Source organism: Schistocerca americana, chromosome 6, assembly GCF_021461395.2.
Source record: "Schistocerca americana isolate TAMUIC-IGC-003095 chromosome 6, iqSchAmer2.1, whole genome shotgun sequence".
Lineage (NCBI taxonomy): Eukaryota > Metazoa > Arthropoda > Insecta > Orthoptera > Acrididae > Schistocerca > Schistocerca americana.
In genome coordinates this window covers 308,916,553-308,988,641 of record NC_060124.1, presented here as the reverse complement: position 1 = coordinate 308,988,641, position 72,089 = coordinate 308,916,553, and positions in this window count along the sequence as shown.

Sequence of the window (72,089 nt, the reverse complement as noted above, 5' to 3'; positions counted from 1 at the left end):
GAATCCTGCCTCGGGCATGGATGTGTGTGATGTCCTTAGGTTAGTTAGGTTTAAGTAGTTGTAAGTTCTAAGAGACTGATGACCTCAGATGTTAAGTCCCATACTGCTCAGAGCCATTTGAACCATTTGAACCATCACAAAACAGACAACACACAAATATCAGTGAAATCTGTGTGTGTTCAGGATCCTACAGGATATTGTAAGATCAAACACTGTCGCATTCCTGTAGAAAAATACGCTTCTGTTACGGCACAGAGTAATACAGGTTCCTAGTTATAAAATTTTTTAACGGAGTATAGCTACTTTGACAAAAGATAGGCTGGTTAGCCACAATTAGCGGCGAAACAGGAAGCACGCTGATGCAAGACAGACAGGCAGGACAAATTCTGCAGTAGCTGAGTGAGAGAGAGCACACACTGTGGGAAAACAGAAAAGGACAGCGATTAAGCAAAATAGCACGCATGCTCGTTTGTGCGGCAGGATGCCGCAAGTAGCAATAGACACGGCTAGGGAAAACACTCACAGACCGATTTATCTAGCTGCTGACAGAATTAAAGTAAGGGTAGCAGAATAACGAAGTCACATGCGGTCATCGTTAATGAAGCGCACGTCACAGAACTAGGGAGTGCTCTTTAATCACCAGAACCCCAGCTTGAAGTAGGGGAGAACGGTTCAGGTCAACGAGAAAGATGGAGTTCGTGTCGAAGGCAATCCATTCCACAATCCTATTATTGTAAGTTTTGTCTCAGATCAACCAGTGAGGTACCAGCCAGCCGTGGAGTGTCGCAGAGCTGAATTTCACTGACGAACTTCATGCTGAGTCACACCAACCATTACTGATGGGAGAGCTGATGAACTACCAGCAGCAATGCAGTGCCAGGTGCTGTACTCTCTGTGCGTTGGACATAAGACGCCAACCAGGGTTCCCGGAGGACCACCGTCCGGTACGCCTTAGCGCATCCGGGTGCAGGGCCAACCAGGCCGGCAGTACTGGGTTCAACGCCTTCCACCTACACCACACCGCGTATGTGGTGGTCCAGGGAAGAAGAGGCACGGAATGTGGTGGAGTAGAATTCCCCGGTCGATAGCATACGCGCTGTACCAGGCTCGGCAAAGCATCCATGTCGCTGTGAAGCAGTCGCCAGGACTTGCTCGGCGTACTAGACCGATAGTCTGCCTGTGACCAGGGCAAGAGGCAACTACGGCCAACAGCGGGCCACCCTTTGAAAGGCGTCAAAATAAACGAGTTACTGAATAATCATGTTTTCTTAGCGCCGTGAGCGCTTACAGACGATTACTGACATCGTGCAGAGGCATAATCCGCTCGGCTCCTCTCTAAATTGGCGCCAGTAGTGTAGACTTCGTTATTTTCATCTAGAGGTTGGGCATCGGAGATGCTCCGCGTCAATGCTTGCAATAGATTACTGTAGCGAGAATCCAGACTTCGCAACAGCAAATGTAACGTGGTTGGTATCATAAAAACATTGTTCTGTTCTGGTGGCTATGTCACCGGTTGAATTTGTAGAATGCATATGTTGCCGTCATTATTTAACTGGTTCAACTGGCTCTGAGCACTATGGGACTTAACATCTATGGTCATCAGTCCCCTAGAACGCAGGACTACTTAAACCTAACTGACCTTAGGACATCACACACATCCATGCCCGAGGCAGGATTCGAACCTGCGACCGTAGTGGTCAGGCGGTTCCAGACTGAAGCGCCTAGAACCGCACGGCCACACCGGCCGGCTCCTTTATTTAGGAAATATATGGATACGAGATGGAGAAAATAGTAATTCTGGGTAATAGTATTAGTAAGTTGTGTTCATTAGCATGTGTCAAGATGGTTTAAGCCATATGAATTATTGTGTCAGTGACTGGATCACGAGTAAGCGTCAGCATTAAGGTGTGCAAGGAGTTTGATCTAGGGTGGCTTAGGGGTCGGGCGGACCGCAATTCATTGTCATTTAGGTATTACAGTATTAAGTTTTGTTGTTTGTTCTGGTGTAGTGTCACATGTATCTGTTACGTATTCTGGTTTAGAAGATAATAGTAAATTGCACAAGAATGCCAGACATAATGTCGGTTTCTACCAGTGAGGCAATAACCGAATTAACAGCTAAGTTATCACATTTGCTAGAAGAGCATGCACATCAGAGGGTGCGCCATTACGAATTAATGGCACAGTTAGCGGCTTTGCGAGCTGCACTAAATTAACAACCGGGTTCAGATGAAATAAATTCTCCAGTAAGGCAGTGTCACTTTGCAGTAGATTAATTTGTAGCTCATTTGATTACACCTTTCTCTGGGAAAACAACTGAGGATGTCACGGTATTTATTAATGATATCGAGGTCACAGCCAGGATGTGTAATTGGTCAGATGAGGTTATGTTAACGATGGCTAATTTAGGCTTTGTGGGTGAAGCGAAGATGTACGCATGTGTCATGAAACACTTGGTAACGCAACTTCATCTAACTGAACGTTTGCGGCAGATGTATCGTAAACAGAATAAAGCTAGGTTTTTTAAGGAACAATTGAGTGGGTTAACTTAGAAACCAAATGAAACAGTAAAGAATTTTTCGGAACGAATACGTAAGGTGAACGCTCAGACAAATGAATTAACGGGAAATCCAGACGCTGATCGTGTTATCCTGCGGAAATCTGAAGACGGGGCTTTAGATGTTATTCTGAGGGGTATTTCTGCGGAATTTTCATGTCGAATTACAATGTGAGATCCGGATGATTTAGCTGCAGCATTGCGTATTGCCACGCGTTTTCAGGAAGTAGATAGTGTGACGTGAGGATGTACAGAGTAATAGTTGTTAGTTATCGAGGAAACATGCTATCGTTGTGGAAACAAGGGACATGTTAGAGCACAATGCAACCAGATACAATGTTACGGATGTGGGCATTTTGCCCTTAAGGCAAATGAATGTAGGAGTAGAAAGTGGAATGGCTGAAACAAAAGGCAGGACGCGTTAAACCGCACCGGACATGTTTCGTCCGTCGTAAACCATTCCCAGTAAATAACACAGCAGAATTTAAGGCAGAGACGGCTTGTTGTTTGATGGGCATTATAAATAGTAAGACGTATAAGTTTTTGCTCGACACTGGCGAAAATATTTCTGTGGGTAATCAACACCTCATGGATAGGAGAAGATTGGCGACTCAAGGTATAATTTACATGAAGTAGGAGACAATGATGTGGTGTCGTTAGGGACAACATGCCTCGTTTTTCATATTGGACGTACGGATTTCTGTGAGCGAATGGAGGTATTGCAATCTGTGGGACAAGGTTATTCTGTGGTGCTTGGACTTGACTTTCTATATAGGCATCATGCTAAAATTAATCTTCCGCAGCCCACAGTGGAACTTGTGGAAACTTGTTTCCAATGGCTACTACAGCTGTAAATATTACAATGTCGTAAGGTGCACCGTTAGCTGAGGTGTTACCAAATGAACTGCATACACATGAATTAAGGATAGTTACGCATGACAAAGTACCTACTGGTACAGGGAAGTTAGTTCGGGTATCGGTAGACGCCGGTGTTCCACGAGTCACTGCAGAACGATGAGACATTGGATTAAATGCATTGTTATATAAGGAGGTGTCTTGCGCTTATATCAGATGTTAATGGGGAAATGATGTTTCCAGTTAGCATGGATAATTTCGGACCAGATGAAGTGGATCTCCCGAAGAGTTCACTTGTTGCGAGCTTAGAGGCAATCGACGAAGAGGATATGGATGGATCACACGGTGATTGTGGCATCAAACAATCCATTGACACAGAAGTATTACGGAACAATGTTATTCACTTGTAGGACGGAGAACAGGAAGGCATTGAAGCTTTATTGTTGCGGCGTATAGATTGATTTGATTCGAATGACCAACTACCAGCTATACCGATCACACAGCATCGTGTACCAACAGGGGACAATTCATCAGTGTATAAGAAGCCATGTAGGATTGTAAAGCATCTACAACCACTAGTAGACGAGGTCATTGCCAAGCAGCTGCGTTAAAGTACAACATAACATGGTGATAGTGCTTGATGCAGCAATATTGTCGTGGTCCCCGAAAAATCAGTTGATGGTACAAAAAAATATAGATGTTGTTGCGACTATCAGTTTTTAAATACACGAACTACAACGGATGCACATCCAATTCCTAACGTTACAGGTATGTTAGACAACCTAGAAATCGTAAGCATTTTTCAATGATGGACTTTCGAAGCGGTTACCACCATGTAGAAGTTTTTCTGGGTGATAGACATAAGACTGCATTTACAGCCAATTCTGCACATTACCGATATTGGAGAATGCCGTTTGATTTGAAGAATTCACTTTCTACTTTTCAAAGGTTACTGAATGGTGTCCTTTGTGGTTTAAAACCCAAAATTCGTTTGGTCTACCTAGATGAAGTAATAGTAAATTCAAAAACAGTGGAAGAACACATTAAAAGTTTAAATGTAGTGTTTAGTAGGTTACGAGCTGCACGTATTACTTTAAGTGTAAAGAAACGTCATTTTGCACAAGCACAAGTAACGTATCTAGGTCATATTATTACAATGGATGGAGTCAAAACAAATCCTGGACTTACCTCAGCCGTACGTGATTTTCCAGCGCCAAACATTACTAATAAATTGCAATCTTATTTTTAAAGGGTTTTGCTGAAATTGCGCGACCATTAACCAGGTTGCTTAAGAAAGGAGTTGGTTTCCAAAGGTCACCACAGTATTAAGAGGCTTTCGAGGAACTTAAGAAACTTTCAGTGTCAGATCCTGTGTGTTTCTTGATTTTGAACGTGAATTCATATTTACATGTGATGCATATAATATCGTGTTGGGTTGTGTATTAAGTCAAAATGTAGATGGGAATGAACACCAAGTGGCGTATGCCTCCAGGCATTTAAATAAAACAGAGAGAAATTATTCCACAACACAATGGTCGGAAATTCAAAGTCGTTACGGACCCTGCTTCTCCCAGTTGGTTACTAGGGTTAAAGGATCCATCAAGTGGATTGGCGAGAAGGGCACTGAGATTAAGTGAATTCGATTATGAAATGATTCATAAATTGGGAGCTTCAGATAAAAATGCTTACATGTTAAGCAGAAAGGTTGCTGCTTTATAAGTAGTAGGTTCTGATCGGACGGGCTGGATAAAGGCACAACTAGCTGACAGAGAGTGCGCATTGTTTCACACACAGTCACAGTTTGAAATACGAGAAGGCTTGCTATGTAGAACTACGAAGTGCAGACAACGCATTGTCGTTCCTGCAGCACTGAGACAGGAAGTGTTATGCCAGGCTTATGACCATGTTTTATATCGTCTCGAAGGTAAACGTACAACAGATCGACGAATCGTTGAAAGATTCTGTTGGAAGACATGTCGCAATGGTGTAGTGCAATACGTAAAAAATACTGTGTTCTGTGCGTGCATCGATCGGATTTAAGTCATTAAAATATTGAGTTACGACTACCTGAAGTATATAGATCATTTTCTTTTTTAGGATTAGACATTCTGGGTACTTTTAACAAAACACTTCCTGGGAACAAATATGTTTTAACAATTTTGGACCATTTCTAACATTATTTGGCTATGGCAGCTATTCTTGATCAGAAGGCTAGTACAGTAGCACAAGAAATTGAGAACAGTTGGCTATTCAAGTACAGTATACCTGAAACTATTAATACAGATGAGGGAAAAATTTTGTATCTGAACTGCTGAGACAACTGTGTCGGTTATTACAAATTAAGAAGATACATTCAAATGGTTCAAATGGCTCTGAGCACTATGGGACTTAACATCTGTGGTCATCAGTCCCATAGAACTAAGAAGCCATTACTCTATAGAATTTGGCAACTGTTTTTTAACTGGTTATATCATACAACCTATCATGTTCTACACATTATGTAGTGGCGTGGCAAGACAGCCAAGCCACTCGGAGGTAGCCGAAAGGCACGCGTTAAGCTCACGCAGATTGGCGTGAGGTCTGGAACAAGATAAAGTAATTATCCTATAAAGAAAAGAACGTAGTTCTTGGAATACTTAACTTTAATCCACAATTGGAGAACATCGCTCTTGTTTAGACATTATTACACTGAATATAAACTGGTAATAGCGCCTTGCTAGGTCGTAGCAAATGACGTAGCTGAAGACTATGCTAACTATCGTCTCGGCAAATGAGAGCGTATTTGTCAGTGAACCATTGCTATTAACGTCGGCTGTACAACTGGGGCGAGTGCTAGTAAGTCTCTCTAGACCTGCCGTGTGGCGGCGCTCGGTCTGCAATCACTGACAGTGGCGACACGCGGGTCCGACGTATACTAACGGACCGCGGCCGATTTAAAGGCTACCACCTAGCAAGTGTGGTGTCTGGCGGTGACACCACACGTTATTTTTCCTTGATTATTTCCGAAAAAAAAGATTTATTATAAACTATCAGTTTACCCAAAATGGTGTCGCCCACGTTACTCACTAAAAGAAAACTACGCAGTGTGAATATCTGGAGGGTATTCTTGCAAAATAACAGGTTTCCGTCGCTCTCCATACTTTAAAAGCGTAGGTCTGTACTTTAAACTACGAAGTGCGTCGTTTTTACTAGCGGATTATTTTCATTCTCTTAAAGCACTCCGTCTTCAGGCCACAAGTGGCCCATCGGGACCTTCCGACCGCCGTTTCATTCTCAGATGAGGATGCGGATAGGAGGGGCGTGTGGTCAGCACACCCCTCTCCCGGTCGTTACGATGGTTTTCTTTGACCGGAGCCGCTACTATTCGGTCGAATAGCTCCTCAGTTTGCATCACGAGGCTGAGTGCACCCCGAAAAATGGCAACAGCACATGGCGGCCGAGATGGTCACCCATACAAGTGGCAACTACTCCCGACAGCGCTTAACTTCGGTGATCTCACGGGAACCGGTGTATCCACTGCGGCAAGGCCGTTGCCTCATTCTCTTAAACTGCTTTTAATAATCCATTAACACAGTATTTAAAAAACACAGAGTTCCTTGTCTATTACTTTTATTCTAGGTTACTGCAAAATACATTTTTATTCAGGCTTAAGTTGGCACGCTTTAGGAGTGTTCAGAGCCGTAAAAACATACTGAGGTGACAAAAGTCATTGCATAGCAATACGCGCGTATATATATGGCGCTAGGATCGCGTATACAAGGTATAAAAGGACAGTGCATTGGCGGAGCTGCCATTTGTGCTCAGGTGATTCACGTGAGCAGCTGGTACCCGACGTGACTGCCGCTGCACGACGGGAATTAACACATTTTGAACACGGATTGGTAGTTGGAGCTAAACGAATGCGAGATTCCATTTCGAAAATCATAAGGGAGTTCAGGATTCCGATAGCTAAAGCGCCAAGAGTGTACTGACAATAACGAACTTCACGCCTCAGCATGAACAACACAGTGGCCGACTGCCTCCACTTAACGACCGAGAGCAGCGGGATTTGCGTAGAGTTTGTTGGTACTAACACACAAGCAGCACTGCGTGAATAACCGTAGGAATCAATGTAGAACGCACGATGAACGTATCAGTTACAAGAGTGCGGCGAAGTTTAGCGTTAATGGGCTGTGGCAGCAGCCGACCGACACGAGTTACTTTGCTGACATCACGATGTCGCCTGCAGCCCCTCCCCTTGACTCGTCACCATATCGGTTTGACCCTAGACGACTGAATACCGTGACCTGGTTAGATGAGATCCGATTTCAGTTGGTAATTGCTGAAGGTAGGGTTCAAGTGTGGCGCATACCCTTACGAAACCACGGACCTATGTTGTCAACAAGGCACTGTTCAAGGTGATGGTGGCTCCCTAATGGTGTGGGCTGTGCCTATGTGATACAGACTTGGAGACCATTTACAGCCATTCACAGCATTCATGTTCCCAAAAAACGATGGAACATTTATGGATGACAAAGCGCCATGTCACTGGGCCACAGCTGTCTGCGTCTGAGTTCGAAAACATTCTGCTGAATTCGAGCGAATGATTTGGATACCAGATCGCCCGACATGAATTTAATCGAACATTTATGGGCTGTAACAGAGGTCAGTTCGTGCACAAAATCCTGTAACGGCAAAACTTTCGCAGTTATGGACTCCTATAGAGGCAGGATGACTCATTATTTCTGCAAGGGACTTCCAATGACTTGTTGAGTCCGTGACGCATCGAGATGCTGCATTACGCCGGTCGAAAGGAGGCCCGACACGATTTTAGGAGGTGTCCCATGATTTTAGTCAGTTCAGTGTAAAGTGTCTGAAGCATCCAGATTGCTCCAAAAAAGTATTGTTAGGTCCTAATGTTTTTAAGGGAATTCCCATTTAGAATCTTCTGAGCTCTCACCCCTGCCCCCCTTCCAATTAACTTAGTGCTGGTGCCGCCCGTAGGTGGCAGATACTATGTAAGTAGAGTAGGCAGTATTTATGGCTGTCCATCGCAACGCATTTGTGACAGGACACCATTCATTCTCATGAAGGCAAAGGAAGCAACGAGTTTTCAGACTAGGATGTATGGTAATATGGTAATCCCGGTCACCACTGCAGTAGTCTGACCCGTGTACTTCGCTGTGTCGGCAGTATTCCAGGCCTGGCAGCATCTTCGAGAGTTTACGTGTGGTAACTAACCCCGCTCTAGTGCCGGAACGAGACCCACCATCACGTAACGTTTGCCTTTCTCTAGCTTTTTGTACTGCAGTGACAGCTGTCCGTTTGCCTCACCGAAGGTTATATACGCCGAGTTCAATGGAAGTGGCGCGACAGGCAGGTCTGTGAATGTTTCGATAAATTCATACGGCATGTGTGTGTGTGTGTGTGTGTGTGTGTGTGTGTGTGTGTGTGTGTGTGTGCAAGGGAGAAAGAGAGAGAGAGAGAGAGAGAGAGACAGGGAAATCATTAGTTACCAACTGCTGCTATTACTAGAACAGCTACATCTACTTACGTTTATTGCGTTCCCCATCATTTGCAACTGTCAGAAATATGTGTGTTGGACACTGTAATCAACTACTCCACCATGTGCCCTTCACATCACCTGGACTTCAATTGCGTTCGAGAGCGATAGCTACTCGAATCATGGAAGGAGAGAATCAGATGCCGTTAAATTCACCACATATGTCCCATTGACACTTAAGGCACTTGATAGAGACCATATCTCTTGCGGCAGTTTTCTGCGCTCCATAATTATTAAATTTCACCCCTCCTCCTTCCCATTTTACTCTCTCCCGCTCTATACCTGTTGCTCTTTACTTATTGCCCTTTACAAGTCTGTGTTATCACTAACATTCCGTTCCTGTTTTCCTCCCACAACCACTTCCTTTATCTCCTGGATTACCTCATGCAATTTTTTTACATTTTTCTGTCTTAGGTACACCGCATATGTCAAGCAATTCATCGGCTCAGAGGCAGGAGCAGACACACAAACACACATTTAGTTCGCTTATGTTAGTGTAGAACGCATTGTCCGAAAAATAAAGTAACTTAAGCCCCACAGTTAGAAGAAAGATTTTAGAGAGGTTTCCCTTGGGTACAAGGCAAATGCCGGAACAGAAAATCCCTTCCAAAAAATTCTGTGTAGGTACTCCTACCTGTCCTGTGACCAGCTCGCCTGGTATTTGACTGAAAATAACTGGGCCCTACGCTGAATTGGATCTCGAACAACATGGTCCTGTTCGACCTGTTCACGTAGTTCTATAAGATTTTTTCATTGACAAATAGCATGAGTAACTTCTCGTACCATCGTATCCAACACGTACTGAACTGGAGATAAATCTGGAGATCGTGCTGGTCAGGAAAGTTGGTGCACCTCTTCCTGACGACGTTTGAGTTTCACAGGAAGTGTGTGGGCGAGCATTGCCCTGTTCGAACAACACATCGCCTTCCTGTTGCAAGAACAGCAAGAGAACGGATCTAATAGCAGTCTGCACATACCGAGCGCCGGTTAGCGATCCTCCAGAAACGCCAAATGTGTGGCTTATCGCAGCCCAGACCATAAGGACTTGGGTACGGTCAGAATGTCTTGAACGAATGCACTCTACGACGGAGCGCTCACCGGGTCTACGATACGTGCAAAGGAGCATCACTAGCGTGTAGGCAACATGTGCTTTCATCGCTGAAGACCACGGCGCGTCATTCCATCTTCCAAGTTATCCTCTGACGGTACCAACGTCGATGCTGTGACGTGAATGGAAGAAGGGCTAGAGGTGTTCATACCCGTAGTCCCACTGCTAATAACCGGTTCGAAACAGTTCTTTTTGCTACATCTGGGCTCACAAGCCCTCTTGTCTTTGCTGTGGTAGCTGTAAAATCTGTCACTGCTGTCCTTAGAATACGACGATCCTAGCGGGCATCTGTGCTGCGCAGACGTCCAGAACCTTGTCTACCACAGCGAGAATATTCACTTGACGACGGATACCAGCATCGTTGCACAACTCACGCAGCACGTCTAACTTTTGTGGCAATTCTCAGCATCCCGCCTCTTGGAAGGCTACAATTAGACCCATTTTAAACTCGCTCAGTTGGGTATAGGAAGAAGGAGTGCGTCTCCGTTCCATGGCTGCCTGGTTGCTTCGTGTGTTTGCAATACACTGAGCCTTCAGGCTGTGAGCATCCCCTGTTCAAGGGTAAAAATAGATGGCACTCTGGTAGCTATGAAACTACGCTGACTGTTGGCGGGCGACGTTCAAACCGTTATGAGTACATCTGCTATGCACCGACTGGCGTTAAGTGAGTAGCCTTTACTTGTGTATGTGTTAATGTAAATACAAACCTGGGAATGTGAACTGACAACCTAAATGTGCTACTGAGATCAAAGTCACATACTTGCATTAAATGGAAAGAATCCTGTGTGTTTGAAAACCGATCTCATTCATCAGCAAATAAATAACAAATCTAATAATTTCACGCTCAGTAGACTTGGTCAGTGTGAACTGTTTGAAAAAAATTAACTGTGTATGTATATATAAAAACGAAAATGTAGTGTTGACCTATATAAGAGTGTAACTTGAAACACACGAAATTTGTGCACTCACCTATTGCCCTGGTAAAATAAAGAAACTGACAGAACCTACATTGCGCAAAGGAAACGAAACAATCACGTATTACGAAACTCATCTGCAAAATGAAGTACTGGCAGAAACAGCAACACAGCAAGACTCCCCAACAGCTAAAAAATACTTCTGAAAACTAACTACAGTTCGTCCACGGAAAGTGGGTTCATAATCTAGTCTAGACAAAGAATACCAATGAAACATTTGACACAACCTTTAAGTTCTGAAATTTCAGTTAGGAAGGAACTTATTAAAAGAAAACCAATAATAGAGTCTAACTTCCATGGCACAGTAAATTAACTCAGAAGATCAATCAATAGAATAATAATCAAAAACTCGACTCTGGCAAGGTGAAGTGGATCGACAATACAAGTCTACAAAAATAAAAATAAATTTTTTTATCTCATAAAATAATACCTTGTTATACTTTTAAAAACCTTTTTTATGTTAATATGCATCCAACCATTGTTCTGAGTCATCCTTCCTCGTTTCAATAAATCTGCAACTCACATAATTCCAAAAGTGTGTCCATACATTACACTGTACACTAAATGAATCTCTGTCTGTTGTACACTGTAGCTATCCACAATTAGCTGTTAAAGATTCTATGACTCCACAGTGCTGCTGTCGCAGACACAGATACTGTTGTCAGACAATTGTTTCTCCATTCAAAATCCTTAAAATATATCATTTTCGTTTACAAATATTAACACAACTAATGTCATTATCAAAAGCAGCCATCTTACATCACCCCTCGCCCCAAAAAGCAAAAAAATTTATATGTTTACAGCTTTCAATGGACGTAGAAGAATAGAAAATATGTTGAAAGCAGTTCTTAAATTCCTAAATATAAAATTTGCTATAACTGTGTGCTCAGGGTACTATATTTCTATGTGTGGAGGCACAATCACAAAGTGAAAAATATTTGCAAATTCATGGCTTGATTAGTAAGCAGTCAAAAATATGACAAATTATTTCTCAACATAGATCCTTTTAAAATTTGTTTCACATCTTCCATTAACACAGGGGCAAACTTGGATAAAGTCCTATTTGCGTAATGTTCACAACATAACATGTCCATTGTTTAAAATCTCACCTAAATGCAGTAAATTGCCTGAAGAATTATTGTGTATTGGAGGCGCCTTCACCTATGAAGTGCACACATAGCATCTATAACGCAAAAAAAAGTCACTGTAAAAACTTTCGCTACAGACAGTACTCCAGTGCATGGCGCTGGAACATAGTTGAAGCAGAGGTATGCCCACTGTAGAATAATCTGAAGTATTGGCAATACAGTAGTATGAAATAGACATTTGCATCTCGTTGACCTATAAGTGCATGCAGCTATTCTGCTGTATTTGTACCAAAGATATGTCAGTTCTTGAACATACTTGCACATCCATTGATAGGTAAGGCAGCTGCAGGTGTATCACAGGTGCAGAACAGAGAGAACTGCATGGTGTGGCAGGATAAGTCTCCTCACTGACCAAAGGGATAACTAGGCTATCGGACACAGTGTCCTAGATTATAGTTACTACTGCACTATACTGTTTATGGCACAAGATCTACCTGATAGCTGCTAAATTGCGAAGTATAGCTCTCATTCCCAGACTCATCACAAAAAGGAAACCGTAAAAGTCTGATCAACTGATTGCCAAACTGATTGTAGTTGGTAGCACATAGTAATGCAAAGTTTGTAACATAATTGTTTTGGTATTGTCCAATAATCAGACTAGCTTGGTGAATTGTTGGTGGTGTGCATCACCCTGGGACTTACAAACTACTGAGCACATACAGAATAAAAATTGCATATGTATGTACATATTATATTAATATTAACACATACATGAAGAAGAAAACCAATGGACTCAAGTACATTTGCACATAAAACAGCAGAAGAAGGAAAAAGAAATCAAAGGAATCCAACACACATGTACAAAAAAATTGCTCATACATCAGAAACCATAGAAACACGAAATTGTTAACCTAAACAACTATCCATATCTCCTGGCAAAACATAAGCACAAATTTAAATGAAAATGTTCAAAATTATCACCCTCTTAATATGTTGAATCATAAGTGTACAGTTTTCACAGTGAAACAGAAGATGTGTACAGACAGTACAGTGTGTCTTAAGTACCAAAGAATTAACTTCTGAAATGTGTATACAAGTACTCACACTTAAATCCTTGACAAAAAAAATTGAGTAACGTAACAGATAAATTGTTAATGGTAAGAGACTTGGGAGTGGCAAAGGGAAAATTGCATGTCAGTCGTCTGGCAGCAAAAGTTAAATATTTGTGTCAGTATCTAAGTCTTCGAAGCTTCACATTTCTGTTTATGAGATTTAGATAAACATTAGCCAAATGCATTGTCCACAGACCTATATATTAATCAAAATTTCATCATAGCATCAAATACCTTTTTATAGACTCATAGATCACATTTTCGTCACACCTCACACATAAACCTCGGTATCTTCTTTTATAAATCATAAACCTCTGTTTCATCACCTAATGTTTATTAACCTGTGTCTCATACTAGAAGCAAGATTGCATTTCATCTGCCTAAAAAACTCATCTTCAATAACTTCACAAGAATATAACATACTCATTTGCTCTCTCTCTTAACCTAAATTCATGTCTTCTACCTGTTCCAAAATTCATTTCCCTTCCTATATCAAAAAATGTACTGCAGTATCTGCTACTTCATATACATTTATGCTATCTTACTTTATCATCATGTCATAAAAAAGGTATACCTCTATCTCTAACATTCTCTCTCTCACTCCCTTGAAGGTACGATTTATGTTGCTGTTCTATGATAAACTTTAAAATCAATACTTAACCTAGTTCATGCTGCACTCGCATTCATTCATTCATATCAATACAAGAAAACAAACTGTATTTGAAGCCAATTTCAACACACATTGTCAAGCATAGAAATTTGATAAACGTGAAATAAGGTAAGAAAGTAGGGTCATATGTTGTCCATTCAAAACTGTATATATTTTCATGTAGGACTACCTTTTACTTCTGTATTGTGTGCTCTATGGCACTAGTCACTATCATTATGGTGTATTTCCTTATCATGTCTCACAAAAAAAATGGTTCAAATGGCTCTGAGCACTATGGGACTTGACGTCTGTGGTCATCAGTCCCCTAGAATTAGAACTACTTTAACCTAACTAACCTAAGGACATCACACACATCCATGCCCGAGGCAGGATTCGAACCTGCGACCGTAGCGGTCACGCGGTTCCAGACTGAAGCGCCTAGAACAGCACGGCCACACCGGCCGGGCCATGTCTCACAAATGTACCAAAATGTTACTAAAGTTAACAAAGAAATAGCTGGATGTATGTCTCATGTTACGCTTCCCAGTGCAATATGATCACACGGTATAATTAGAAATATAGAAACAAAAAGCATTCAAGTGAATTTCTTAACATATGAAATGATGCAAACTTCTCTATTTTTTGTGTGTGAAGTTTCTACTTCTACTGCATTTTCGTGTGAGATTCGTTTGATCCTATATGGTACTTTGTGTAACAGGAAGAATTATTTTCTTAATGACTTACCTTTTCAGGAGATGTGATGTGCCTTAATTAGTACCTTCTGTCATATTTCAAACTTTCTTATTTTAGCTTTACGATTGTGCTGTTGTTGACGTTTTTCTGCTGCATCCTTAATGTGAGTGATACCAATTTCAGTAACATCCTTGTGTCTTAATTTTCTCAGATGAGGAAACTGTGCTGTTTCTCTTATTTTGTCAGAGGGTTCGCTGTAGTGGGTGGTAAAGATGCAGACATGAGGTGAATCATTGAATATGGTTTATAAAGAGGAGATGTATTTGTCCCAGTTATTATACTGTTTATGACAATACTATCGACAAAGCTTATTAATCTCTTTCATAATCGTGTCAGATGGATTTATGCGAGGCGAGTTTAAAGATATAAAAAGTGGTTGTATCCTGCGAGCCTTTAATGTGTTTAAGCAAATTTTAGACCGGAATTGTACTCTATTGCCTGAGATGACTTCATTGACGTGACATCCCAAATTTAAGAAAATATTTGTGAACACTTGTGACACAGTCCTCGCTATGGCTTTGTGGCTTTGCGTAAAGATGTTAAAGTTATGAAGTTTGAAATAAGCTCCATTGCCACAAAGACACGTGTATCCGTGCCTTGATCTGACTGGGGGGTCCATGGTTGTCAACAGCTGCAAAATCTTTAAGCTTGGACGGTATAATCGGGAACAAAGGTGCGGTTAGCTTTTTGACGTCACTTGCAGACCGCTGAAATTTCGCGTATTCACTTCTCCATATTGTTGAAATAGCGTGACTCTTTAATTTGTTAAAGCATTTTCGTAGTCTAAAATGAGCGTGGATGAGGTGGATTTACGTGGTCAACTTGTTGATAAAATCCTCAGGGATACAGACTACCCAGTTTGTTCCATTTACAGCGCTACGTTTAAAGAGAATGACATTTTTGACTAAATAGTCATGACAAATTACATTATTTTCCTTCTTGTGTCATTTTCGATGATGTCACGCCAAAACTGTCTTTCATTTGTTCCTGTGCTAAGTGCAGCATGAATTTGTGATGATATTTTCAAATGATACCTTTTTCAAATATAAGAAACTGAAGATGGTATCTGAAGTGTTGTCAAAATTTTCTTTGATGCCAATAGGTGAACGACAGTTAAGTGGAGGAGAGCCTCTTGTAGAACGACGAGCAAGAAATGTGTAGCACACTTCAACCGAGGCCAAGAACCCTAGGAATGTACAAAGTGTTAGGAAGAAGAAAGTGCTGCTGCTAGGTAGTAGCCATGGGGGAGGTGTAGGACCTCCCTTACAGGACAGTTTAGGGGCAGCGTACCAGGCCAACAGTATCTTCAAGTCAAATGCAGGGCTAAGTCATGTGATAGAGGACCTAGGGTCTTTATGTAAGTACTTTACAAAAGAGGACTGTGTAGTGATAGTGGGTGGGGCGGGAAACAGTTTGGACAGGGATGGTGCATATGACATAGGTGGTGTCCTGCACAAGATAGTTTCCCTGACTCACAGCACCAACATACACTTTGTTGAGCTGTTCCGGCGCCATGATCGACCACACCTTGATGTAGCTGTGAGGCGAATCAATGAGTGGCTAGGGATAGCTCTGAGGACAGCCAACTTTGCTCATGTGTCTCTGGTGTCTGTCGGGACTATCAACAGATGGGGTTTCACTAGGCATGGACTACACCTAAACAGGACTGGGAAGGGAAGATTGGTACAGCTGATTGATGAAAGTATAGCGCGTGGATCTCGGGCCACACATGGTGAAATACCTGTTGTCATAGGTAGGAAAAGTAGATCTTTCTTACAAGGGAACCTCCCCATCGCACCCCCCCTCAGATGTAGTTATAAGTTGGCACAGTGGATAGGCCTTGAAAAACTGAACACAGATCAATCGAGAAAACAGGAAGAAGTTGTGTGGAAGTATGAAAAAAATAAACAAAATATACAAACTGAGTAGTCCATGCGCAAGATAGGCAGCATCAAGGAGAGTGTGAGCTCAGGAGCGTCCTGATCCCGTGGTTAGCGTGAGCAGCTACAGAACAAGAAGTCCTTGGTTCAAGTCTTCCCTCGAGTGAAAAGTTTAACTTTTTATTTTCTGACAATTATCAAAGTTCAGGCACTCACACATAATAAACTTCGCTCTCCAAAATTCCAGGACATGTTCAGATTTGCTTCGACATATGCAGGATTTGACGGTCTACACACATAAAAATTTGAAAACGTTAAAAACATATGTTTTGACAGAGCACAGGGAAAACTGTGCGACTGTGAAACTGTAGCATTCATTTGTTGCAGTTTATGTGACAAACTCTTATGTTTTCATCACTTTTTTGGGAGTGACTATCACATCCACAAGAAAACCTAAATCGGGCAAGGTAGAAGAATCTTTTTACCCATTCGCCAAGTGTACAAGCTAGGTGGGTCGACAACATATTCCTGTCATGTGACGCACATGCCGTCACCAGTGTCGTATAGAATATATCAGACGTGTCTTCTTGTGGAGGAATCGGTTGACCTATGAGCTTGCAATCAAATGTTTCCGGTTCCCATTGGAGAGGCACGTCTTTCGTCTACTAATCGCACGGTTTTGTGGTGCGGTCGCTAAACACAGACACTAAACTTATTACAGTGAACAGAGACGTCAATGAACGAACGGACAGATCATAACTTTGCGAAAATAAAGGAAGTTAACTTTTCACTCGAGGGAAGACTTGAACCTAGGACCTCTCAATCCGCAGCTGCTCACACCAACCACGGGACCATGGCGCTCCTACGCTCACATTCTCCTTGAAGTTGTGTATCTTGCGCATGGACTACTCAGTTCGTATATTTTGCTTATTTTTTTCATAGTTCAACACAACTTCTTCCTGTTTGCTCGATTGATCTGTGTTCAGTTTTTCAAGGCCAATCCACTGTGCCAGCTTATAACTAAATCTGAGGGGGGTGCGATGGGGAGGTTCCCTTGTTAGAATAAATCCAGACATAAGGTTCCCCTGCCTAAAGAGTATCTCCAGCATTTAAAAAAATACTGAAACAATCACTCACAAGCCAGAATTTAACACTTCAACTATCACACATACCAGATGTCACAAAGAAAAACAAACCATTGGAAAGAGTAACATGGGGAATTTCACAGACTTAACAATCCTCCATCAAAACATGCAATCATTAAAAAATAAAATACAACTATTAGAAGTTTGCTCTAGTCTTTGAACTGCACAGTAACTTGTATTACTGAGCACTGGTGTAGGGACACAGAAATCCATCATGTAGTATTATCATTGTATGAAAGGCCAAACTCTTACTGCAGAACTACTTCAATAGGTGGAGGATCATGCATTTATATCAGATAAGGAGCACAGTTCAAATCAAGACGTGACCTCAGTACAGTAAGTGAAGACAAACGCTTTCAAATATCAGCTATTGCATTAACAGGGCTTGATATCACCAAGAAATTAATCATTTTGTGTGTGTATAGATCTCCCAGTGGTAGTGTGGACATTTTTATCTATAAATTAACAGAAGTTCTAGATAGCCTGAAGTAGAAAGGTCAACATAATTCTGTATCAGGACATTAACATCAACACTAATATCATAAATGAATCCAGCAGCACCTTCATAGACATTTGGCATGTCCCTATTGGTCAAGAGTGCAACAATGGTTGATACAATGTCTGCATCGGTAATTGACCATGTGACCACAAATATGGACAGAGAAAAATGTGATGAAGCTGTAAAATATCTCAGACTATGAGACTATCTCTGTCAAATAACAACAGTAAAATCAATGATTGAATCATTCACTAAACTACATGCCTACAAACGACGTCTATCAGAAATCAAAATAAAAGATTTTTCAAAAGAACTAGAAGACATAGCTGGGATGAAGTGTATAAGGAAACAAATGTGAATATGAAATTCTCTAAATTCTCCACATTGTTTAAATTGAACTTTGAAAAGGCATTTCCTAAAGCATTCATGTCTTTATTAAGATCTCACAAAAACAGATGGATAACAGCAGATATTAAGAAGTCCTCCCAACACTTAAATACCTCAGTTCCATGAAAGAGTCGCAATGATCCAGAATTCTTAAATTTCTATCACAGATACAAAAAGATCTATAGGAAGGTGCTGATTGCTGCAAAAAAGGCATTTAATGACAAAATAATATATAATGTGGAGAATAAAAGCAAAGCAGTCTGGGATGTTATAAAATAGGAAATGCAGAGAGGCAAACAATCACAGAATGACATATTGCTAAGGGAGGGGGATAAGGTTAAAAATGATCCACAACACTTAGCAAACTGTGTAAACGAGCATTTTGCAAGTATTACAGAGAAGTTACAGCAAAAATTCCCCAAAACAAATGTACCACCTGTAAATAATGTTGCACTAAATGCAATGATGTTACTTCCAACCACAGAGAATGAATTCAATAAAACTGTTCAAAGACTAAAAAATAAAAAGTCAGAAGGCTTAGATGAAGTACCCTATGCTTTGTATAATGCATAGGGATTATACAAGGCCCCTTAACAAATATAATAAAAGAATCCTTCACATCAGGGATATTTCCAGAGGAGTTAAAACAGGCAAGAGTTGTACCTTTGTTTAAGAAAGGTAATACAGAAGACATAGAAAATTACTCGCCCATTTTCCTAATGTCAGCATTCTCAAAATTAATAGAAGCAATTGTGAAAGACAGATTAATGAATTACCTGAATAAATACAACCTTTAAACGAATCACAGTTTGGTTTCCAAAGTGGCAAAAATGCGGAGTCAGCCGTAGTAGAATTCACAAAAGTTGTACTTGATGCTTTTGATAAAGATAAGTGTGTCACAGGCAAATTTTCTGGATCTTTCTAAGGCGTTTGATACAGTCGACCACAAGATTCTATTAAATAAATTAGAAGCATATGGAATAAGAGGGGTAGCTATTGACTGGTTTTGATCATACCTAGCAGACAGGGTACAAAGAGATAACACATACTTCAAATAGATCTAAACATTTAGTAAAACACTTATCAGAACCGAAATACATTAATATAGGGGTTCCCCAAGTTAGTATATTACGACCAATACTGCTTCTGATATATGGCAATGATTTTCCCAGGAGTGTTACTCATGGAGTAAAAATTCTCTCCACTGATGACAGCAATATTATAGTCACTGAGAAAACAAGAGAACTCCTTGCCAAGAAAGCAAATGAAACTCTCAAGGAACTTTATGACTGGTCAGTAAGCAATAAAGTGACATTGAACTTAAAGAAAACTAATACCATGAATTTCAGTTTGAAGAGGAAAAATAACAATGTTAAATTTAATGTAGATGGCACATCTATAGACTGTGTAACATATGCAAAATTTCTAGGAATGAATACTGATTCTCAGTTGAAGTGGTGTGAACACAGAAAGGTACCTGGAAACCGAATGTCATCAGCATGTTATGCCCATGCAGTGTCTTTTAGTTACGTATTATTCATATGTACTAGAGATACGTAGTTCACGAACGAACGGGTGCAAAGAAACGGTTCACCAAGATCAACGAAAGGACCAAGGAACGAATTCCAAGGAATGATCGGTTCATAGTTCACTTCGGGCGCCGCAGTCTACTTAAAGTTCCTGGGAACGAGGAACGATCGGTTCATAGTTCACTTCGGTCACGGCGGTCTACTTATAGTTCCCGCGAACGAGGAACGATCGGTTCATAGTTCACTAGTTCACTTCGGTCGCGGGGGTCACTTCGGCAGTTCTCGTTCCAGCCTCGGTCGCGTGCTTGTCTCAGTCTCAGTCTCCCTCGGCCGCACTCGTCGTTCTTCGCATGACCACCTGTCTCAGTTCCACTGCCGACTGCTCCTAGTTAGTTCAGTATCCAGTTGTTCGTTTCGTTCACTGCGCTCACCTATTTTACATCTGTTCGAAACTGTTCTTGCACTTGGTTCTGGCTATTCAGCGTCCACGATCGGTAATCAAAAAGTATTTTACAGTTACGCAAATTATGTAAAAATCACGTTGTATGTAATAGGTACGAATTTTCAAGTAACGAAAGGGCATATCAGCTCACTTCATTATATCGATGAACAGCAGAAGACATACTTATAACAAGGCAAGTCTTTTTTGTTATTCATATATTTTTTGGTTTCATCGACTTGATTTAGCAGCTAACTTTCAATAATTTGCATAATTTTTAGTGTACGAAACTTCATATAAAACGATTTTCGTGTATCTTTCATATACAAAACATTACATTTAGGAAGGCTCTAATTATTTTTAAGTTCGGTTGTTTCCAATTTACATTACCTGCTAGGTTGGTTTCTTTGAAAAAAAAAAAGTGGGTTGTGGGTCATTTTGGCTCAGTAGGAAAAGCGGTGCCTCTCCATTTGAAAAGACATAGATTGCCATAAAATCATATTTACTTATTATCTCAAAAACATTTGTTCAGAAGGAGCTTTCAAACCAAAAACTTTATTACTGCGAACCTTATTATTATTATTATTATTATTATTGCTGCATTAACTTTAATAATGCAACATAAAAACCTAATTTTTACAAAGAGTGTGACACAGGTATGAGAAAACCACATTTTATCCTATGCTTCCATAAAGTCTTTACTTCGCCTACGAACTCAGAGAGAACATGAAGTATATATAGGGTGTACAAATTATTCAAATGTGTGTGAAATCTTGTGGGACTTAACTGCTAAGGTCATCAGTCCCTAAGCTTACATACTACCTAACCTAAATTATCCTAAGGACAAACACACACACCCATGCCCGAGGGAGGACTCGAACCTCCGCCGGGATATAGGGTGTAAACCATTATTGTTTACAACGTAGCATAGCTATGTAGGGAAGTCGAAACGAAGACTTTTATACAAGACACTTGTGGTCTATTAAGTTGGGAAACAGCCACCAACAGGTTTACAAAACTACATGAGCTATAGCCCATGCGCGTCACGTGAGATTTTCATGTTCTCCAGCTCTCTACACATCGTCATCGATTGTTTCGCAGTTGTTGCTTGCATTAGCTTGTTATTTCTTCACTGCCTTATTATTACATGTTTGTCTGTTTATTGTATCTGCTCGTAACGGGCAACATATCGTAATTGGCGAGCAGTCTGTACTCGGGGCCGGTTTTCCGTGCGACACCCTATATTATTTCCCTGCTATCAGCCACACAAGGCTACGGTTGGCTAAACGAGAAGTTCTGCAGAATCACAGAAATTACTTCTAAAAATGTGTAAGAATTCTGTAATGAATAAAAACTCTATACTCCAGAGGGGAGGCAAGTGCCCCCTCTTGGTGCCCTCTATCCTTCAGCCACCTACACTACTAGTTTTCAGTTCTTCATGAGAACCATATACCAAGCACAAATGAACGGTGAACGAGTAAAAATGAACGGCTCCCAAAGAAGAACGATCAGCAGTGAACTAGTTCCCAAGGATGAACGAGTTTGTCCATCTCTAATATGTACACTCAATTCTTAGCTATGGTATTCTTTTTTGGGGAACAAATGCACAAAATATGAACACAATTTTTAAAAATCCAGAAATGAGCCATAAGAGTAATAATCAAAAATATTAGTCGAACTCATTGTAAAGATCAGTTGAAAACACTGGAGATTTTAACTGCTCCATCTGAATACGTTTACCAGTCAGTTATAGACATCAAAAACATTAGTAGTTACTGCACAAACAGCTCTGTCCATGACCATGCAATAAGAGATAGATACAACGTACATTTACCAAGAAAAAATAAACATAAAACTGAAAACAACATTTTATACCAAGGAATAAAACTGTAAATAAATCACCAAAGACTATAAGAAATTTCAGAAATACACTTACTTTAAAAAGGCAGCTAAAAGTACCAGTTATGCAATACATTTTATACATTGAAGGATTATTTAGATAATACAGAGTAGGGGTTTGATAAAAATGTTGTACAAATGAATAATAATAATAATGATTATAAAACACCCAACATCCTACATAACACGTTCACTTTATGTTTTTTTCCTTCTTTTTTTCCATTCTAGAAATACTTATCCCCAAGCTATGTTTAGCAAAATACTAACACCTCTTCCTCTTCCTGAGCTCAACATCTCACTCATTATGGAGGGATGATGACTCATTTTTTCAGGGAAGCAAATGGGAATTTGTGGTACAGAAAATGGCCCCAAGATCACCAGTTAGTGTGTGTGTGTGTGTGTGTGTGTGTGTGTGTGTGTCGTGAGAGAAGTGTTATAAAACAATGTGAACAATGTGTGTGTAGTGTGTGCATGATAGTGAGATATGAGCGAACAGTGTGGCATTACATAATTTTATAAGTTATTGGAAAAAAAGTGTTGTATGCCAGGGGTATACCAGGTCTAACTAGAAGTCTGTAAATATATATGTATACAGATTAGCTTATTTTAAATTGGTCTATACTTGTAAATACTTTGACATGTCCTATATCCGTGTTCAAAGAGATCTATGGATGAATAAACTACTACTACTACTAGAGAGTGTCGGAAGTTCCATGCGGCTTTTCGCGGATGATGCTGTAGTATACAGAGAAGTTGCAGCATTAGAAAATTGTAGCGAAATGCAGGAAGATCTGCAGCGGATAGGCACTTGGTGCAGGGAGTGGCAACTGACCCTTAACATAGACAAATGTAATGTATTGCGAATACGTAGAAAGAAGGATCCTTTATTGTATGATTATATGTTAGCGGAACAAACACTGGTAGCAGTTACTTCTGTAAAATATCTGGGAATATCCATGCGGAACGATTTGAAGTGGAATGATCATATAAAATTAATTGTTGGTAAGGTGGGTACCAGGTTGAGATTCATTGGGAGAGTCCTTAGAAAATGTAGTCCATCAACAAAGGAGGTGGCTTACAAAACACTCGTTCGACCTATACTTGAGTATTGCTCATCAGTGTGGGATCCGTATCAGATCGGGTTGACGGAGGAGATAGAGAAGATCCAAAGAAGAGCGGCGCGTTTCGTCACAGGGTTATTTGGTAACCGTGATAGCGCTACGGAGATGTTTAGTAAACTCAAGTGGCAGACTCTGCAAGAGAGGCGCTCTGCATCGCGGTGTAGCTTGCTGTCCAGATTTCGAGAGGGTGCGTTTCTGGATGAGGTATAGAATATATTGCTTCCCCCTACTTACACCTCCCGAGGAGATCACGAATGTAAAATTAGAGAGATTAGAGCGCGCACGGAGGCTTTCAGACAGTCGTTCTTCCCGCGAACCATACGCGACTGGAACAGGAAAGGGAGGTAATGACAGTGGCACGTAAAGTGCCCTCCGCCACACACCGTTGGGTGGCTTGCGGAGTGTAAATGTAGATGTAGATGTACCAGAAAGTGCATCAGCAATTATGTACTCCTGAAGCGTCAATACCTAACGATGCAAATGCTCTGGTTCAGCTTAGAATTTATTAAAGATTGTAGTGCTTTATGATCAGTATAAACCTATGCATGTTTGCCAAGATGGTAAAAGTCGAATTTATTAAATACCCACAGAATAGCGAAAGCCTCTAGTTCTGTGATAGAATAATTTTGTTCACCTTTGCTGCGGACTCTTATTGCAAAAGCAACACTTTTCCGCACTGTTGTACCATTTTCTTGAAATTCTAGGGAGGGATGAGCTTAGCGACCAATTTTAGGTGAGTCTGGCAGTAGGAAAATGTCTATGGCTAGGTCGGCGTGTGCTAAGATGGGTACAGAGAGAAGTGCTTCCTTTAAATTTCGAAATTCCAAATGAGCTTGTTCGGACCAAACCCAGGGTGTGTTTTTACTGGTGAAATTACAGTGAGTGGATGTCATCAGTTATTTTTAATTTCAAAATACGGCAGTAGAAATTTGCGACTCCTAGACAACTTCTTGCTTGGTTTTTTGTAGCATGAAGAGGCATTTGTTTGCGTCTAACTTATCAGGGTCTGCAGATACGCTGTGAAGCGAAATAATGTGTCCCGGGAATTTGACATTCTTTCGACCAAAATGTGATTTCTCGAAGTAAATGGAGAGACTGTATTCTTGGAAGGCGTTAAAAGACCATCCAGAACTCAGTTGTGTGAAGACCAGCAGGGGTCTGCTATAATACTGTCATCAACATGTAGTTACACGATTTCTCAAATTCTCAGGGAGTATGCTATAAAACCCATGAATGGTGCAGCTGAAGAGATATTGAGTCCAACAGGCAACTTACTAAACTGATAACTTCCGCCTAGGTAGAGGAAAGCGGTGGATTGTCAGCAGTTGGATGCAACTCTATCTGCCAAAAACTTCATCACCGATCAGTAGCGAATAGAACCTGTATGCCAGAAAAGTTCTGCAAACGCTTATCTGAAGTCTGAGGTCCGTCTGTTTCTAATATAACGACAGTTTTTATCTGTCCTGAACAAAGCACTAATTTAATAGATTTATCTCGTTTTTCTACTATGTGCAAAGGGCTGTTGATTGAAGGCTGAATCGTACCGTTTTCCAACACTGTTTGTATTTCTTTCTTTACCTTGTCTCTATAATGTGCAGGAGTATCATTCAGCCTGACACACAATTTTGTATGCTCTTTGACTTGAAATTTATACTGGAATCATCTAACAGTGCCTGGTTTATGGGTAAACACCAAAGAATAAGTATGTAAGATGTTATCTAACTGTTTTTTCACGAAGGTTTCACTAGTCTCAACCTCTCTCAATTTCTCTAATATTATTTTATTGAGTAAGACACTGGTAGAAGAATCGCCAGGATAAGTGTTGCCATCTTTAAAATTTCTGAAAGTCGATTAACTTTCTCGCCTTGACTACAAGTCAGTCCTCAGACTTTAACCTAACTTGTTCACTTGAGACTGTGAGATTAATCTCAGCATTATTGAAAATCATAATAGCATTGTACTGATTAAGGAAATTAATGCCAAGTATCACTTGTGAGTTATGTGGCACAGTTAAAGAGTTATTGGTAAAACAATGACTTTGACAACTAAACTTAATGTATGTGTCTTTTTTAACATCGACAGATTTCCTGAGACTGCACCTAGAATTTTAGTCTTTCTCAACGGTAGTGTGGGGCAGAAAATGTTTTTAGTGATCTTGTTGTATGTAGCCTCGCTGATAACAGATACAGTGCTACTGGAAACAAACACAGCAGTAACATTGTGACTGGCAACTTTGAGTGTAGTAACACGATGAGGAAGTGGTTTAATCTGTGTTTTCTTTTCTTCTAACAGAATGTCCAAAAATTTCCAAAAGTTCCAAAAATCCAGCGGACGGTTTTTTTGAATGTTTTCGCTAGCTGCCAGAGTTACAAATCATTTTTACCTCTCTTGTTGCTCTGGTTATGGTTTGCCTTGAGATTACGCACTTCAACCGTCTCTGCCTGCGTCTCTTGGCTGAACTGTCCTGAATTTTGCCGCTGTTGCTGAACCTGTTGGTTGTATTGACCGGACCTTTGATTAAAGTTTGAATGGTTTTGGTTGTGTCAGGAGTTACCTGTGTTTAAATGATTACATTGCTGATTGCATACATGTCTGTTAGCTTTGTATTGTTTGTCATTAAACTCATTAGCGTTACTGTACTGATTTTTGTTTTCATTAAAATGCTGGTGGTCATGACTCTGAAAATGTTGACGATGTTAACAGCTGTTTTGATGCCAGATATCCTTGTTATATGGGTGGTGTTGTCGGTTGTGTTCGAAATTTCTTTTGTTGTGAAACATACTGTGACTCGTAGTTTCTGCTATGATTACGAGAATACACGTTGTCATAATTGTCAAACTTTTCTGCTGCTTCTTTGCCAGTCAATTTACTGTCACTGTAAAGCTATAATTCTTGTAATAAATTAAAAAATCCCTTAGTGTGGGCTTTACATCTGCTTGCAGTGATAATTTGGCGTAAATATCCTGATAATTTTATCAAACAAATTCTGATCAATTCGGGGGGGGGGGGGGGGGGTCGTGAGTGGGTTGTAAAGCTGTCTGTTGCGTCTGATTATATCTTCAACGTACTGCGTACAGCAGGAACAGTCTGATTGTTCGAAGTTTTGTAACGTGATTAGACAGAGTTTAATACGGTCCTGTTTTTCTAGTGACCAGCACACTGAGAGGAAAACGTTGTAAAAATCTTGCTCACAACGACATTCGTTAATGAGTGCTCTCATTCTCACAGTAGGTTCATTTTCAAGAAAACTACACATAAATTCTAGCTTGTGTTCTAAAGGGCAAGTAGGTGGCATAGCATAATAAAACTGGTTCAACCGCGCTTGGGGATGCATTTTGACGTTACATTTACGGAACGTTTTAAATTTTCGTGCTGACAAGGAGTGTTTATAGTCAAAACTTTCCTCGCGCCTTCGCGTGCCAGGATTTTGACTCCGCCAAGCGCTGCGTTCAATTGCCTTTCCCCAAGACGCCAGGGCGTATTCTCCATTGCTAGACTGGTGAAAGAAGGTGAGGGTTCCTGCTCGCGATCATTTCAGTTCAAACTGTTTTCGATTCGTTTGAGCTGTGCCTGTAGCCCCCTGTTGTCTTTCTTCTGCTGTTCGTTAATATTACCTTGTTTTTCTTTAAAGTGTTTTAGTGATTAATATTCTGCCATTTCCGAAAAATGCACTGGTGCCATATGAACTGAATCATTGTCAGAGTTGGTGGACAAATTTGCCATTATATTGCTAATCTCTTCTATTTGCTGTGTTATTTCAATAAAACGTTCAATGAGCGTATTTGTCAAGGTTTTCAAACATTCTACTTGCACATTTACCGTGTCGATCTGTTCCTATAGTTGTGTGATGCGTTGTTGCACTTGTTTTACCATTTCTGTAGGACCAACGCTTGTAACATTGCCAATAATCTCATCGTATTAGCTCTGCTTCCTGTTTTTAATTTGCTTTACATAACTCAGTTTTGAGCTCACTTTTTATTTTTCCCGACAGTGTTTCTAAGTTTCCTTAGGATTGTTTCAACCGTTCGTCTAGTGCATCAAACCGTGTGTTAGTTTCTTCCCTAATTTCATCTAATTTGAGAAATTTTCTCTAGAGTTGAAAATTGACATCATACCTGATCACCATCCGCATTTACTAAATTTGTGTCAGGATTCGTACCCGTAATGGTTTCCGTTACACATACCGAATACATACTGCTAACGGTATTTGCATGGATACCGTCAGTTGGACATTACTTAATTCGTGACAGATTCGATCACTGTTTGTTACATTAGAAAACTAGTTAACATTACGCGTGATTGTACTGTCACGTGAGTCCATTCTACTGTTATTATCTGATTCAGAAGTTATGTCAGAAGCGGGAGATTGCTGAATGATATTGTTCCCACCGTCGTAACCTCACTTTGTTGCGTAAGAAAGTTTTCCTGCCCTTTCCGTTTCTAATGCCAACTGTTGAGGTATAAAGACTGCCAGACAATACTGTTGCTCAAAAAATGTATCCAAAAGAAGTTTGACTGTTACCACACTTGTCCAAAAATGAAACTGAATCTCAGTAATGAGTTGGCTTTTAATTACAAAACAAAAACCGAAAACAAATTTGCACCAGAAACTGTAGTTACGCAAACACAAATGTGTGTCTAGGAAAGCACAAGCTCTTCACCTTCAACAACAAAAGCAACTTTTCCTACATAATAGACATACGTATTATACAAACAGAATACCCATAAAGTAAATCACAAGTTGAAAAGGAATTACAAAAATGGTTAAACACTGCAATAACTACTAGGTGTTGCTGTTTGTTGATGCCAAAAAAATAATTTAATGTTCTAATTACTTCAAAAAAAAACGAAATGAAAGTATCCTACGCAGGCTATCGCCAAGTGTAAGAGTGCCTTTACTTTTGTGTGTGTGTGTGTGTGTGTGTGTGTGTGTGTGTGTGTGTGTGTGTGTGTGTTATCGTAAATACAAATCTGGAAATGTGAAATAACAACCTAAGTGTACTACTGAGCTCAAAGCCACATCACTTACATGAAACTGAAAAGAATCCTATGTGTGCGAAAACCGATCTAATTCATAAGCAAATAAATAAGAGAACCAGTAATTTCAAGCTCAGTAGGCATGGTCAGTGCAAACTGTTTGAAAAGAAGAAAAAAACTAACTGTAATAAAAAAAGCAAATCTCAATCTGTATAAGAACGTAACCTGAAACACACGAAAATTTCTGCACTGACATATGGCCCTGGTAAAATAAAGAAACTGATAGACCGTACATTGCGCAAAGGAAACGAAACAATCATGTATGTTCAATCTCATCTGCTAAATGAAATAATGAAATACTGACAGAAACAGCGATACAGCAAAACTCCGCGAGAGCTAAAAAAATACTGATAAAAACTAATTACAGTTGGTCCAGTGCAATTGGGTTCGCAGTTTTGACTCAGAATGCCAATGGAACACGTGACTCAACCTTTAAGTTCTGAAATTTCAGTTAGAAGGGTCTTATAAAAAAAACAGTTGTAGATTGTAATAGTTAAGCTCTGTCGGTCTTGGCTAGCACTCAGAAGGATGGCTGTCCGGTCTGTCGAGCGCTGCTGGGCTGCGGGGTGCACTCAGCCCTTGTGAGGCCAGCTGAGGAGCTACTTGGCTCAAAAGTAGCCTCCTCAGGTCATGAAAACTGACAACAGCCGGGAGAGCGGTGTGCTTACCTCGCGCCCTTCTACACCTGAATCCAATGACTCCTCCAGGTTGACGGTTATTATCTGATTCAGAAGTTATGTCAGAAGCGGGAGATTGCTGAATGATATTGTTCCCACCGTCGTAACCTCACTTTGTTGCGTAAGAAAGTTTTCCTGCCCTTTCCGTTTCTAACCGTGGGTACTGTGGGGACTTTCGAAACCTGTTAGGACGAAGTTTAGACTTTTAGTAGTATTTACAATTATTCCATCAGTGGATGTAAGTGGTCTGCATTCTCTCTTTCGTTTTAAAAGCGAGAGAAACATTTTGTAGTTTCATTATGGGTTTCATCAAATGATTATGCGATTTGCGAACTTTTGAATCACTTGCACTGATAATATATATTCTCCATATCAGAGTACGATTTCCTTTCTTTTATTGAGAATACTGAAATATTCATTTCTCACATCTTTAACTATGCGTACTTTCTGGTCAGAGGAATTATTTCGTCCATACATGCAGCCACGTGGTTATGAAACCTAGTCAAATTTTACTGTGTGGTATGTTTTGCAAGGAAGGCTCCTACGCATATGACAATGCCTCCACCGGTTATCTTTCTTGTTGCTTTTCAGCATTCAGGTAAGACGACGATATGTTGTTCCAGTGATGGACCTTTGAGTAGTAGTTTGATTTCAGACCTACCACAGTTCAATGTTTTGTAGTTTTTCAACTGGTAACTATAGGCGCAAAAATGCTACAATTGGAGCTCAGAAAATGCTAATATAGTTCTGTTTTAAAAGACCCTGCCTGAAAAGTGGGTTTAACAGCAGCCTCATTCTACCTTCCTCACCACTTTAAAAATTTTCCCAAAAATTTTGGCATGCGACGTATTTGCGCTCATTTTACATTCAGCTCACATCTCATTCCTACAAACTCACCTAAATGCAAATCCATCACACCCTAGTCCGTCGTTGTGAGTCGCTCATGCCCATCCACTCCCACTTGCCCATTCTCAGTCACTCATTTAATCCAACTCATTCTAATTATCTGTTTGTGTCTTTCGAAATGTCACTGTCTCCTGTCACACAGCCACAGTCTCCCTCAGTCTGTCCCACTGTTACTGTCTTCTCTTAGTGTCACTGTGTCCTTTTTTCTCTCTGTTAAGCTACACTACTGGCCATTAAAATTGCTACAACAAGAAGAAATGTAGTTGATAAACGGGTATTCATTGGACAAATATATTAAACTAGAACTGACATGTGTTTACATTTTCACGCAATTTGGGTGCATGGTTCCTGAGAAATCAGTACCCAGAACAACCACCTCTGGCCGTAATAACGGCCTTGATACGCCTGGGCATTGACTCAAACAAGCTTGGATGGCGTGTACAGGTACAGCTGCCCATGCATCTTCAACAAGATACCACAGTTCAAGAGTAGTGACTGGCGTATTGTGACGAGCCAGTTGCTCGGCCACCATTGACCAGACGTTTTCAATTGGTGAGAGATCTGAAGAATGTGCTGTCCAGGGCAGCGGTCGAACATTTTCTGTATCCAGAAAGGCCTCTACAGGACCTGCAACATGCGGTCGTGCATTATCCTGCTGAAATGTACGGTTTCGCAGGGGTCGAATGAAGGTTAGAGCCACGGGTCGTAACACATCTGAAATGTAACGTCCACTGTTCAAAGTGCAGTCAGTGCGAACAAGAGGTGACCGGGACGTGTAACCAATGGCATCCCATACCATCACGCCGGGTGATACGCCAGTATGGCGATGACAAAAACACGCTTCCAATGTGCGCTCTCCGCGATGTTGCCAAACACGGATGCGGCCATTATGATGCTGTAAACAGAACCTGGATTCATCCGAAAAAAAAATGAGGTTTTGCCATTCGTGCACCCAGATTCGTCGTTGAGTACACCATTGCAGGCGCTCCTGTCTGTGATGCGGCGTCAAGGGTAACCGCAGCCATGGTCTCCGAGCTCATAGTCCATGTTGCTGCAAACGTCGTCGAACTGTTCATGCAGATGGTTGTTGTCCTGCAATCGTCCCCATCTGCTGACTATGGGATCGAGACGTGGGTGCACGTTCCGTTGCAGCCATGCGGATAAGATGCCTGTCATCTCGACTGCTGGTGATACGAGGCCGTTGGGATCCAGCACGGCGTTCCGTATTACCCTCCTGAACCCACCGATTCCATATTTTGCTAACAGTCATTGGATATCGACCAACGCGAGCAGCTATGTCGCGATACGATAATGACAATCGCGATAGGCTACAATCCGACCTTTATCAAAGTCGGAATCGTGATGGTACGCATTTCTCCTCCTTACACGAGGCATCACAACAACGTTTCACTAGGCAACGCCGGTCAACTGCTGTTTGTGTATGAGAAATCGGTTGGAAACTTTCCTCATGTCAGCACGGTGTAGGTGTCGCCACCGGCGCCAACCTTGTGTGAATGCTCTGAAAAGCTAATCATTTGCATATCACAGCATCTTCTCCCTGTCGGTTAAATTTGGCGTTTGTAGCACGTCATCTTCGTGGTGTAGCAATTTTAATGGCCAGTAGTGTATGATCTCATTCATTCCTTCCCACTGCTGCTGTCTTGTATCAATGTCACTATCTATCTCTTCCTCGTTGTCATTGTCGTCGACTCTGTTTCTTATTATCACTGGCTACCACCCATTTCCACTTTCTCCTCCTCTTTCTCCTCCCCTACTGGTACTGTCTCCTTCAATCTTTCTCTCACTGTCAACCACCTTCCACTGCCACTGTATCCCTCTCTGTCTCTCACAGTGCCACTGTCTCCTTCGCTCTTTTATACCACAACCACTGTCTACTATCTTCCAGTATTTATTAATTTTTCCACCTATTTCCCCCTGCCACTGTCTTCTTCTCTCTCCGCATATAAAATCGCGAATATGTCAGCATAACAAAATTTTTAGTAAAGGTGAGGAGGAAGATATGAAGAGGCAGGTGGTACTCCACTTTTCAGTTAGTCTTTTAAAACGGGGGTGTATTAGCTTTTTTGCGCTTCGATATGAGCATTCTTCTGCTGGGTCACTTCTTCTCCCTGCTACAGCAGGGCACGGCACTCAGAAGAAAAGAACTTTATGGATCAGTAAAATTTTGATAGTTTGCTTAGAAGAAATTGAAAAGGCTTAAAACTATTTTTACACGTCAGGTCGGATTTTACATGCACAAAAATTTTGCGTTTGCTTTAGTACTACAACAAGGGGTTCTCGGAACCCTTCTGATGATAACGGAAGTAATTTATAGCTTATTACTCCGTGCTACGTCAGCTTGTAAACCACTTTTCCGTCTGATACCGTATTTTACGTGCGTAATTTACATGTAAACATAGGATAATTTTGAACCTTTTTATCTCGGAAACGGCTAAATGTGTGAAGATAATTTTCAAGGTTGTTCGAGATCTGGGTCTTTGAAATATACTGTAAACATACAGGTATTTGCTGTGCACAGCCATATTGGAATCTGCGGTTGAGTAGTGGTACCCAAGAGCCATGAGTGTCGGGTTTTCTCAGAAAGTGCCCATGAATTGAACGGTGTCTGTACTAGCCCCTAAAGGCACACCATAGACCACATATAATGCAAAAAGAATCAAAGTATTTGCTCCATTTTCCTAAGCTGGATGAAGTATGTAATATTCAAACTTTGACCCTGTACTATAGGATGGTAGCAGTAAGACGATACTTTTGTTGGTTATACAAATGATCCCCAGCCCAAGGGCTACAAAACACTTGACCGTACCTTTACATGACCAATAGAGGTATAAGCCCCGAAAAAAATTCCGTTATTATGCGTGGCGTTTTCGAACATAACAGGTAGCCCATGCTGTTGCGTGCATACTGATGACAGATGACCAGCACGTTTGCCCCGCACGATTAGAACCTATAACGCAGAGTACAGTACACTTTAGTCTTTGTTAGGCTGTGGGTGTGTATTTAGTGTTCAATGTGTGTTAGTTAGAAATGTTTCACAAAATGTCTATTGTGGTTGAGAAGGTTGTGTTCAAAAATGTTCAAACGTGTGTGAAATCTTATGGGATTAAACTGCTAATTTCATCAGTCCCTAAGCTCACACACTACGTAACCTAAATTATCCTAAGGACAAACATACACACCCATGTCCGAGGGAGGACTCGAACCTCTGCCGGGACCAGCCGCACAGTCCGTGACTGCAGCGTCTTAGACCGCTCGGCTAATCTCTGAGAAGGTTCTATGACGTCAGTAACTAAGTTTGCAGAGTCTGGTTGCGTTTCCTAGGGTTCGAAACTTGAAAATTTTGTGTTCAAATCAGGGTGATAATTTTTCAAACTTAGTTTGAACAATATTTTACAAGATATACAAGGCTTTTACAGTCAAGGAGAGCTATATCAACGTACCGACGACCGTTCTGTGTGTACTGCGCAAGGTACGCAATCTTACAAGATGCAAGGTGTGTGGATGGGGTGTTCACAACATATGCCTGAGGTGTTCCACCTGCAACACTCGAGGGTGATGTCTGGCTGTTACAACCATTCCACATCGTCACGTTTTCCCCAGTAGTGACGAGTGGAGCTTTTGCAGGTGTTCAGTTAACGAACTGTTGGATACGCTCGCTTATGACATTGTCTGGCAGGCGGAAAACTTCGTTCGGTGCCGGCGGCTCGCACTGCATGTAAATCACTGTGACTGCGATCGGCAGCGCCTCCATCAACGAAGCCATTATCCATTCCATCCCATTTCGTGAGCGCCGGCTCATCCGCTGTCGGTAATGAACAACCTCTGGGCCATCGCTGAAGTCCCGCCCCGCCCACCCCTAGCTCCCGGCGATCTGCACGATAAGCACTTACGCAGTCAGTCGCTCGTCAGTGATAAGTGTGCCCGCTTACGCCTGTACCATGGGCCGCTGTCTGCCACTCAGCTTCGTAGGTATAACTGCTTGCATGATTAACGCGAGTGTTGGTGTTGATCATAGGACATGGTACCTTGTTCCTTCAGAATGAACTCCATCCGATAAGGCCTCGTAAAGCCCAACGGTACTCACCGACCGCCGTGTCATCCTCTGCCCGATAGGCGTCACCGACTGCGGATATGGAGGGGCATAGGGCCAGCACACTACTCTGACGGCTGTTGTCAGTTTTCGTAACAAGAAACGCTACTTCTAAATCAACTAGTTCCTCAAAAGCCTCACAAGGGCTGAGTGCAACCCACTTGTCGACAGCGCTCGGAAGACTCGGACGGTAACCCACCCAGGTTCTAACCAGGCCCATCAGTGCTTAACTTCGCTTATTTGACAGGGACTGGTGTTACCACATCTACATCTACATTTATTCTCCGCAAGCCCTCCAGTGGTGTTTGGCGGAGGGCACTTTACGTGCCACTGCATTACCTCCTTTTCCTGTTCCAGTCGCGTATAGTTCGCGGGGAGAACGACTGCCGGAAAGCCTCCGTGCGCGCTCGAATCTCTCTAATTTTGCATTCATGATCTCCTCGGGAGGCATAAGTAGGGGGAAGCAACATATTCGATACCTCATCCAGAAACGCACCCTCTCGAAAACTGGTCAGCAAGCTACACCGAGATGCAGAGCCCCTGACTCTTGCAGGGTCTGCCACCTGAGTTTGCTAAGCATCTCCGTACGCTATCAGGATTACCAAATAACCATTGTGGCAAGGCCGTTGGCTTTCAAAATGACGAGAAACAAAATTTAAACGAGCATTTGTGCGCATGGTAAGCACACCGCGCGTCTGAAAATTTCGGTGCAAAGACCAATATGCACCATGTGATTAGAAGTATCCGGACACCACCAAAAACGTACTTTTTTCATATTGGGTGCATTTTGTTGCCCCCTACTGCCAGGTACTCTATATCAGCGATTTCAGTAGTCATTAGACATCGCGAGAGAGCAGAATGAGCGGCGAGGAGTGGCCGCACGGTTTGAGGCGCGCTGTCACGCATTGCGCGGCCCATCCCGCCAGAGGTTCGAGTTTTCCCTCAGCATGGGTGTGTGTGTTATTCTTAGCATAAGATAGTTCAAGCAGTGTGTAAGTCTAGGGACTGATGACCTCGGCAGCTTGGTCCTTCAGTAATTCACACACGTCTGAAAACTAAGAGCAGAATGGAGCGCTCCTCAGAACTCACGGACTTCGAACATGTCAGGTGGTTGGGTGTCACTTATGTCACGCGTGTGTACGCGAGATTTCTACAATCTTAAACATCCCTAAGTCCACTGTTCCAGATGTGATAGTGAAGTGGAAACGTGAAGGGAAACGTACAGCACAATAGCGTAGAGGCCGACCTCGTCTGTTGACTAACAGAGACCGCCGACAGTGGAAGAGGTTCGCAATGTGTAATAGGCAGACAGCTATCCAGGCCATCACACAGGAAGCCCAAACTACATCAGGATCCACCGCAAGTACTATGACAGTTAGGCGGGAAGAGAAAAAACTTGGATCTCATGGTCGAGCGGCTGCTCATAAGCCACACATCACGCCAGTAAATGCTCAACGACGCCTCTGTTGGTGTAAGGAGCGTAAACGTTGGACGATTGAAGAGTGGATAAACGTAATGTGGAGTGACGATTCACGGTACACAGTGCGGCGATCCGATGGCAGAGTGTGGGTATGGCGAATGCTTTGTGAGCGTCATGTGGCAGAGTGTGTAGTGCCAACAGTAAAATTCGGAGGCGGTGGTGTATGGTGTGGTCGTGTTTTTCGTGGAGGAGGCTTGCACCCCTTGATGTTTTGCGTGCAACTATCACAGTACAGGCCTACATTGATGTATTAAGCACGTTCTTGCTTCCGACTGTTGAAGAGCAATTCGGGGATGGCGATTGCATATTTCAACACGATCGAGCACCTGTTCATAACGTACGACTTGTGACGGAGTGGTTACACGACAATAACAGCCCTGTAATGGACTAGTCTGCACAGAGTCCTGACATGAATCCTATAGAACACCTTTGCAATGTTTTGGAAAGTCGACTTCGTGCCAGGCCCAACGACCATCATCGATACCTCTCCTCAGTTCAGCACTCGGCGAAGAATGGGCTATTATACCCCAAGAAACCTTCCGGCACCTGATTGAACGTATGTCTGAGAGTCTGGAAGCTGTTATGATGGCTAATGGTGGGCCAACGCCATATTGAAATCCAGCATTGCCGATGGAGGGTGCCACGAAGTTGTAAGTCGTTTTCATCCAGGTGTCCGGATAGTTTTGCTCACAAAGTGTGTGTTAAAAATCGCGCTGGGTAGGATGAAGCTCTCGTGTACACGCACTGAGAGTTATGTCAGGAAGCGTCCCTTATCGTACAAATCACGGAAGTGAAGCGGTGGTGCATATTGTTGATGATTACAATGTCTGTGTTTATACAGCGTCTGTATCTTGACGTTACAAAGACTTTCAGGCATGCATGTATGTGAAGATACAGACAGTGTATAAGCACAGTCATTTTAACAATCAATAAAGTATCCATGCCTCGACTGACTAAAATGACGAAAAATATTTCTCTCTCCCTGTTCAGGAATCAAGAAATGAGCAATCGTAAGGCTTTTGGTCACCATGAGATATGGAAACTTGGTTCGGTCCTGGAGGCGTCTTCGAGTAGCCGAAGTGGTTAAGGCCACTGTTCGCCATGAACGGGTAATCCGGTTTCGAGTCCCGGTCCGGTAAAGATTTTCATATGTCGCAAACAGCTGACATCAATCTGGATTCGGAAAACGCGAATCAATTTCGTTGCAGTGAAGAACGACGCGACCAAGCTAACGGAGTAAGTGTGTGAATTTGTGACATTGCAGAATGGTGCAGAAAATGGAGCAATGCATTAACATGAGGTTTTGCTTCAAAGCGGAGAGTCGTGAAATGTTAGTACAAGTGTATGGTGTCGAGATAGTGAGTGGAAAGTGTGTGTTTGAATGGGTTAAATGTTTAGAGGTGGAATGGAAGGTGACGAGGATAAGCCGCGTTCGGCGTAAACACCTGCGATAAAACCAGAAAACACGAACTTGGTGACAGGAGAATTTCTCTGGCGGTTGCATATTTCTTATCTGAGAATGGGAAAGAAAGCGACAGTTAGGGAAAGACTAATTCCATGTGTCAGAAGTGTGGAACTACACTGCTTGAGGAAGGAGTTGAAAAACCCAGAAGATGGGCATTCTGTTAGTAAAAGAGTGAATGGCCTTTCAGACCATGATGCATAATACCAGAAGGCTTTTGTACTCAAACAAATGTCACATATATTTACAAACTATGTAGGGCAGTTAATCCAACGACAATTGAGAATATTTTAAATCCTGTCAAGGAACAAGAGTAGCAGAAAGTTTATAGTGCCGATAACACTGATGACAAATATAATGCTTTCATTAACAGATTTCTCGTGCTCTTTGAGAGTTGCTTTCCATTAGAACGTTCTAAACGGGTTACTGGCACTAAAAGGCAGCCTGGGTGGCTTACTAGTGGGATAAGGATATCACGTACAAGAATGTGAGAATTATATAAAAATATAAGAAGTAGTCACAATCAAGCTACAGTAGACCATTACAAACAGTACTGCAAGGTGCTTAAAAATCTTATTGGGAAGGCAAAGAGTATGTGGTATGCAAATAGAATAGCTACTTCACAGGATAAAAGTAAAACCATATAGTCAGCTGTGAGGCAAGAGTCTAGTCAGCAGCACAAGGTTGACGATATAGAGTCAGTTCGCAGTAAAAATATTTCTGTTACTAATAAATCAGATATATGTACAGTACTTAACAATCATCTTCTGAGCATTGTTGGTGAATAAAGTAAAAATTTAGTCTTTACAGGGAATCAATAACACTCTTGGCAAATGCCTTTCCGAGATTGATGTCTGAAATACTCCTGTGTGATACAGACAAGAGGGAGACTGCGTCACTAATTAAATCACTGAAGACTAAGGACTCCCATGGATCTGATGGAGTACCTATCAGAATATTAAAGTACTGTGCTGCACATGTTAGCCATTTATTTAGCCCAATTTGTGATTTTTCCTTTAGGAATGGTCAGTTTCCTGAACGTTTACAGCCGCTTAATACAAAGGGAGAAAGGGATAATGCAGACAATTTTTGACCTATTTCTCTACCATCAGTGTTTGCTAAGGTTATTGAAAAGGCTGTGTATGTAAGGATAACTGATCATTTTATATCATACAATTTACTATAAAATATACAGTTCGGCATTAGATGTCGTTTAACAACTGAAGATGTTATAGTCTCTTTTCTCCGTGAGGTACTGGATGGGTTAAACAGAAGCTTTCGAACGTTAGGCACATTATTTGATTTAACTAAGGCATTTGACAGTGTTGATCACTAAATATTGCTCCAGAAATTGGACCATAACGAAATATGGGGAGTAGCTCAATTGGTTCACCTCTTACTTTGGCAACAGACAGCAAAAGGTCATTATTCACAGTGTTGAGAATGGCTGTGATGTGGGGTCTGAGTGGGGTACAGTGAAATGGTGTGTGCCCCAGGGATCAGTGTTGGGGCCACTGCCGTTCCGTATTTACATAAATGATATGCCCTCTAGTATTACGGGTAACTCTAAAATATTTCTGTTTGCTGATGACACTAGCTTGGTAGTGAAGGATGTTGTGTGCAACATTGGGTCAGTTTCAAATAGTGCAGTTAATGACATAAGTTCATGGCTTGTAGAAAGTAAACTAACGCTAAATAACAGTAAGACGCAGTTTTTACAGGTAGTAACGCACAATTCAACAAAACCCGACATTTTAATTTCATAGAATGTTCATGCGAGTAGGGAAACTGAAGAATTCAGAATTCTAGGTATTCAGATAGATAGCAAACTGCTGTGGAAAGCCCACGTTCAGGATCTTGTTCAAAGACTTAATGCTACCATTTATACTATTCGAACGGTATCTGAAGTAGGCGATCGTTCGATACGAAAATTAGTCTACTTAGCTTATTTTCATTCGGTTATGTCGTATGGTATTATATTCTGGGGTAACTCTTCCCATTCTCAAAGGATATTTTTGGCTCAGAATCGGGCGGTTCGGGCAATCAGTGGTGTAAGTTCGTGAACCTCTTGTCGACCCCTGTTCACTAGTCTGGGTGTTTTGACATTGACCTCTCAGTGTAGACATTCTTTACTGTCATTTTTGTCATTTTTTGATAACAATATCAGCTTATTCCCAAGAACAAGCAGCTTTCACTCAGTTATTACTCGGCCGAAATCAAACCTGCATTTGGATCGAACTTCCTTAACTCTTGCGCAGAAAGGTGTGCAGTATACTGCTGCATTCATTTTCAGTAAGCTACCACAAGAATTCAAAAATCTTAGCAGTAATCCACGTGCTTTCTAATACAAAGTGAAGAGTTTCCTCATGGGTTCTCCTCCTGTTCTGTCGAGGAGTTCCTTGAAAAATTAAGCTGATTCTTGTTGCATTGTAGATTGCGTTTACTTAATCTTCTGGCTTGACTCTTTTTAGGTTCATAAACATTCTATTTTTATCTGTTATTACTCTTACGTTGTAATTTCATGTACTGACACGTTCCATGACCTTGGAGATTTGCTCCTCAATTTAGACCTAAGGAACGTGACGTGTAAATAAATAAAAAAATATCGGTTTAACTTCGTACATATACACACCATCGGCAGGTACGTAAATTTTTAGAGATGCAATTCTGTCGGGAAGCTAGAACAGTCACCAGAGTGGATTAGTGTTGGTCGTGTTTAATGTTGTTACCAGGCGTGGTCGTGTGTATACGAGACGTGAACAGCATCAGATGTTGAGTGACCGCTGTGAAAGACACGGAGATTCTCCACACTCGAGGGAGACAGCGTCACAGCAAGTTAAAGAGTTTGAAAGGGGGCTCATTGTCTGTATCCATTTAGCCGGCTGGTCGAATGGTGCGCCATCCAGTTTTGTAGGACATTCGTCTGTGACAGTCGCCCGATGTTGGACTCTATGGGAATGTGATGGCATGCGTACTTACCGTCAAGTTTCCGTTCGACCGCGTGTGACCACCATAAGGGAGGATCGCTGTGCTGTGCACTAACATCGAAATCTCCACACGTCAGACCCTCAGATCGGTACGAAACAATGTATGTCGATAGAGTATCAACGAAACCACCGATTTAGTTCGTGCTACGTGCTGTTGCCGAATCGAACGTGCATAAAGCGTAAGTAAAAGTAACACCAGAACTACTGAGCATAGGAAAACCGTCTCTGTCAGTAACTGTGTCACAAATCTCTTGCGGGTAAAGCCAGCCGGAGTGCCCGTGCGGTTGTAGGCGCTACAGTCTGGTGCCGAGCGACCGCTACGGTCGCAGATTCGAATCCTGCCTCGGGCATGGATGTGTGTGATGTCCTTAGGTTAGTTAGGTTTAATTAGTTCTAAGTTCTAGGCGACTGATGACCTCAGAAGTTAAGTCGCATAGTGCTCAGAGCCATTTGAACCATCTTGCGGGTAAGGTGGTAGGGCGTGCGGTCCTCATACCAAACGTCCCGCATTCAATCTCCGAACGGAGACAAATATTTTACCTCTTTACGCGTGAAACTGTAATATGAGAGAACGTTTTCCTGTTACTTAAAAGAAATTTTCGGAGATTGTAGCAATGTTCTTTTGGCAGTCTACTTTCGCTTCATTAGTTGACCCTATGTTCTTGTTGTCGATCTTATTTTTTTCTTTATTAGTACTAATATTAGTCTTATTATTATTATTACTTATTATTACCTCTGCTTCTGTGATGCAGTTGGTTTTTTTCTCTCGTCTGATTATACATTCTGTAAAAGTACAAATGAACTCTAAAGGTTTGCAACTTTCAAAGAAACGAAACGATAGCAGACTGCCAAGAGAAAATTGCGTTGAACTCCAAATAGCCCGCCGACCGAAGTGGTCGTGCGGTTCTAGGCGCTACAGTCTCGAACCGCGCGACCGCTACGGTCGCAGGTTCGAATCCTGCGTCGGGCATGGATGTGTGTGATGTCCTTAGGTTAGTTAGGTTTAAGTAGTTCTAAGTTCTAGGGGACTGATGACCTGAGATGTTAAGTCCCATAGTGCTCAGAGCCATTTGAAGCTATTATGTGTCGTAAATATGTTGTCACATACAACACTTTCACGCGTAATACAGTTAAAAAAAGAGTCGTCATTGCGGTTTGAACCCAGAACACTTTGTACCACCGTCCAACGCTCTACCATGGAAACGATACGTAGTCGTTAACTCCCAGTTATGGTTTTTTCTGTGCTCCGTAAATCTGGTGTTACTTTTAATTAACGTTTACGCCCGTTCTGCTGGACGACGGGACATAGTACGAGATAAATCGGAGTTTTTGCTGACACTCTATAGGCATACGATGTTTGGTACCGATATGAGTGTCTGGAACAGGAGGTTTGGGTGTAAGCACATCGTAGCCGCTTCACAGCTTCGCCTGCTATCGGAGACCAAACAAAGAATTCTCAACAGCATTCTGTGCCACGTCGTACCATTGGCCAGAGCTTAGCAACATTCGGGTTAGGGAATTAACGTCCCATGTGTAGGCTTCCGTTGACACAAACGGCTGTATTTGGAGTGGAGCAATGAGCGGGAAGCCTGGACTGCTGGTGAATGGCGTCGCACTGTGTCCTGCAATGCAACAGTTCTCCGCTGTCCCGGACGACCATTGGCCGCGGCCTTGGCAGACGTTCTATTCTTTCAATGTTTTGCAGTGGCACACCAGTATTACTGATGGCTTCATGGTGTGCGGACTCATCGGGTACGGATTGAAGTCACGGCTGCTAGTGATTTAGGGATATCACTCTTGTACGTCACGGACATCCCGCGTCGCCATATGTTACTTCTCATGTCCAGCATGAAACCTGTCTCTATTACTTGTCTGTGTGATGTTTAGGGTTTCACACGGCCAGCAAGTTACCCACATCCGTCCCCGGTAAAACATGTGTGACGCAGCTCCGAAGAAATATCCATACCGGTGCCAATATACGTGATACTAAAGACCAGTTACAGTAGCTGTCTGCCAGCTTGATCCAGGAGAAGATGCAACGGCTTTACGACCCCATTCCCAACAGAATCAGTGCGTACATCCGATCCAAAGGGGATGCAACGTCAAGTTGGGAAGTGGCCTATGTATTTTATAAAAATGGAATCGATTTTGTAATGACCGGAATAACATCGAGTATCCTGTCAACCCGTCAAGCTTAACTTCGTTTCCTCTCCCCCCCCCCCCCCCTTCCCCTTCCCAGTGAGAGCTTTTTATGTCGGCAGTATATAAAGGCAATTATCGACTGTACCCTGAGTAAATCACCGCGTTCACGGCTGGTTCGAAGTGGAATGTTGTGCATGTGGTGTAGCAGAACCCGCTGTGGTGAGGAAGCCGCTATGTCGGGCGAGTACTTATCGCGGCTCGCATCGCGCCGGGCCGGAGGGGTGCTGGAAAAACACTGGCCGGGATCGATGTCTGAGGCTACGAGCAGTTTCTCCCCTCGGCGGGGCGCCGCAGTAAGGAGACCTCGAGCAGACGCGACCAAGCGGCGCTCGTCAAAGGCGGCTGCGGTTCTCTCTGCTCCCGCACCCACGGCCGCTTAAGGAGGCCCAAACTAACACGGGTGCAAACAACTCAGTTCCTACCAACGCTTACGTATACGCTTCTGGCCATTGAAATCCCTACACCATGAAGACAGATGCGACATACTTTAAAGTGAGGTGTAAAAGCAGATGCTCGAATATGCAAACGATTAGCAGTTCTCCGAGACCGCACAAAGTACTTACAACTAACATGACCTGTATTCTGTATGTAACTAAAGATTCTTCGCCGTATTTCTTACTCAGAAAAGTAACTGCATGTTACATATTTGTGAGAGGACGGTGTCACGTCTCGTGTAAGAGGGAGAAACATCTAGCAGCACTTGTTGGAGTTCAGTTACAGCAGTATCGTAGCCCATCTGGACTGGAGATAATCGTTCCATGATACAGATGCTTGTATTGCTCCGGCGACTGTCGTGCGAGTACGGAGTTGGTAGGTTCGGGTAGGTCATACTAAACGCCACGCACGATCTCAGTGGTTTCAGTTGACTAACGCCCGAGAGGAAGGAGACATCGTTCACTTGGCCATGCTGGATAATACAGCCACGTTGCATAATTCTAATCATGAGCTTGTTTTAAGGAAGATGGACATATTTATTTAGTTATTTACAATTTTCCTTTAGTTTGTCATCTACACTATTCAGTCACATTGATATGACCACCCATCAAACGCCTGAATACATCTACATCTACATGATAACTCTGCAATTCACAATTAAGTGCCAGGAAGAGGTCTCATATAACCACCATTAAGCTACTTCTCTACCGATCCACTCTCAAACAGCGTGCAAGAAAAACGAACATTTCAATCTTTCAGTGCGAGCTCTGATTTCTCCTATTTCATTCTGATGATCATGCCTCCATATGCTGCTGGGTGCCAACAAAATATTTTCACACTCTGAGGGCAAAGTTTGTGTTTGAAATTTCATGAGAACATTTTGCCGCAGCGGAAAACGACCTTGTTTTAATGACTGCCACCTACAGTACAAAACGAGCTGCCCTCCTTTGAACTTATCTTGTGTCCTCCGTTGACCTATCTCCTGCGGATCCCACACCGCACAGCAGTATTCTAGAAGAGAGTGGACAAACGTAGTGTGAGTAGACTTTTTAGTAGACCTGTTACATATTCTAATTTCTCTTCCAACAATTCTCAGTATTTGGTTTGCTGTCCTCACAACTTTATCTGTGTGATAGTTCTAACTTCAATTATTCGTAATTGTAATACATAAGACTATAGTTGAGTTTACAACCTTTAGAATTGTTTGATTTATCTCGTGACGGAAATTTAGCGTATTCCTTTTAGTACTTATGTGGATGACTTTTCATTACTTAGAGTCAATTGCCACTTTTCACACAATAGATATCTTGTCAAAACCATTTTGCAACTGGTGTTGATCTTCTCATGACTTTATAAGACGGTAAATGACATCATCATCCGCATAGAATCTTAGAGGACTGCTCAGATTGTCTTTAAATCAGGAACAACAGAGGGCCTATAGTACTTCCTTGGAGAATGCCAGATATTACTTCTGTTTTGCTCGATGACTCTCTGTCAGTCACTACGAACTGTGAACTTTGACAGATAATCACGAATCCACTGAAACAGCTGAGACGATACCACGTCAGCGTGCAATTTAATTAGAAGCCTCTTGTGAGGAAAGGTATCAAAAGCCTTCAGGAAATCTAAAAGTATGGGATCAGCTGTCGACAGCACTCATTATTTCCTGATAATAAAGAGCTAGTTTTGTTTCAAAAGAACGATATTTCTGAATCAGAGTTGCCTATTTGTCAACAAATCTTTTTCAAATGGTTCAAATGGCTCTGAGCACTATAGGACTTAACTTCTGAGGTCATCAGTCCCCTAGAACTTAGAGCTACTTAAACCTAAATAACCTAAGGACATCACACACATCCATGACCGAGGCAGGATTCGAACCTGCGTCTGTAGCGGTTGCGCGGTTCCAGACAGTAGCGCCTGGAACCGTTCGGCCACCCCGGCTGGCAACAAATCTTTTTCCTCAAGGTAATTCATAATGACCGATCACAGTATATGTTCCTACTGCATATCGACGTTTTGATATGGGTCTGTAATTCAGCAGATTACGCCAACTTCCTTTCTTGGGTATTGGTGTGACTTGTGGAACATTCCACTCTGTGCGTAGGAACTTTCTACGAGCTAGCGGTTGTATACGATTGCTAAGTATAGAGCTGTTGTATCAGCATACTCTGATAGGAACCTGACTCATATATCATCTGGACCGGAGGCCTTGCCTTTCTTTTGTTTTAAGCTGCTTCGCTACATCGAGGGTCTCTACTTCTAATTTACTCATGTCGGCAGCTGTTCTTGATTCGATTCTGGAGTATTTACTTTGTCTTTTTTTGTGAAGAAATCTTGGAAAACCGTGTTTAGTGGCTCTGCTTCAGTGGCGCAGTCGTGAATAAGATCACTATTGTATCGCGCAGTGGAGGTACTGATTGCGTCTTGCTACTGGTGTACTTTACGTACGACCAGAATCTCTAGTGTTTTCTACCAGATTTCGAAACAGAGATTTGTTGTGGAGATTATTAAAAGCATCACGCTTTGAAGTTCGCGCTAAATTTCGAGCTTCTGTAACACTTCGCCAATCTTGCGGATTTTGCGTTATTTTAAATTTGGCATGCTTTCTTCGTTCCTTCTGTAATAGTGTTCTGACCTGTTTTGTGCACCATGGGAGTTCAGTACGATTTGTTTATTAATTTTTTTGGTATATATTGGTATATATATCTCAAGTGATGTCGATGCTATTTCTTTGAATAGAAACCCATCTGGCCTACGCTTACGTAGATTGGATGGGATGGAGCCTGTCTCTTAGGAATGGTGTCAAGCAAATTTATGTCTGATTTTTTAAGCACATTCATTTTGAGTCTGTTTTTGGTGGGATTGGATGTAACGGTATTCAGTCTAGCTACAAAAACCTTGTGGTCACTAATCCCTGTATGTGTCGTGATCCTGCTTACTAGGTCAGGATTATTTGCTGCTAAGAGGTCAAGTACATTTTCGCAATCATTTACATTTCGAGTGGGCTCCTGAGCAATGTGCTGAAAATAACTTTCTGAAAAGGCTTTCAGTACAATTTCAGTCGACGTTTTGTTTCCTGCCACAGACTTTAAACTAATATTTTGTAGCTGAGTCGTCAAAAGGAAAAAAAAGGAGCCAAATATTATTTTATTCCGGTTGTCACGTATAACATTTACCCATGGTAACTCACAGGAACTAAATACTTCAATTTCACTTGAGGCTAAACTGCTTCTGACAGTAATAAGCACAGAAATAAACACTCCACCACCAATTGTATTTAACCTATTCTTTCTGAACACGGCTAGGTCCTTCGTAAAAATTTCGGCCCGGTTTATTTCCGGCTTTAGCCAGCTTTCCGTACCCGTAGCGATTTGAGATTCAGTGCTTTCTATTAGCGCTTGGAGCGGAGCTCTGGTTCTCTTCCAAAGCAGCTACAACAGTCTATAACTGTAATGTTGATCCATTTTTGTCCATCCTCTTTCTGTGTTCATCCCGCACCCTTTGAAACTGAACCACTTTCTGCCCTTTCCCGAGATCCTCTAACCTAAAAAACCGCCCAGTCCCCTCCACACAAACTCTGCTACCCGTGTGTGGCTGCTTCCTGCTAGTAGTAGTGGACTCCTGACCTATTTAGCAGAACCCAGAAACCCACTACCCTATGGCGCAAGTCGAGGAATTTGCAAATCAACAACTTACACGGTCGCAGAACCATCTGAGCCTCTGGTTCAAACCGTCTACCTTTTCCAGTGCGGACTGCTGCGAGACGTTCAGGAAGACATCAGTGAGTTTCTGGATGGTGTCATGAGGGATATGGAGATATGCCGACACCATTGCTGTGCGCTAGTTTTCTGCGACGAGGATCCATGCCCGATCAGCTCGATTGAGTTGGTTCCGTAGAGTCACGAATGTTTTAAAATCCAGGAGAGTACAGTAAATCCATCCTGGTGTTCTTCGAACCATGCTCCTACACTGTGAGCTGTACGACACGTTGCATTGTTCTGCTGGCAGATCCCATAGTGCCGAGGAAAAATAAACTGCATGCAGGAGTGGACATGGTCATCAAGAATAGATGCATGTCTGTGTTGATTTATTGTGACTTCCAAAATGACGAAATAACCCAGAGAATGCCACGAAAACATTCCTCCCGCCTAGACCCATCGACGAGCAGCGTATTTTGCTTTCAGGCTTTTGAGTCTGCACACGACAACGGCCATCTGTATGATGGGACATAAAACGTGTTTCATCTAAAAAGGCCACCTGTCACCACTCATTGGACGTCCAGTTGCGGTAGTGGAGTGCAAATTCCAGACTTCGTCGCCAACGAACAGCAACCAGGGTGGGGACATGGAACATGCGATTAGTGTGGAGGACCACGCCAGCAATGTTGGTAACCCCTTGGTTCACCTGAGCAATCAGTTGCTCCATAGTTCCACGTCTATTCGCCTGTACACATCTCTGCAGCCGTCGTTCAGCACTGTCATCTAAGACCCATGGTGGACCACAGCGCCCACGTCGCTGGATTTGGTTGGCATCACTTTGCCATGCAAGGGGTACTTTAACCGCGGCCGCACGCCAACAGTTTTTAAACTTACCGTTTCGGAAATGCTTCCATCCTTGACCTGAAAGCCAATGCTCATGCCCTTTTGGATGTCAGATAAATCACTCTGTTTCTTCATTAAGACAACTGCACTGTTTCCCGAATCACTCCGACGCGTGTTATGTACCCTGCACTGCTAGTGCTGCCACCTCCCATCTGTGAGTGATTATTGTACGTTGACGTCGCACGTAAGTGATAGTCACGTTAAGGTGACAGGACGATGCAGATAAAGAACAGAATAGATATAAAAAAAATGGTTCAAATGGCTCTGAGCACTATGGGACTTAACATCTGAGGTCATCAGTCCCCTAGAACTTAGAACTACTTAAACCTAACCAAGCTAAGGATATCACACACTTCCATGGCCGAGGCTGGATTCGAACCTGCGACCGTAGCAGTACCGCGGTTGCAGACTGAAGCGCCTAGAACCGCTCGGCCAGTAAGGGACTTGTCTGCAGGAAGGCGGCTAATTTTTATTTGTCTACTGTTTTCTTGTAGTCAGTAATCTAGATACAAGAACAGACTAAATTTTTCACATCAATTTGTATATAAGGTGACACAGCTAAGACAGGCCACCTCACATACATCCAGGATGAATAAACAGACTCGAAGGGGGAAAAAATAATAATAAAGAAGAAAGAAAAAAGGGACGCACCGCGAAGGAGTTTTCCGAACGTGGAATTTTCCAAATGAGATGGAAAGAGGTTGGTCCGATGCACGTGTACAGACAAACGAATTATTGCAATTTCAGGAAAACTGGATTATTTATTCGAGGAAAATAGATTCACAAATTGATCCAGTCGATACTTCGTGGTGAATTTCATTTGGAGTTAATAGCAGCGCAGACCCGCGTAGTAAGGCATTTCATGCCTTCGGAAGTCACCGGTGTTTTCTAATAGTCCTCTTGTTCTAATTTTCACCACAAATAAAAGTATGGAATGGTGACCTTCGGTGTGTATGCAGACAATTTTGGGTTCCCTGAACGACCGTTCTAATGGTCTCCAAATGCTCTCTTATGAGGGTCTGTCATTATATGAGTGGAATGGAAGGAACGGCCGTTATGTTGCTACCGTACTTGTTGCCTTATAGCCAGTGGGATGTCTTCCAATAACTGGGACAGCAACATATCTTAAGAACTCGAGATACTTGAGCGTACTTAGTTTCCCATTAATAAAACAGAGGCCAATGACGTGGGTCCTGAGAAACACGTACTAAACGTTAATACGCCAAGAACATTGTTTTCATCAGATTCTTTGAGTCAGAGTGGTTTTTCAACTGACAGTTAGTGCAAATTGCGAAGATTGACTTCCCTATGGTTGGTAAACGATGCTTATCGCTCAAATAAAAATTTGCTTAGATATACCGTATCAGTGAAAACTGCGACCAATTTTGGAAGTCATTGCCATGAAGCTGCAAATGCAGCGTAATGTGGTGGGGATGAAATGCTGTGGAACATAGTGTTCGCATAACACTCGCGTACTTCGGAGATAGCTCTTGGTGACATTTCCAGTGTGTGTTACTGCTGCTTATCTGTTAGTTTTATTTACTTCATCAGTTGTTTCTCCCTTTCCTCGGCGTATTTTATTTTGCACACTTCTAGTATGTAGCTTTTTTATAATGTTTTCAAAGAGAAGTCGTGAGTAAATAAATTTTTTGAAACATTGTTCATGGAAGTAACATATGTGAAGAAACACTTTAGAAATTTTTATAAGAAACAGTCTTGGCAGCATAAAATAACGTATTTCATTTTAAAATGATAATATTTTGTTTTATGAGGCCAAGACAGGTTTTAATTAAAATTTCTATATTGTGTTCCATAGTGCTCAGAGCCATTTGAACCATTTGTTCTAAATTGTGAATCGTGGTACGATTTGCATACCTTTCAACGTCCAACTGGACCGCTGCTGTAATAGTTTGAGGATATTCACCATAAACAATATTTACTTTTTCTACTGTCGTATGCATTGTGAGTGTCTGAATAGCTTCACCAGCAAGTTATCTGACCTCTATAGCAGCAGAACACAGACAGATGGGTTTCAAACCGGTACAACAAGAACCATACTTGAGTTACGTGCTTGTTTACATTTGGTATAATAGGACAGACGTTTGTGAAACCTCTACTTCTGAGGGCGGGACAATAATTCGCGTTGCTGTTACCTTGATAGCATTTGATCAAGTTCCATACACGTTACATCGATGAATTACTCTTAGAAGATCATTTCAAAAGCCGCATAAAAAGGTTTATAGTTCCATTAGGAATAAAGCAAAGTCAGCGTCGTAATTCGGCGACTATAGACGATAAATGTCCTTGCGGAAATCAGGAAATTCGACATATTGTCCGTTATAGCTTGGCGAAACCGAGCCTCCGTATACTTTTCTTTCAGAATATATCTGGTGTTGGCTGCCTGAGATGCCTCACATGTATGTAAAAAAACACGAAAAATTTCTTATCTGCTTGGAGGAAATGAAACATATTAATATCTACATGCTATCCGTTGGCCATCTAACGCACAGATACGTCATAATCCAGAAACCAGAAGGCTCATGCTGCTGGTCTTCGGTAACGTACACCATCTCTACAACACCGCACTACACAGCACTAAACTATACAGCACTACGGTTCAGGCATCAGAAGCAAAACTAAATTTCCACATTTTATCGGAATTGTTAGCCCTGGCGCACTGAGACACAACTCAGAATTCAGAGGGGCTGCCATACCAGCGAAGGTGCAGAGATTGGAGGATGGCTGTTACGGTCTCATGAAACCCTTCCTGGTCCTCTTCGAAGCTCATCTTCTCGTTGTTACAGGAAGGTCATTGTAGTTGGATGTCAGCTGTGGCGTATGTCGTCATAATATAAGGACTCTTCTTGGCTGTCTCTCGGCCTCGTAAGCTCGTGTTTTGGTTGTGTTCCTTTGCTGATCTATAACGTTTTGTCTTATGACACACTCACCAACGATACAGCGTGGGATGCCGATTTATCCTCATTTGCAAGTGTGTGTTGACCGTTAACGTATTTGCAATAAGTAGCTGGTGTATGGACCACGTCCGGATATGTAACGTATTGCGCCCTGGGTCGGAAAGAAGTATGACATTGTTGATCATTGTTTCATATTAGGAAGGTGAGAACGGCAAGCCGGCCAGTGTAGCCGAGCGGTTCTAGGCGCTTCAGTCTGGAATCGCGCAACCGATACGTTGGCACTTTCGAATCGTGCCTCGGGCATGGACGTGTGTGACGTCCGTAGCTTAGTTGGGTTCAAGTAGTTCTAAATTCTAGGTGACTGATGACCACAGATGTTAAGTCCCATAGTGCTCAGAGCCATTTGAACCATTTGGAAACGGCAAGGGGGTGCTGTTGAGTGTAAGATACTCTACCAGAATAAATTTATTACAATTTGAACGAAACACTTTACTTAAATGAGAAAAAAATTGAACACGAAAACAAACTCTGAGACAAGCTCTAAACACATCAAATAAGAACAACACATACTAAAAGAATTTATTAATATGTCTTTGCAAATAGCTGTTGGTGGAACAGACTACTAAAAATCCCAGAACAGAAATTTGTTGACATCAATTTTAAGTAGAAAATGTCAACAAGACTTACTATGGAAGCCTCAGAAAAGCTGCTGCCGACAGAGTTTAATCTAATGGGCACAAGATTAAACAGCAACTCTCAACACGATTTGGTATTGTAACTTAAGAAACGCTACTGTTGGCAGAATTTAATAAAATTATCAAATGAACACGAAGTTAAACAGCAACAGCTCTCGAGGGAACCATTTTTAAAATAACCCATTGGCGTAGTTAAAATTTAATTTAGAACTGAGAATCTAACTGAATGGTAAATGTAATTCAGGGTGGGTAGTCCATAGAAATATGGGAGCCCTTTTAAATAATGAAAGACAAAACAAACGGTACATGCCTTCAATCAAGCAGCTTGTTGCACTCAGGTTTTAGTGTAACGAAAACTCAATACCGCTAATCAAGCCATTAATTAGTACAAAATCCTGTCTGTAGCATGAGTCCGTTAGGTGGTAACGGAAGCAGGACCAAAACAGAAATTTGGCTTAGATTAAACTGTTTGTTAATTTAGCTCCATTAGCGCAGCATATGTATAACATAGAGCTTTTTCGTTGCAAGGGAACTATCTGTTCTGGTACAGGCGTTACTTATAATACGCTAGCCACAGTTACGAGGCCAATGTACACACAAAGTGAAGCGACAGAACTATAACATCTGCTACCAGTAACACACAAACACAGATTAACAAGCTTATAAATTACAAACGATGCATGCACAGTACAGACTGCCGTGAGATTAAGAGACCACTCATCCACATAAGGTGCGATAAACAAATATAAATGAAACTTTAACTATACAGGAGTGACTTATATCACACGAGGATTTACAATTTTGAGCAAGGCCCTCTATCAAAATGAGCTGAGTTCGCCAAGCGGCTCTAGAGTAATACCTCAAGGTCAATTATAGACAATCGCTAGGAAATTACTTAATGACGAACCTCACCTAATTAGTTCACTGATTCTGCTCGACTTCTCACAAAATTTGAGTAACCAGGACGGTGAGCACACACATGACAAGATCACAAAACGAATAACATCTGTAAAAACAATAAAGCTCCCCAACTTCTGCATATCGACGTATAGTTCAACGGCGACTCAAAATAACAGAATCTGTTAGCAAGCGAGCCCATCCATAATAGAGCTGTCGTTCAGCAACCAACAGGATGCAATCCACAGGCATCCCTTGTGACCAGTGATTGGAACTAACCCTCAGGTAGCAAACCTTCCACCACAGATGACACAAGATTCTTCCAGATAATCAAAGGCCGAGCACAAGAAAAAGTCCAAACGTTACCTCGGAACACGTTTCTAACCAGAAAACAATCACTGACCAAACATCAACAACCGGCGCATCGAACCAGCACAGACTACCTTTTTGAATGTGTCTGCTACGCAACCTTACCGCCGGGCACGAAGCCTGACCTTCCTCTCAGCTCACTGCCTGCCGAAACTGAGTGAAGGGCTGGCGTTGACGCTGAGAGTGGTGAGCTCTTCCTAAGTTCTGTGATGGGAGGGGGTTTCATGTCAAGCAGGTGAATGCTATTCCTGCAGGACCGTGGCTGGGTGGAAGACACTGTGATCTGAGGATTGGCATGAGGTCTTCCTCTAGTAGCTGCGGAGGTGCTTTACTCGCGAAGCAGCTCTGGCCAACGAGCAGTCAGCGGGTGGTGCACCTAATGGCCCAGGAGCTGGATGAACCGGTTGGTGGACCCGTGACGGCATGGAGCTGACAAGTAGGGTAGTCCTTCAGGAGGTGCGTAGCGAGCCTCGTGCCCAACTGTACACTCACTGCAGCGTCCCAGTGTGGAAGGCTGCGGCGTTGCGCCACATCTCAGCAGTATACTCCAGCGCTGGACAAACCAGCGACAGCATGCATTGCCTGCAGATTTAACATTGGCGACGGAGACGAAAAATACTGCAGCTTATCGATCACTAGATAGCTTGGATTTTCTTAGTCGTAACTTCGTTCATGAGAAATTTTACCGAATCTTAGGCGCGGCAGCAATTTCAGTGCTGATCCGCAGTTAAGATGGATGCGAATCTTTACACAACGGTGCGGGAATAGGGTCTTCAATCTTCTTCTGTCGCTTCCTCGTTCAGCACTTACTGTGGCAACAGAAAGGAGCCGGTCTCGCAGCCTGGTGCACGAATACCATTGCTAGTTCCTAACATATAAACAGCAGCGAAACCTAGTGGTTATGCTAATGACTTAATGCGGAACCGATTTACCATAGAAAAAATTAGTTCCGATTTTGGTCAGCAGGTGAAACTCTGCTGCTGTGAATCCAAGAGACACGTATATAAATGGTTCCATATATAACGGATTAGTAACGGGATGTGGGCAGAAAAGCTCAAATAAGTGAGAAAGGCACGTTTGATTTTATTATAAACCCTCAATTACACATTATGTTCAATGCGAGCACCAGAGACGCCGACGAGATGCTGCATCCGTAAAACAACGGAATGTGAAATGTGAGCATCGTGTTTCTGCATACTGGCCTTCAAATCAGGCAGAGACCGAAATTGTCCCTGGAAAACGCATCCTTTTAGATAATCCCAGAGCCAAAAGTTACATGGATTCATATCAGGTGATCTTGCTGACCATGCAAATGGAAAACCTTTGGAGATAACAAGTTCGTGGAACGCTGCATTAAGCATACCTCTCAGTGGGTGACCTAGATGAGGTGTTGCCCAATCTTGGATTAAAGCAGTGGTTTTCGCACAGCTGCACTCTTCCGAATCAGGAATCACATGCTGTACAAGGAGGTCTCGATAACGGGCAGGCGTTCGGTACACTTGGGAGGCCATCTGGGTATATTCTTTTCAAAGAAGAACAGACCGATAGTAAAGGTACATATGAATCCGTATCACTGTCACCTACGACGAGTGAAATGGCTCGTGGTGCACGACACGCGGTTTGACACTACCCCAAATTCGTCAGTTCTGTGTATCCAGTGCACACTGTAGTTCCTCGTCACTCTGTACAACATTGCCTGGCAACATTTCATCGACTTGGATCCGTGCCAGAAACCGAAGAGCAAATTCAAAACATTGCTGCGAATCATGAGGTTTCAGGTGCTGCACCGTCCAGATCTTGTACTGGTAGGCATGTAAACTAGACTGGAAAACTTTCAACATTGTTGACCACGGGATGGCCAATACTCGTGACACTGCACTACCCGTGACACCTGCTGCAAGGTCAGTTACAGGAACAGCAACATCGTCAGTAACTTCCAACAGGAAAAAAAAAATCACATTTCATGTGTAGTCTACTGGTTCAAGCGATTTTCCTTTTACGTATTCAGAGTGTATCATCTGAAACTTGCTCCACATATAATGCTGAAATGGAAAGTGCTATTGATGTGTATTTTTCACAGAACAGTTTGGTAATCAGTGACTGGTAATGATAGCCAATAGCCGGCCAGAGTGGCCGAGCGGTTCTAGGCGCTACAGTCTGGAACCGCGCGAGCGTTACGGTCGCAGGTTCGAATCCTCCCTCGGGAATGGATGTGTGTGATGTCCTTAGGTTAGTTAGGTTTAAGTAGCTCTAAGTTCTAGGGGACTGATGACCTCAGATGTTAAGTCCCATAGTGCTCAGAGCCATTTGAACCATTTTTTGTTAGCCAATAAACAGACTGTAATAATACATAGAAAGTGCAATTTTTGTCCAAACGTACACATCTTTAAGTGGAACAATGCATATTGACATTAAAAAACTAAATGAAGGGTAAATAAGAATGTTAGTCGTGTTTGCTGCAGGATTCTAGTGCAAGTCGTTTACGAGATATTGTATTTTGAAAAATTCCCACATCGACATTTTTTTGTGCCATTCATCCTACGCAGCTGCTAGGTACGACGTTGTAACGTTTGCTTCTAGTGTGTTTATATGTTCCTTGAGTACATTACGTCTTGCTGGTCAGTTAGGATGTGACAGTCCAAGCAGTAGATCGTCAGTGAACGATGGGATTTACCAGTGCAGAAAAAGCCGACGTCCCCATGGTGTGTGGAGATTAAGGGAAGAATGCAGTTCGTTCTTGTAAGGTGCATTCGGTGACATAGTAGAAAAGACGTCAATCGTCTCTGCAGTTAGTAGTAGTAGTAGTAGCTTTATTCATCCGTAGATCTCTTTTTACAAGGATATAGGACATGTCAAAGTATTTACAAATTGAGATCAATTTAAAATAAGTTAATTGGTGTACACATATATTCACAGATTTCTAGTTAGAGACAATCATTAGATTTACTCCTGGTATACAATACTTTTTTTTACAAATAACTTATTAAATAAGGTAATGCCACATTGTTCACTCATATCTCACTATCAGTCACTGCACACACTATACACACATTGTTTCATAACACTGCACTCACTACACACACACACACACACACACACACACACACACACACACACAAATACACGCACACACACACACACACACACACACACACACACACACACACACTGGTGATCTCTGGGCCATTCTATGTACCGCAGCTCCCCATTTGCTATCCTGAAAGTTGAGTCAGCATCCCTCCATAATGAGTGAGATGTTGAGCTCAGAAAGAGGAAGAGGTGTTATTAATGTACTACGCATAGCTTGGTGGTAAGTATTTCTACAAAGGAAAAAAGAGGGATAAAAACATAAAGGGAACTTGTTATGGGGAATGTTTGATATTTTATAATCATTATTATTATTATTATTATTATTATTATTATTATTTGTATAACGTTTTCTTCAAACCCTTACTCTGTTTTAGCTAAGTTATCCTTCAATGTATAATATTTATTGCATAACAGATGCCTTTTTAAATAAGTGTATTTTTGCAATTTCTTTAATCTCTTTTGGCAATTTATTGTACAGTTTTATTCCTTGGTAGAAAATGCTGTTTTGAGTTTTATGTTTACTTTTTCTTGGTAAATGTATGTTGAGTCTATTTCTTGTTGCATGGTCGTGGACAGAGCTGTTTGTACAGTAATTGCCAATGTTATTTTTGATGTGTACAACTGACTGGTAAATGTATTCACGAGGAGCAGTTAAAATCCCAAGTGTTCTGAACAGATCTTCACAATGAGCTCGATTAGTATTTTTGGTCATTATTCTTATGGCTATTTTCTGGAGTTTGAAAATTGTGTTCATATTTTGTGCATTTGCTCCCCAATTAAGAATGCCATAGCTAAGAACTGAGTGTACATATGAATAATAGTTAACTAAAAGACACTGCATGTTACACACTGATGATAGGATTCTAAGGGCATAACATGCTGATGATAATGTGTTTGCATGTACCTTTGTGTGTTCACATCACTTCAACTGAGAATCAATTTTCATTCCTAGAAATTTTGCATTTGTTACACAGTTTATAGAGGTGCCTACTACATTTAATTTAACATTGTGTTTGTCCTCTCCAAACTGAAATTCATGGCATTAGTTTTCTTTATGTTCAATGTCACTTTATTATTTATTGACCAATCATAAACTTCCTTGAGAGTTTCATTTGCTTTCTCGGCAAGGAGTTCTCTTGTTTTCTCAGTGACTGTAATATTGGTGTCAACCTCTTCAACCAGTCATATGAAAATGGTAGTGTAGCACATAGACAAGGTAACAGAAGGAAACGAGTGACGGCAGAAGATGGTGAAAGTAATGTTGTTGCTGCTGTTGCAGTTGATGCAAATGTTAGCTTCCGTGCAATCGCTCGAGAAAGTGGAATGTCTGGCAAGTGTCCTACGCATACTTCATCGACATAGGTTTCATCCCTATCACATCGCTCTCCACCAAGAGCTGCGTAGAAACGATTATGAGAATCGTGTTAACTTCTGTACATGGGCATTAACACGGGATGCTCCAGATGTATCAGGTTCCTTGTTTAGTGATGAAACCACATTTACCAATCATGGCGAAGTAAACCGCCGAAATATGCACTGTTGGTCTGCTGAGTATCTCCGTTCGCTTCGTCAGGTTAAACGTCGGCGTCCATGGAGTGAGAACGCGGACAAGTATCGCAGCCTCCTAATAGACCATCTTCGACGGATGCTGTAAGGCGTTCCCCTGTTGCCGCGCGGGATTATTTGAGCGGTATAAGGCGCTGCAGTCATGGACTGTGCGGCTGGTCCAGGCGGAGATTCAAGTCCTCCCTCGGGCATGGGTGTGTGTGTTTGTCCTTAGGATAATTTACATTAAGTAGTGTGTAAGCTTAGTGACTGATGACCTTAGCAGTTAAGTCCCATGAGATTCCACACACATTTGAACATTCGTTCCTCTGCAAATTAGGAGGAATCTGCGGTACCATCATGATGGCTGTGCAGACCACAGTTCACGAAGTACTATAGCATGTCTTCGCGAGATGTTTCCAAATCGTTGGATTCGACGCAGAGGACCTGTACCTTGGGCTGCCCGTTCACGGCATTTGATGCCTGTAGATTTTTTATGTGGGGAAACCCAAAAAGGTCGTCTACAAGGAGATACCAAATACTCTCAATGATATGCACGACGTATTTCTGCAGCCTGCTCGGACATCACTGCTGAAATGCTAGCACGTGTGCAGCAGTCGTTCCATACCAGATTGGAAGCGTGTATTGCTGGTGGTCATTTTGAACACATCCTGTGATGCTCAGTTGTCTATTTGCCGACGAAAATCCACATAACTAGTGTACGCAGTTGAGTCGTTCAGTGTGTGCTACACAGGTATTTTACAAGTATCGGTGTGGGAACTTCACAAAATACGATTTATCGTAAGAAGCTCGCACTAAACTCCTCCTACATCTACATCTACATCTATACTCCGCGAGCCACCTTACGGTGTGTGGCGGAGGGTACTTATTGTACCACTATCTGATCCCCCCTTCCCTGTTCCATTCACGAATTGTGCGTGGGAAGAACGACTGCTTGTAAGTCTCCGTATTTGCTCTAATTTCTCGGATCTTTTCGTTGTGATCATTACGCGAGATATATGTGGGCGGTAGTAATATGTTGCCCATCTCTTCCCGGAATGTGCTCTCTCGTAATTTCGATAATAAACCTCTCCGTATTGCGTAACGCCTTTCTTGAAGTGTCCGCCACTGGAGCTTGTTCAGCATCTCCGTAACGCTCTCGCGCTGACTAAATGTCCCCATGACGAATCGCGCTGCTTTTCGCTGGATCATGTCTATCTCCTCTATTAATCCAACCTGGTAAGGGTCCCATACTGATGAGCAATACTCAAGAATCGGACGAACAAGCGTTTTGTAAGCTACTTCTTTCGTCGATGAGTCACATTTTCTTAGAATTCTTCCTATGAATCTCAACCTGGCGCCTGCTTTTCCCACTATTTGTTTTATGTGATCATTCCACTTCAGATCGCTCCGGATAGTAACTCCTAAGTATTTTACGGTCGTTACCGCTTCCAATGATTTACCACCTATGGCATAATCGTACTGGAATGGATTTCTGCCCCTATGTATGCGCATTATATTACATTTATCTACGTTTAGGGAAAGCTGCCAGCTGTCGCACCATGCATTAATCCTCTGCAGGTCCTCCTGGAGTACGTACGAGTCTTCTGATGTTGCTACTTTCTTGTAGACAACCGTGTCATCTGCAAATAGCCTCACGGAGCTACCGATGTTGTCAACTAAGTCATTTATGTATATTGTAAACAATAAAGGTCCTATCACGCTTCCCTGCGGTACTCCCGAAATTACCTCTACATCTGCATATTTTGAACCGTTAAGAATGACATGTTGTGTTCTTTCTTCTAGGAAATCCTGAATCCAATCACAAACCTGGTCCGATATTCCGTAAGCTCGTATTTTTTTCACTAAACGTAAGTGCGGAACCGTATCAAATGCCTTCCTGAAGTCCAGGAACACGGCATCAATCTGCTCGCCAGTGTCTACGGCACTGTGAATTTCTTGGGCAAATAGGGCGAGCTGAGTTTCACATGATCTCTGTTTGCGGAATCCATGTTGGTTATGATGAAGGAGATTTGTATTATCTAAGAACGTCATAATACGAGAACACAAAACATGTTCCATTATTCTACAACAGATTGACGTAAGCGAAATAGGCCTATAATTATTCGCATCTGATTTATGACCCTTCTTGAAAATGGGAACGACCTGCGCTTTCTTCCAGTCGCTAGGTACTTTACGTTCTTCCAGCGATCTACGATAAATTGCTGATAGAAAGGGGGCAAGTTCTTTAGCATAATCACTGTAGAATCTTAAGGGTATCTCGTCTGGTCCGGATGCTTTTCCGCTACTAAGTGATAGCAGTTGTTTTTCAATTCCGATATCGTTTATTTCAATATTTTCCATTTTGGCGTCCGTGCTACGGCTGAAGTCAGGGACCGTGTTACGATTTTCCGCAGTGAAACAGTTTCGGAACACTGAATTCAGTATTTCTGCCTTTCTTCGGTCGTCCTCTGTTTCGGTGCCATCGTGGTCAACGAGTGACTGAATAGGGGATTTAGATCCGCTTACCGATTTTACATATGACCAGTATTTCTGCCTTTCTTCGGTCGTCCTCTGTTTCGGTGCCATCGTGGTCAACGAGTGACTGAATAGGGGATTTAGATCCGCTTACCGATTTTACATATGACCAAAACTTTTTAGGGTTCTTGTTTAGATTGTTTGCCAATGTTTTATGTCCGAAGTCGTTGAATGCTTCTCTCATTGCTCTCTTTACGCTCTTTTTCGCTTCGTTCAGCTTTTCCTTATCAGCTATGATTCGACTACTCTTAAACCTATGATGAAGCTTTCTTTGTTTCCGTAGTACCTTTCGTACATGATTGTTATACCACGGTGGGTCTTTCCCCTCGCTTTGGACCTTAGTCGGTACGAACTTATCTAAGGCGTACTGGACGATGTTTCTGAATTTTTTCCATTTTTGTTCCACATCCTCTTCCTCAGAAATGAACGTTTGATGGTGGTCACTCAGATATTCTGCGATTTGTGCCCTATCACTCTTGTTAAGCAAATATATTTTCCTTCCTTTCTTGGCATTTCTTATTACACTTGTAGTCATTGATGCAACCACTGACTTATGATCACTGATACCCTCTTCTACATTCACGGAGTCGAAAAGTTCCGGTCTATTTGTTGCTATGCGGTCTAAAACGTTAGCTTCACGAGTTGGTTCTCTAACTATCTGCTCGAAGTAATTCTCGGACAAGGCAGTCAGGATAATGTCACAAGAGTCTCTGTCCCTGGCTCCAGTTCTGATTGTGTGACTATCCCATTCTATACCTGGTAGATTGAAATCTCCCCCTATTACAATAGTATGATCACGAAACTTCTTCACGACGTTCTGCAGGTTCTCTCTGAGGCGCTCAACTACTACGGTTGCTGATGCAGGTGGTCTATAGAAGCATCCGACTATCATATCTGACCCACCTTTGATACTTAACTTAACCCAGATTATTTCACATTCGCATTCGCTAATAACTTCACTGGATATTATTGAATTCTTTACTGCTATGAATACTCCTCCACCATTGGCGTTTATCCTATCCTTGCGGTATATATTCCATTCTGTGTCTAGGATTTCGTTACTGTTCACTTCCGGTTTTAACCAACTTTCCGTTCCTAATACTATATGCGCACTATTTCCTTCAATAAGAGATACTAATTCAGGAACCTTGCCCTGGATACTCCTGCAGTTTACCAATATTACGTTAACTTTTCCTGTTTTTGGTCTCTGAGGACGGACGTTCTTTATCAACGATGATAATGTCCTCTCTGGTAAGCCGTCAGGTATTTTATCGTTTCGCCCAAGGGGGGGTCCCTCTAACCTAAAAAACCCCCGTGTGCACGCCACACGTACTCTGCTACCCTAGTAGCTGCTTCCGGTGTGTAGTGCACGCCTGACCTGTCTAGGGGGGCCCTACAGTTCTCCACCCAATAACGGAGGTCGATGAATTTGCAACCATTATAGTCGCAGAGTCGTCTGAGCCTCTGGTTTAGACCCTCCACACGGCTCCAAACCAGAGGACCGCGATCGACTCTGGGCACTATGCTGCAGATATTAAGCTCAGCTTGCACTCCGCGTGCGATGCTGGTTGTCTTCACCAAATCAGCCAGCCGCCGGAAGGAACCAAGGATGGCCTCAGAACCCAAGCGGCAGGCGTCATTCGTTCCGACATGTGCTACTATCTGCAGCCGGTCACACTCAGTGCGTTCAATAGCTGCCGGAAGGGCCTCCTCCACATTACGGACGAGACCCCCCGGCAAGCACACCGAGTGCACACTGGCATTCTTCCCCGACCTACCCGCTATTTTCCTGAGGGGCTCCATAACCCGCCTAACGTTGGAGCTCCCTATAACTAATAGGCCCGCCCTCTGTGACTGTCGGGACCTTGCCGGAGAATCGGCCACTGGCCCAACAGGCGAGGCATCCTGTGGTGGCTCGGAAACGATGTCATCACCACTAGGAAGCACCCCGTACCTGTTGGAAAGGGGTAAGGCAGCCGCCACGCGGCCAGATCCCACCTTTGCCTTTCGGCCAGGCACGCGCGAGCCCACCACTGTCCGCCATTCACCCTGGCATTAATGACCTTCTAATTTAACCTACTTTTGGTCTGTTAATGTCAATAGGCATTGATCCACTTAAAAATGTGTATGTTTGCAGAAAAAATACACTTAAGTATTATTACAATCTATTTATTTGTTAACAGTAGGAACCCCTAGCTAGCAATCCAGTCTGTGAAAAACGTACATCAATAGCACTTTCCATTTCCGCAATATTTGCGGTGCTAGTTTCAGGGGATTCACCCTATAGACGAATTTTGGTTGCGCTGGTTACTAGTAATGTAGTGTTTTTACTGCTGTTGTTTGACTTTAGATTTCCTATAAATACAACTAGAAGAGCATTCTGCTTGAACTCTGTGAGAAGAAAATGTTTCAAACCTTCCAGACATAGTAAAATATGTTCCCAGAATTTTCGGGAAGAGTACAAAAACGGAGAATCAGTTGCGTCATCCCGTAATCAGAAAAACGTTGGATTGCGAGAGCAGCCCTCGTAATTCGCTTCTTGATTAGTCGAAATGTGTAACAAAAGGAAGATTACATTAAGGCTGTCAAATCTGTCTTTTACTGGGTCAAATATGTCGTTAAGGGCAGTAAAACGTCTGAAATGAGTTCTTGACACCCTGTTATTCACAAAAGATAATCATATTTACTATATGAAACAACTGTTGCGTGTACTCGACGGAAGTTAAGAACAAGAAGCAATTGTAAAAAGTAGTCTGCTAAAAGTTAGGGACTACTGACATGGCGGTGCTGGCTTGAAACTCATATACAGCCTTAGTATGTAGCGCCATCTCCCCTTATTATACATCCATGGTATTAACAGTTCTCAGAACGTCCCGGGACAATGCGTGTGCGCTACTCATTATAGCGACGGCCGTCGCCACATAGGCAGCCAGCTGCCACTTACTAGTAGCTCTCGGGCGGCTGAAGGGGCACGTTCTGGTCACACATTTCTGCTTTGGCCCCTCTGTGATCGGTGGAAGTCGGCTGACTTCGTGCTGCTTCGGACTGTTTACGCTTGTTGCCAGCCTTCGCTGCGTAAAATTATCGTGCGTCGTAACATTAAGTAACCATTGTGAAAACAATATTGACCCGCATCCGGTGTTGCGTGTATTGATTGTTAACACCATGCACAGAAAGGAGCGGAGAGACTCTACCTGGTCCTTCTAGTGACTAGTAATCAACTTTTGTTTCATTTACGCGACGCATTAATCCGTTACACGTTCGTTTCTTTTACAAGCTGTAAGCTGTCTGCTCTGAGAGAAGAAGACGGCTCTTATCTCAGCAGTTAATGTGCTACGAGCCGATCGTAAGCTTCCGCTCGCCGCGTCTTCTGCTTAGGGGCCAAGTAAAGGTGTGTAATCAGTATTCTACAGGTACTCGGTAGTAACATCCAACAGAATACTGTATTTGTGTAGTTTCAAAAAAAGTGAGGATGATATCCCTACTTTAAAACAAATTCAATAATGATACACAACCCTTTGCATGTTGGCTGGGTCGGCAACTGCGGAAAGAGTGTCGTAAATAATCAGTTTCCGACATTACAATGGCTCTGAGCACTATGGGACTTAACGTCTGAGGTCATCAGTCCCCTAGAACTTAGAACTACTTAAACCTAACTAACCTAAGGACATCACACACATCCATACCCGAGGCAGGATTCGAACCTGCGACCGTAGCGGTCGCGCGGTTCCAGACTGAAGCACCTAGAACCGCTCGGCCACAGCGGCTGGCTTGCGACATTACACTTTTACGTGAACAGAGGTGAGGTTTTATACGGTAACTAAGTGTTATTGTTCACATGAACGTTGAAAAAGCCGTTTCAAATCTTTGGTCCTTGTTTCCCACTTCGAGGGGTATTAACGTACCCCGCAAACATCTTTTTCTTATATAGGGTGTTCCGAAATTCCAGGTAAGAAGTTAAAGAACTTGTAGAGGGGACTGAGTAGAAAATACTATTCAGAATTGGAAGCCATGTCTGCAAACGTACCATTCCTGTACAACGACTATTCGAAAACATGTTGGTAATGGGACTATTTTTATAACTAACTGATCAGGCGTGACCTAGTACATCACTTGTTTTCCAGCTCCACTCATTGATAGCCAGAGGAATTGCTCAGGTGCTCGTTGACTGGTTCTCATCACCATTATGCACTATGGTAGGGTGACCAAACGTCCCGGGAAACCGGGATTGTCCCGGTTTTCATCCCTGTGTTCCGGTGTCCCGAAAATTTGTTTCGGGACGCTCAAAATTCCCGGAATTCAGTTTTTAAATACATTTCGTGAACCTTTCTAAAATTTTTGGGATTTCGCTATATTGAAGGAAATACAACACAAGAAATTAATATATTCTAGCTTATTTGTCTAAAACCTCCATTGTCCCATATTATTAATCACAGTATCAGTATTGATACACTCAGGATGCGGTGGTCTCGCGGTTCTAGGCGCGCAGTCCGGAACCGTGCGACTGCTACGGTCGCAGGTTCGAATCCTGCCTCGGGAATGGATGTGTGTGATGTCCTTAGGTTAGTTAGGTTTAAGTAGTTCTAAGTTCTAGGGGACTGACAACCACAGCAGTTGAGTCCCATAGTGCTCAGAGCCAGCCACACTCAGGCAATAATTTACTTTGAGCGGTACTTTGGCCAACAAGTAGTAAGTTGTATTATTGTAACAGAGCTATGAAACCGTCCGATTGTCACGCCATTTACTCACACATTCATTGTCAGAACAGTGTAGTTATAGTATTATTGCCGCAGTACTGTGAAACGCAATGCCGAAACGTGCCTGCAAGTTCTGTGACTGTTATTCCATGGAATGGAATTTCATTAAGAAAGGTCGTTTTGATTACGAAGCAGAGTGTTCCGTATGTAACTGTTTTATTAGTATAAGTCATGGTGGACGTTCCGACATAGTTGATCACATCAGGTCAAAGAAACATATTAACAGTTACAGTGCACCGAGCTGCAGTAAAACCTTCTCAAGCGCTTCCAGAACTAGATAAAAGACATAGTGAAGGCAACTGGCATAAACATACAAACATGGGAAGAATGTACTGTGAACCGCTTACCGCGGAGGAACACCGCAACCGCTGCTGTCAACTTGTTTGAAGGAGAACGCCGCAGACTCGAAGAGGCCAAGTGACAAGTAAGAAAGCTCTGTCCGTTACAACTTCGCCCTCCTCCAATCACCGATTTCTGTGGAGGCAAGTTTTATGATAGGATTTGTCTGTTCAACCACCGGAAACACATCCGTAAGTTGAGTTGAAATGCTCATTCTATGCAGGAGGAAGCTGTGAATAATTGGAATGAGTTGCTGCCGACGCAAACTCTCGTTTTAAACGATCAATGTAGGCCTATTTTTAAGGAAAAGAAACGTGTATTTAAAAATCAAAGATTATTATGTTTATTTGAAGTATTATTGCAGATTATTTACCTGTAATTAATGTTACTTTGGCTGTCCAACTGAGTGTAAATATGCCTGAAAACTGCGCTAAGTTCTGGACTGCCAATTAAGCCTTAGTTTAAATAACGTCTCGTATAGAAGGAGGTCTGGCACTTAACGTTCTTTTTCATCTAGCTATGACATTTCCTCACAATTTGCACTGCTATTCTTGTTTACTCTGAAAGAGTTTATTCGTATTTTCTCTCACGGTACCAGAAAAGTAGTTTCGTTGTTTGCCGTGTACAAATAACAGTGTGCTTCCTTAATATAGTATGACGAATATCTTGTGTACTCGTTTCTTAGAGAGAAGCTGCAACCATTTCATTAAGGCCGTGAACATGTAGATGTGCTGTGGCTGACTTTCAAGCGAGTATTTAATGAAAACTCAGTAAACAAGAAGTACTGAACAGATTAATTAAAGATGGCAGAGGCCCTCTTTTATGAACAAACATCATAGTAAAACTTCTTAAAAATGTCACCATGTGCTCAGTACGTATAAAATAACACATTCACATCTTGCTATCGGGTCCAAAATACAAAAAAAGAAAGAAACTATAGTTCACTTGAGAAGGCTGCTGACGGAAAGCTTGTTGACAACATAGGGATATAAACGAACGGAAAGTGAATCTTTGAGATTCGTATCATCAGGTAACAAAGAAAAGGAAAATCAAGTATTATTTCCATCCCTCAGTCTGCGTGACACTGCAACCATAGACACACCGTAAGTAATACAAGTGGTGTTGCAAACAGTAATATTGCTAAAACTCAACAAGGCTTTTGTGTTCTACACAGAATGAGTAAGACGAATAGATGTGTAGGTAACGAAATAAAAAAAAGGGAAAAAAGAAATGTAGCTGTTGCCTGCTAGATTAATAAATCACAACTGGAATCGGTCTTCTTGCATAACTTTCCCTAGAACTAATGTTAGTTGCCTTACACAATGTAGAAAACTGAATCATTATACCCATTGTCCGTCCCGATAGATGAGTGACAGTCGGCTTTCAGCCGTGTTACCGTGCGGACGGGCTCGGCGCGCCGGGCAGTGCTCCGCAGGTATTGTTTAACCGATAGCGCGCGGTCGCGTCGATGTATTGCCGTATAGTACCTGTACCGACCCGTCATGGCGTTCTCATATCGAAAAGCTACAATCAAACTAACGTTCAACGCATCGTACACGAGACCGAAGGCCCATGAAATTGAACGGTTTCTACGAGACATCATGCACATAGAACCACAAGAACTGATAGGAATTCATCTGTCTATTGTAACCAGCACAGTGTACCTCAAACTGATTGAAGAAGCGGCCTGCGACAGATTACTCCAACGATCTGCAAACGGCTTTCGCTTCTGTCACGCAGACGGTAACGTGAGCGTGGTAGGAGTTGACCATGCTGGTCTGGGGGTGCGTACCGTGCGCATCTTTGAACTACCGATCGAAGTTCCTGCCAACCTAGTCGTTGATGCGCTGCAGCCATACGGCACAGTTCTGAGCCACACAGAGGAGAAATGGAACACATTCGAAACGTAACCTGTCCTTAACGGTGTACGACAAGTGCGCATAGAACTTAAGAAGCACGTTCCATCATATGTTTTCGTTGGTGGCTGCCACGCAATTGTTATATATGATGGACAACCGAGGACCTGCTCGGGCTGCGGCCAGGAGGGCCATGTTAGAACTGAGTGTCTGCAGCGCCGCCTCGTTCAGGTGCCCCGCAATGAACTTCCCCAACGATCCAATATGACCTCTCTCCCGCTAACATATGTGGAGGCGGCACGACATGATGTGATGGATGATCAAAACCTGCTACCTCCTAAAGCCGCTGCCAGCTCCTTTGGAGAGTCAGCGCCGTCGACGACGCCGCAGCCCAACGGTGCAGAGGTTCCTACAGCCTCCGCCCACCGCAGCGTCGTGGGCACCCAGCCATCGTCACTGTCGGGATCGGACACAGGGGTTCCTAGCGACCGAGACTGTGTCGAGCCCCGCCCTCCAGTGGATGTCGAATCTCGGACCCGAAAGCAAAAATCACCCAAGCGCCACAAGAAGAGGCGATTGTCAGCTGAAGAACAGGACAGGGATGTGAAGCCGGCGGAAGACATCGACTTCGTTGACTCGCCCATAATTGCAACGGACTCCAGTGGCATCATTCACCAGAAGGTGCCTGAAGACAAGGAACACTCTCCTAAATCTGGTGGCCCAGAAAACGAGGCGCATTGCGTCGACTCCCAAAATGTGGGCTCCTGTGAAAGCGACCAGCCCCCAATGACATCACAATCGTCTCTTGGTGATTGGGCAGACGATATGGAGGCAGATGATGCACAGCAAACATCGATATCTCCACCAGAGCCCATGGCTGACATTGAGCCCGGAGAGCTCTGCCAGTCAGGGACTCATACGGCACAGTAATGCACAGCATGCAGATGGATGGCGGTGTGGTGTGTGAGATCACTGTGGGCTTGCACCGGCGCGCTGCCTCCGCCACTTGATATGTCTCAGTCATACCGTGTGGGAACAGTCAATATAAATGGTGTCCACTCCACTGTCAAGACCCGCATGTTACACGACATGATCAGAGCGGCAGACTTGGACATTGCCCTTCTCCAGGAGGTCCGTCTCGAGCTGCGTTTAGACCTATATGGCTACACCACGTACAGCCTAACCGTAGTTGATGGCGCAGGAGGAACGGCCATCCTTCTCCGAGATGGCATAGACGCGACGGACGCGACGTACTTGCCGAACGGGCGAGGCATCGCACTCACAATTGGCGCAGTCCGCCTCATTAACGTCTGCGCTCCCTCCGGTAATTCGCACCGTGGTGACAGGCATGTCTTCTATTCGGAGGAGGTAGCCCCACTTTTGCAAGGAAATATGGACCATTACATAGTGGGCGGCGATTTTAACAGTGTTCTGCGGCCCGAGGACCAGATACCGCATTACGTCCCATGCCCGGCTCTACAAGCATTGATACGTGACCTCGCGCTCCACGACACATGGCTCTTACATCATGGGACCCAGAGTGGATATACGCACTTTACCAGCCATTCTGCCAGTCGTCTGGACCGGATATATGTCTCGCGTGCCCTCCGCACAGCAACCCGTGATGCAGAACTCTGGCCGATGGCCTTCACGGACCATCTCGCGTACATCTGCACTGTCACCTTGCCTCGACAACTCACAAGACGCAGCAGGGGCCCGTGGACGCTGAACGTCTTCCTCCTTCACGAGGAAGAGTGTCGGCGAGCAGTCACTGACACGTGGCGTCGATGTATCAGGCGCCTGCCCATGTATGCTTCCACGTTGCTGTGGTCGCTGGGATGTGTCAAACCTGCACTCCGAAAGACCTTGATGGCCTACGGGCGTGACAGATCGAACTGGCAAAGGGCAACATCGGAATTTTGCTGTACAGCGTTACGTGAGCTGGCGACGCAACCGCCGTCTCCCGAACGTCAGATGTCCGTACAACGCATCAAAGCTCGTCTACTTCGCATCAGGACAGAGCAGCTAGAAGGTGTCCGCATCCGGGCGCGAGTGCAAGACTATATCCCCAACGAAACAGCGTCAGTGTATCACATAGTGCGCGAGAGGCGCCACCGCAAACGTCAGCTCATTACGGCGGTAAACACGGAGGACGGCGGCCGCGCAGTGACACAAACGGACATCGCGCACACGTTCGCCAGACACTATGGGACCTTGTACATGGAAGATCCGCGAAATGTACGTGATTATGACGAGCTGTTGCACGATTTTCCCGCCCCTCGGGACGTGGCACCCGATGATAGTCTGCTGTTGCCCATTACACCCGACGAGCTGACATCGGCCTTGGCACGTGGAGCACCGAACAAGTCACCTGGACCGGACGGTTTACCCCTGGAATTCTACCGCACTTTTTACCACCTTATGGGTGACAAGTGGCTCCAAATGTTTCAAGACCTGATCCACCCTGATTTCACTGTCCCCACAGAATTCACAGAAGGCATCTTGATCCCAGTACCGAAACCGAATGGTGGTTGTAGGTGGCAGGATTTTCGCCCACTCACACTCCTCAACAACGACTACAAGGTCTTCGCCCGTATCCTCCGCGCGCGTCTCCACACCGCTATCGGGAAAGCCATCCACACCGATCAGACATGTTTAGGTGGTGTCAGCAACATTCATACGGCGTTAGGAGCATACCGCGACGTAATTGCTTTGACGGCGGCCTGCAAAATACGAGGCGCCTTGTCGCCGTAGATTTTGACCACGCATTCGACCGCGTCGACCACGGCTTCTTACGCGCAGTTTTGCAACACATGGGCCTCTCTCCGGAGTCTGCACAGGTGGTCCTTCGACTGGTCCACGGAGCGCGCTCCCGCATGATGGTCAATGGTTATCAGTCTGGTCACATTGTTGTTGGACGGTCAGTGCGACAAGGGTGCCCCCTGTCGGGTATATTATTTGCTGCAGCGCTCGAACCAGCTTTACGTGGTCTACGGCAGCGATTAACTGGTATCTCCTTGCGGGACGTGACCTTTTGTTGTGGTGCATTCGCCGATGACGTGGTGTTCCTGGCCAGTACGGGGCGGTCGCTGGGAGCGTCATCAACGTGAAGAAGACAAAATACATGGATGCCGGAGGGGGGATTTCCCACGCAACGGCGGTGCCCTTTGACAAGATGCCCGTACTCAAGTGTTTAGGAGTGCAATTCTATAGCAATGTCCGCCGCACGGCGGCGGTACGTACCGTCGGCTCCTACACCAGACACGTGCTCTGCTGCAGGACAACAAGCTGCGTCGCTTGGATATGCTCCTCAGAACACGTTATGTCAACACCTATCTTGTCTCAAAACTGAACTATTTTGCGCATATCCTTCCCTTGACGGCTACGATGGCCGACAGATTTCAAGCAGCATATGGACATTTCGTAAGCACCGGTCTGGTTTTTAAAGTCCGATACGCCACACTGACACTGCCGCAGCGGGCGGGCGGTATAGGTTTAATTCATGTATATAACCGTGCGCGATCGCTTTATCTCAACATTATGCGTCGCAAGTGGACCTCTGCCCACGCCACTCTGACGGGCACCCTGATAGCGGAAGTGGCACCACACTCTCTGCATCCCCCGGTTTCTGTAGGACACATTTCATCGGCACTCACCCACATCAGAGAGTTCTTGATTGACTTCAGCTACTTACGGTTAGAACTTCCGACGACACGGAAGCCCAGCAAAAAAGACTATTATCGCCTCTATCAACAGCGGCAACCTGTAAATACGGTCACCCACAGACATCCTGAAGTTGCCTGGAACACGGTGTGGCGAGCGGTACACACGCCTTTTCTACCTACGACGGTGCGGTCATTGTGGTACGTGTTTGTGAATGGGAAGTTCGCTACTCGTCAGAGGCTGCATTCCAAACATCTGACGGACGACCCCTTGTGTCCGACATGCTCAGTCGCTGACTCGGGTGCACTCCGTCTGACGTGTGCAGCGACCAGCGAGTGCTGGCTACTGACGCAGCGCATGCTGGCATTACTCTTGCGGCGATTGCCGGAGTCTATCTCCCCTGATGACGTATTGCGCCCCGACGGCGTATACTTTCCATCATCCAGAACGAACGCCGTTAACTGGCTAAAAGGCATGGCCGTTTACTACATATTTTGCGATGCTACCAAAGGCACACTCGACTTGATGACGACACATGCAGCTTTCAGCCGCCACCCGAAATACAGAACTCGTTTCGCAAACTATTTAGGTTCATTATTTGCGGATCCTCCTGCTCACTGGGGCGTTCCGGGTATGAGACGCTGAAAATGAAGAAGAATCCTGGAGCATATTGATCCTCTACGGACGGAACAGGGGGGAACCCCTCCCAACAGACGAGAAGACGACTCGAACGCTCGGCTACGGCAGTTGTAGGATCTTTCTTTGTAATGAAACAAAAATAAATCTATAATACAAAAAAAAGTTATAAAAATTATAGAAATAAATAAATAAAACAACATCGACAAACCCACTACATCGCCGTGCGGTTAAAGGCGCTGCAGTCTGGAACCGCAAGACCGCTACGGTCGCAGGTTCGAATCCTGCCTCGGGCATGGATGTTTGTGATGTCCTTAGGTTAGTTAGGTTTAACTAGTTCTAAGTTCTAGGGGACTAATGACCTCAGCAGTTGAGTCCCATAGTGCTCAGAGCCATTTTTTTGAACCCACTACATCCTCTTCCTGATCCTTCGATCCTCGAACTCGAACACGTTGCTTGGGCGTGGCGGCGGGATAACCAGGCTTCGGGTGTCGACCCCTGCCCTACCCGTCGTCCTGCTCCTGCAGCGGTTCATTAGATTAAAAAAAAAAAAAAGTGGTCAGCGTGACGGGTTGTCATCCTGCAGGCCAGGGTTCGATTCCCGGCTGGGTCGAGGATTTTTTCCGCTCAGGGTCTAGGTGTTGTGATGTCTTCATCATCATTTCATCCCCATCCGGCGCGGAGGTCGCCCAATGTGGCGTAGAATGTAATAAGTCCTGCACCAAGGCGGCCGGACCTGCCCCGCAAGGGGCCTCCCAGACAATGACGCCAAACACACATTTCATTTCCGAATGCGGGACTATTTTAATTCTGGAGCATTTTACCCAACAGGAATCCATCATCATTTAATCATACAGTAAAGCTGCATGCCCTCGGAAAACATTACGGCTGTAGTTTCCCCTTGCTTTCAACCGTTCACAGTACCAGTACAGCAAGGCCGTTTTGGTTAATGTTACAAGGCCAGATCATTCAATCATCCAGCATGCTGTCCCTCTACAGGAACCACATGTTTGTCTGGCCTCTCAACAGATACCCTTCCGTTGTGGTTGAACCTATGGTACGGCTATCTGTATCGTTGAGACACGCAAGCCTCCCAACCAAAGGCAAGGTCCATCGTTCATGGGAGGAAAGTGATCGTAACGAATGATTTTGAAAAAAAATTCCTTTAGTTCTGGAACAGCCAATTTTCGTGTTTATGCATGTGTGTGTGCGCAAGCGCGCTCGTTTCTTTCTCACCCTCTCTCTCTCTCTCTCTCTCTCTCTCTCTCTCTCTCTCTCTCTCTCTCTGTGTGTGTGTGTGTGTGTGTGTGTGTGTGTGTAAGTGTGTGTGTGTGTGTGTGTGCTGAAATGTGCC